The 72,089-nt window shown below is 37.9% G+C and overlaps 3 protein-coding genes across 7 annotated transcripts in view; 2 read left to right on the plus strand and 1 right to left on the minus strand.

The window, feature by feature from the left end:
• Positions 1-914: 914 nt before the first annotated feature.
• SOX30 (SRY-box transcription factor 30) lies at positions 915-28,912 on the minus strand. Of its 2 annotated transcripts, XM_032403460.1 has the most exons (5): positions 27,901-28,912; positions 25,869-26,108; positions 24,455-24,634; positions 19,442-19,934; positions 915-1,296 (listed from the first exon to the last, which is right to left on the minus strand). In XM_032403460.1, exons 1-5 carry the CDS (start codon positions 28,910-28,912, stop codon positions 915-917), a joined length of 2,307 nt encoding a protein of 768 aa, XP_032259351.1. The 2 variants fall into 2 exon arrangements, with proteins under 2 accessions (XP_032259351.1, XP_032259352.1); XM_032403461.1 differs by lacking the exon at positions 19,442-19,934 and having other exon boundaries at positions 1,178-1,296.
• Positions 28,913-56,944: 28,032 nt separating this feature from the next.
• THG1L (tRNA-histidine guanylyltransferase 1 like) lies at positions 56,945-63,730 on the plus strand. Of its 3 annotated transcripts, XM_032403621.1 has the most exons (6): positions 56,945-57,154; positions 57,991-58,167; positions 58,899-59,068; positions 59,854-59,942; positions 61,310-61,417; positions 62,426-63,730. In XM_032403621.1, the coding sequence occupies exons 1-6, from the start codon at positions 56,964-56,966 to the stop codon at positions 62,585-62,587; spliced, it is 897 nt and encodes a 298-aa protein (XP_032259512.1). In that variant the 5' UTR covers positions 56,945-56,963; the 3' UTR covers positions 62,588-63,730. The 3 variants fall into 3 exon arrangements, with proteins under 3 accessions (XP_032259512.1, XP_032259514.1, XP_032259513.1); XM_032403623.1 differs by lacking the exon at positions 56,945-57,154 and having other exon boundaries at positions 58,101-58,167; positions 58,994-59,068; XM_032403622.1 differs by lacking the exon at positions 56,945-57,154 and having other exon boundaries at positions 58,112-58,167; positions 58,903-59,068.
• A 2,194-nt stretch (positions 63,731-65,924) lies between these two features.
• LSM11 (LSM11, U7 small nuclear RNA associated) overlaps positions 65,925-72,089 on the plus strand; it is a 10,494-nt gene continuing 4,329 nt past the window's right edge. For both annotated transcript variants that reach the window (XM_032403462.1, XM_032403464.1), the window contains exons 1-2: positions 65,925-66,385; positions 72,088-72,089. The exon at positions 72,088-72,089 is cut by the window's right edge. In XM_032403462.1, the coding sequence (XP_032259353.1) occupies positions 65,941-66,385; positions 72,088-72,089 (447 nt within the window). In that variant the 5' untranslated portion in view covers positions 65,925-65,940. The remainder of the gene's footprint in view (positions 66,386-72,087) is intronic.

Below are 72,089 nucleotides of genomic sequence, written 5' to 3' on the forward strand. Positions count from 1 at the left end.
TTGTTGATACAGTTTCAAGTCTCATGTAAGCTAATAGGATCTGTGCAATTCTGGAGACTATTAAGTAAAAATAAATATCTGCACGTGGAATGGAAACCATCCTCATTTGAACAGTACTCGTTTTGCTTATTTCTATCCCCCAAACAGAAAACATCCAACAAGAACAATTTTATCTATGTTTATTTAATTATAACAAAAGTAGAACAATGCATACCAAATGGAAAAAGAAATCCAAAAAAGATGATGAAAATGTTTAGGAACAGAAATGACTAATTTAGCTGAAGGAATTACTCAAGTGCCATGAAAACACATTTGCAACTTATAATTGGTTATTAACATAAATTAAATTTAGTAACTGAGTCTCAATTCACTACTAAAAATTATCAAAATATTTTCAAACTGTTACATAAAAACAGACAATAAACACACTTTAAAGAAGGCTATTCTTGGGGCGCCTGGGTGGCTCAGTTGTTAAGCATCTGTATGCTTATGTATATCCATAAGTATTACATAAACACCAAGCAAAAAAGTCATATGAGAAAAATAAATAAATGTATCCTGAGATAAAATACAAATCACACTTGTCATGCCAGATTATACTCCCTATCCCCTCAATATAATTGTGAGGATTCAGTATTTTGCACATTCCAAGATAAAGTAATGATAATATATGTTGATACAAATTTCAGCCACAAAAATAAACTACTTCATATCTTAAATATTCCTACAATGAAACATCAGGACTCCAGTTTCACTAATCAAAACTTTATGAAGGTATAAATTACGTTTGATCTGACTCCTCAAATCATGGCTGAAAACTCTCGGCAAAGCATTCTAGGCTTTTTTTTCTCATACCAACTGACCCAGAATATATTTTAAGAAATGTTTATTTTCTGTGCATATTTTTTTTAAAATTATAAATTCCTGAGCACTTTTTCTTCTTCCTCCTCATCACTGTCAGTGACATTGACTTGCTGGATGCTAGAGGGAGTTGATGTTGGGGCTGTGAAGACGTTCTCCAAGGCTCCAATGTCCAGCTGAGGCATGGGGTTTAAGTATTCTTCCCCACTGTGGCTATGACTGTTATAGTAAGAGGTCCCATCCATGCTCTCACAACTCCGAGAATCTTCACTGTGCGTACGTTCATCTGGGTAGTCTCTAAAAGGATAGTCTCTATTTAAAGCTGAAAACATAGCCTCATGTTTTTGGTACCTGTCTTCATAATAACCAAGGCATTCTGGCATTGAACTTGGAAAATTTCCATAGCCAAAGGGAGGCCGACTATAAGGGCACGTGCTGTAGCAGAAAGACAAAAATGGAATTAGATCATACCTTGTCCTCATGCTGCCTTGCATACAGACTAATTGAGGAAGTTTAACTGCATCCTCTCTGGGGCCTGGAAAGTTCCCAAGATAACTTTCTGCGACCACTTCATGTATTCATCTGCTCTTTTACTACTACCAAGTCCCAACATAAAATAAATGGCAAAGTAAGCTTGTGACTCACCAGAGCTATTATCTAGTATCAGCGTTGGCTTCTTACCTTTGACAACCTTGATAAAGAAAAATTGCTAATCTGGGCTTTTCTGCATGACACCATTTAAGGTTTTGGAAATGCAGGCGTGTGTTATATTGTGTTAAAAATCAATGCTTAGTAAGGAGTGCAACAATTGTTTTTACTAGTATTTGAAACAAAACTTACCAGGGGAGGGATATATAGTTGGGTTGGAATTAATAGCTACTCATCAACTGTATTTTTCACAAAACTAGAATAAGTAATTCCTAAAATTTGTGTGGAATCATGAAAGACCCTGAAAAGCTAACACAATCTTGAGAAGAAGAAAAAAAAAAAAAAAGCTGGAGGTATCACAATTTCATGTTTCAAGATATACTACAAAGCTATAGTAATCAAAACAGTATGGCACTCATGCAAAAATAGACATATAGATCAATAGAACAGAATAGAAAGCCCAGAAATGAATCCATGATTATATAGTCAATTAATTTATGACAAAAGAGGCAAGAATATACAATGGGGAAAAGACTGTCTTCAATAAATGGTGCTAGGAAAACTGAACAGCTACATGTAGAGAATGAAACTGGGCCACCTTTGAACACCATACAAAAAATAAACTGAAAATGGATTAAAGACCTAAATGTGAGACCTGAAAGCATAAAAATCCTAGAAGAGAACACAATCAGTAATTTCTTTGACATCGGTCATAACAACATTTTTCTAGATATGTCTCCTAAGGCAAGAGAAACAAAAGCAAAAATAAATGATTGATACTATATCAAAATAAAAAGCTTCTGCACAGCAAAGGAAATAATCAACAAAACTAAAAGACAGCCTACTAAATGAGAGAAGATATTTGCAAATGACATATCCAATAGTATCCAAAATATAAAAAGAACTTCTACAACTCAATACCAAAAAACAAACAATCTGATTAAAAAATGGGCAGAGGACCTGAATAGGTATTTTTCCAAAGAAGATATACAGATGGCCAACAGACCATCTATGAAAAGATGCTCAACATCACTCATAATCAGGGAAATGCAAATCAAAACCAAAAGATATCATCTTACACCTGCGAGAATGGTTAAAGTAAAAAAGACAAAAAAATAACAAGTGTTGACAGGGATGTGGAGAAAAAGGAACCTCATATACTGTTGGTGGGAAGGTAAATTGATACAGCCACCATGGAAAACAGCATGGAGGTGCCTCAAAAAATTAAAAAGAGAAATACCATATGATCCAATAATTCCACTATGGGGTATTTACCCAAAGAAAATGAAGACACCTATTTAAAAAGATATACACACCCCTATGTTTATTGTAGTGTTATTTATAATAGCTAAGAAATGGAAACAACCTAAGTGTCCATCAATAGATGAATGGATAAAGAAGATGTGTTTTATCATGAATGAAAGAGGAGAGATCACAACCAACACTGGCGAAATACAAACAATTATAAGAACATATTATAAACAACTATATGCCAACAAATTAGGCAATCTGGAAGAAATGGAAGCATTCCTAGAAACATATAAACTACCAAAACTGAAACAGGAAGAAACAGAAAACCTGAACAGACACATAACAAGCAAGGATACTGAAGCGGTAATCAAAAATCTCCCAACAAACAAGAGCCCAGGGCCAGATGGCTTCTCCGGGGAATTCTACCAAACATTTAAAGAAAAATTAATACCTATTCTTCCGAAGCTGTTTCGAAAAATAGAAATGGAAGGAAAACTTCCAAACTCTTTCTATAAGGCTAGTATTACCTTGCTCCCAAAGCCAGACAAAGACCCCACCAAAAAAAAGAATTAAAGACCAATATCCCTAACGAACATGGAAGCAAAAATTCTCACCAAGATACTAGCCAATAGGATCCAACAGTACATTAAAAGGATTATTCACCATGGCCAAATGGAATTTATTCCTGGGCTGCAAGGGTGGTTCAACATCTGTAAATCAAATAATGTGATACACTACATAAATAAAAGAAAGGACCAGAACCATATGATTCTCTCAATAGATGCAGAAAAAGCATTTCACAAAGTACAACATCCTTTCTTGATTAAAACTCTTCACAGTGTAGGGATAGAGGGAACATACCTCAATATCATAAAAGCCACATATGAAAAGCCCACAGCAAATGTCATTCTCAATGGGGAAAAACTGAAAGCTTTTCCCCTAAGGTCAGAAACACAACAGGGATGTCCACAGCAACTTCTTGCTAGACACGTCTCCAAAGGCAAGGGAAACAAAGGCAAAAATGAACTATTGGGATTTCATCAAGATAAAAAACTTTTGCACAGCAAAGGAAACAGTCAACAAAACCAAAAGACAACTGACAGAATGGGAAAAGATATACTATTATATATAAATAAAGGGCTATATATAAATAAAGGGCTAGTATCCAAAATCTATAAAGAACTTATCAAACTCAACACCCAAAGAACAAAGAATCCAATCAAGAAATGGGCAGAAGACACGAACAGACATTTCTGCAAAGAAGACATCCAAATGGCCAGCAGACACATGAAAAAATGCTCAACATCACTCAGCACCAGGGACATACAAATCAAAATCACAATGAGATACCACCTCACACCAGTCAGAATGGCTAAAATTAACAAGTCAGGAAATGACAGATGTTGGCAAGGATGCAGAGAAAGAGGAACCCTCCTACACTGTTGGCAGGAATGCAAGCTTGTGCAGCCACTCTGGAAAACAGTATGGAGGTTCCTCAAAAAGTTGAAAATAGAGCTACCCTATGACCCAGCAATTGCACTACTGGGTATTTACCCCAAAGACACAAATGTAGTGATCCAAAGGGGCAACTGCACCCCAATGTTTATAGCAGCAATGTCCACAATAGCCAAACTATGGAAAGAGCCTAGATGTCCATGGATAAATGGATGAATGGATAAAGAAGATGTGGTGTATATATATAATGGAACATTACTCAACCATCAAAAATGAAATCTTGCCATTTGCAATGATGTGAATGGAATTAGAGGGTATTATGCTAAGCAAAATAAGTCAATCAGAGAAAGACAATTATATGATCTCACTGATATGTGGAATTTAAGAAACAAAACAGAGGATCATAGGGGAAGGGAGGGAAAAATAAAATAAGACGAAACCAGAGAGGGAGACAAACTATAAGACACTCTTAATCATAGCAAACAAACTAAGGGTTGCTGGAGGGGAGGAGGGTGGAGGGATGGGGTAACTGGGTGATGGACATTAAGGAGGGCATGTGTTGTAATGAGCACTGGTTACTATAAAAGACTGATGAATCACAGACCTGTACCTCTGAAACCAATAATACATTATATGTTAATTAAAAAAAGAAGATGTGTTTTATACACACACACACACACACACACACACACACACACACACACAGAGGAAATTTATGCAGTCATAAAAAAGGATGAGATCCTGCCATTTGTGACAACATAAATAGACCTAGAGGGCATCATGCTAAGTGAAATAAGTCAGACTGAGAAAGACAAATACTATATGATTTCACTTGTAAGTGGAATCTAAAAAAATAAAGAAAAAGCAGAATCAGAACTATAAATACAGAGAACAAACTGATGTTTGCCAGAAGAGACAGGGGTGGGAGTTTGGGCAAAATGAGTGAAGGGGAGTGGGAGACACAGTCTTCTAGTTATAAAGTAAATAAGTCACAGGAACAAAAGGTATAGCATAAGGAATATAGTCAATGATATTGTAATAGCAATGTATGGGGACAGATGGTAGCTATACTTACGATGAACATAGCATAATGTATAAACTTATCAAATCACTATGTTGTACATCTGAAACTAATATAACATTGTGTGTCAACTATACTTAAAAAAAAAAAAAGAGTTCCTGGGCAGGGGGGCTGTGGCACTGGAACAGAGGATAACAACTTAACTTTTTAATTGACTCTCCATAATAAGTTAAATTAAAAACTTTCTTCCTTTCAGAAAGATTTAGAATGGATATTAAACTGTGGTTTTAAAGATCTTTTCCAAATAAAGTTTTTGCAATGTGAACAATTGAAAAGATTATTTTGCTGTTTAACAAACTGCTTTTTTAAAGCAAATCTAAAAATTCTGCCATCCAAGCCCATTTGTTAATTTTTTTTTAGAGTATTCTCCCTTTCAAAGGCACAGAATGGGAATCATAGGAAGGGGTACACAAAAGTCCAAGCAAGAGTTCCCTGGGCTCATGGACTCCATCTAGTGACAGATAACATAAATATAATAACCACATTCAGCAAAACCTACAAGTTGAGGGTTTCACTTCATGCTCCCACATTTTTTTTTTTAAAAAAAGGTCAACTTTGTTATCTTCCCTTTAAAAACATAAGTACGATTGACATACTAGACTATTATCTCAAACTCTTTTAAAATATGGGGTATCTCAAGTGGTTTGGCATCCCATCCCCAAATCTCCCAAGTGCTGGGGGCCTTGCGCATGTTAAATATCACAATAATGAGGCTAAATTTCCAAAATGTCTCAGGTTTCCTTTCCTATTGCCATATCTTCCTTGAGGCATTTTTAATATAACACATACATCCGGAACACATTATCCTTCTAGCTAGTATGACTTTTCTCCTGTGGCTCTTTTACCCTCAGGTCCTCCACCCACTGAGTTACACAGATAGCTCTCCTGCACAAAGTCCTCACTTCAGCTAGAAACACTGGACCCACTATCTGTTTTCAGGACTCAATGTAGGCAAGATACTACACAGACTTGGTGGAGAATTTAATTTTAGAAAAAGATCTAGAATCTAGGTATATACTAGACATGTGCTAAAGTCTATAATGTAAACTGCAAACATTTCATGGCTATATAGGTATGGTAAAAACATGTTATATTCAGAAAACAGATCAGTTAAGATCAGAGTAATCCTAGAGGATTGCATGGATGAAAATGAATACGTTTAGAAGCACTGTGGTGTAATGGCAAAAGCATCAATTAGAATTATAGAATGATAATATTAGCCAACATGTAATAAGCATTTACTATATTCTCTAGGCATTAGCTAAGGAGTTTATGTGTTATCTCAATTATTCTTTAGAACAACCATATGAGACAGATACTATATCTCCATTTTACAGATGAGGGAAGAGAATCTTAAAGAGATTGAGTAACTTGCCCAAAGTCATATAATTAGCAAATAGTGAAATAGAATGAGGCAAGCTAACTCTAGAACTTGTTCTCCTAATTACCATGCCACACTACCTATGTACTAGTTCTAGCTCTGCCACTTAAAAACCTGGTAACCTTAAATAAACCTAAATTTTTCTGAGCTTTGGGCTCCTTCTATAAAAAAACAGAGATAATATCACCTGTTCTGCCTGTTCTTAAAAGATCTGTCAGGAGGAACTTGAGAGAGGATATCTGTGAGTACTTTAGAAACTAGAAACACTTTTAATGTATTATTATTTAGTCTTACAAGAAGTTATATGTAATAATATATTCATAAACACACACATAAATATGTTTTACATTGATTTTCAAAAAGAAAGAATGCAAAGATAGAACAAAATCTAACTGAAATGGTGGCATGTAGGAGGCAAGATGGAAGAGGGGAAGAGACAAGCAAAGAAGCTAGACTTCTCAGAATGGACTTTGTATTATGGTTTTGACTTTGAAACCATGTAATTACATGATTTTAAAACAAATGTAGTATTTTAAAAAGTGATCCCTAAAAATTAAAAGCAAATGAAAACAAGTGAACCCCAGTTATATCAAGTTGTAGTTGCCTTAACTACACAGAGAAACATTATTTCAAGGTAATCTAAATCTGATACTTTTATTGTGCCTCCCTGGTAAGATACACCCTAAAGAAAGAATTACAAACAAATCTTAAACTGCATTTGGTAATTTTATTGTTTGTGATATTGCTGCTTTGAAACTATTGATATAATTGTTTTGAAGCTATTCTCTATATATGCACACACACACACACATATCAGGAAAAAAACATGTTTAGTAGTATAAAGCAAATATGTTATTATCATTAGGAAACAAGATTTTTAGGGGGAAAAGATACTAACACATAAAATCAAAGAACTTCATTTGAAACTACAATATTAAATTTATTTTGGAGATATCAATATATATTCATGAATTATTTTTTCTCATTCAAAAAAATACATGCATATTTTCCACTGAAAATCCCTAGATACTTTATTAGTTCAGTAGCAATAAGCATCCCTATTGCTCAAAATGTGATTTCAGTAAAAGGAACCTGGATTTCTGGGTAAAATGGCTGATTCCCGGTCTGGTATGTACAAAATGTACAAGATAAGCCTAGGACATATTGTGCCAGAGAACAAAAAGCTATCAAAGATTAAGGACACAGGACCCAACCTGTAGCCAACTAGACAAATAAAAGACAAATTAAAGGATAATTTGAGCATCAAAAGATATAATAATGACTGCAATGTATCAAAACATAGCAAATACACAAAAGTCTACTTGTTCATGATGGTATTCCTAAAACAAAACAAGACTCAGTGATATGAGGGGAAAAATCAAGAATTTATACTACCCTTCTGTATTTCAGAGTAACCAATTGATGAGGGTAAGTTTTTCTTCAAAAAAGCATTCTAGTTAATGAGTGAAGGAATACTGAATCAGAAAATCACCATTTTGCAATCCCATGGTTCTAGGCAACAATCCCCATAGCTACTAAAATCATTACACTGGTATTTCTCAACCTTAGTTGACCATTACAATCACCAGGAGAAACTTTTAAAGAATACTGCTGCCCAGGTCCTACATCCACAACAATTCTAATTTATCTGGTCTGAACTCTTCAAATGATGCTACTGTACAGCCAATAATTGAGAAGTATCACGGTGATAATACGTGAACCTACAGATCATTCTTAACATCACTATTAGAGAAAAACAGACTTTGTGTACTTCTTGATGTAATACAATACAAATTACACAGCACCACCCATGAGGTATCATTGCCAAAAAAAGAGAGAAAAGAAAAAGAAAGAAGGGGGGGGTAAGTAAAAGAAAAAAATTTGAAACTGAATCTAATCAAGTTGCAAGATCTATCATTTTACAGGGAAAAAAAGGGTAATAAGGTAACACGTAAATAAAATCCAAGGATAAAATAAGCAAAATCCAGGATGAGGATAATGTGTTTCTTCAATGAATACATGGCATTAAAAAACAATAAAAGAGGATAGAGTACTATTTTAGCATGAAAGAGGCTTAAACATAATCACATTCAATGTGTATATCTTGCTTAGATCCTGTTTTATGCAAACCGATTGTAAAAAGACAGTTTGAGACAAGGGAGGAAAATTCAACAAGCCAGTTAGTGGTTAGATGATAATAAGGAATTATTAATTTTTCAGGTATGAAAATGGTTGGTCATTTTTTCAAGTCCCTAACTAGTAAATACACATACTGATGTATGTATGAAATTATATGCAATTATATATGCATCTGTGATTCACATTAAAATACTTAAAATACTTCTCCCAAAAAAGTAAAAGAAATAAATGAACTAAGAATAGCTAAACTGCTGATAATTGTTGAGTGATGGGTACATGGAGATTCAATATGCTAGTCTGCTTTGCATATAAAAATTTTTGTAACAAGATGGTAGTAACTAAGGCAAAACTATAATGCTATTCATTGCTTCTCTCACTTAGTAGTATGCATGTAAGTCTCCTCCATGTCTTTTCATGGCTTGATAGTTCATTACTTTTCAATATATATTAATTTTAATTATATTATATTAATATAATGATATTCCACTGTTTATACGTACCACAGTTTATCTATTCACCTACTGAAGGACATCTTGATTGCTTCTGTTTTGGCAACTATGAATAAAACTGCTATAAGCATCTGTGTGCAGGTTTTTGTGTAAACACAAGTTTTCTTTTTTTGTGTGTGTGGTAAATACCAAGGTGTATGATTGCTGGATCATATGGTAAGAGTATTTTTAGTTTTATAAGGAATTGCCAAACTGTCTTCCAAAGTGACTGTACCATTATGCATTCCCACTAGGAATGAATTAGAATTTCCTTTGCTCCACATCCTGACTAGTATTTGGTGTTGTCCATATTTTGGATTTTGGCAATTCTGATAGGTTTGTAGTGGTATCCCATTTAAATTTGTAATTCCCTAAAGATATATAATGTGAAGCATCTTTTCACGTGCTTAAATGCCATCTGTATATGTTCTTTGGTGAGGTGTCTGTTCAGGTATTTCGTCCATTTTTAATAGGTTGTTTTCTTATTGTTGAGTTTTAAGAATTCAATATCTTGCACATTTTGTATAACAGTCCTTAATCAGATACATCTTTTGCAAATATTTTCTCCCAGTCTGTGACTTGTCTTTCATTCTCTTGATACCACATTGTTTGATATAGTAGCTTTGTAGTAAGTTTGAAGTCAGGAATTGTGAGTCCTCAAATTTGTTCCCCTTTCTCAAGACTGTTTTAAAACTATTCTGGGTCACTTATAATTCCATATAAACTTTAGGGTCAGCTTTTACATTTCTGTGAAAAAAAGCCACTGGGATTTTTGAGAGGGATTGTATTGATTCTGCAAATCACTTTAGGAAGTATTGTCTTCTTAACAATATTAAGTCTTCTAATGCATGAACATAAATACATTTGCATTTATTTAGGTCTTTAATTTCTTTCAGTAATGATTTGTAGTTTTCAGTTTATGAGTCTTGTACCTCTCCTTGGTTAGATTTATTCCTAGGTATTTTACTCTTTTTAAAAATTTTTTTATTAACATATAATGTATTAATTTGTTTCAGGGGTACAGGTCTGTGATTCATCAGTCTTACACAATTCATAGTGCTTACCATAGCACAATACCCTTCCCAATGTCCATCACCCAGCCACCCCATCCCTCCCATCCCCCTCTACTCCAACAACCCTCAGTTTGGTTCCTGAGATTAAGAGTCTCTTATGGTTTGTCTCCCTCTCTGGTTTTGTCTTGTTTCATTTATTCCTCTCTTCTGCTATGATCCAATAGAACTGTTTTCTTAATTTCCTTTTTGGATTGCTCATTGCTAGTGTATAGAAAATTCAAGTGACTTCTGTATATTTATCTTATACCCTGCAACTTATCATTAGCTCTAATAAACTTCTGCGGATTTTTTAGGATTTTCTATGTATAGGATTTTCCATACATAGGATCATGTACAAAAAGAGATAATTCTATTTCTTTTGTTTTGGACGTCTTTTTTTTCTTGCTTAATTTCTCTGGCTAGAACTTCTAGTACAATGTTGAATAGCAATTGTGAAAGCAGACGTCCTTTTCTGGTTCCCAATCTCAGGGGGAAAGCTTTTCGTCCTTCATCAATGAAGATGATATTAACTGTGGGTTTTGTTCAGAGATGCCCTTTATCATGTTGAGGAAGTTCTCTTCTATTCCTAGTTTGACAATTCAGTTTTGAAATCAGGAATTGTTTTTTATAATAAAAAAGGTGTTGGATTTTATCAAAAGCTTTTTTTCTGCATCAATTGAGATGATCAGGTAGTTTTGTTCCTTCAGTCTATTTATAAGGTGTATTACACTCATTGATTTTCAGATGTTGAACCACATGTACATTCCTGGGGTAAATCTCACTTGGTCTTGGTATATAATCCTCTTAATATGCTGCTGGATTCAGTTTGCTAGTATTTTATTGAGCATATTTTACAACTATATTCATATGATATATTGGTCTGTAATATTCTTTCTTGTGATATCTTTGTCTGGCTTTGGTAGCAGAGTAATGCTGGTTCTAGAAGTGTTCCTTCATATTTTTTGGAAGAATTTGAGAATTGGTACTAATTCCTCTTTAAATATTTGGTAAAATTCCCAATGAAGCTATCTAGCTCAGGGCTTTTCTTTGTTGGAAGGTTTTTGATTACTGATTCAATCTCTTAATATAGGTCTGTTCAGATTTGCTATTTCTACTTGACTCAGTTTTGGTAATTCACTTATTTGTTCACTTTATTGAAGTATCTAACTGGTTGGTGTACAATTATTCACTATATTCTCCGATAATCATTTTTATTTCTGTAAAGTTGGTAGCAATGTACCCAATTTCACATCTCATTTTAATAATTTATGTCTTCTCTTTTTTTTCTTAGTCTAGCTAAAGTTTCATCAATTCAATTGATCTTTTTAAAAAGCTAACTTTTGTTGATTTTCTTTTATTTCATTAAATGCTCTTTTGTTTTTCTATTCTTTACTTACCTCTAATCATTTCCTTCTGCAGGTTTTAGGCTTTGTTTGCTCTTCTTTTTCTAGTTCCTTAAAGTGTAAAGTTGTTGTCGATTTGAGATCTTCCTTTTTGAATGTAGGTCATTGCAGCTATAATTTTTCTGTTATTCTATCATGGTTGGAGAAGAAATTTTGTATGATTTAAATCTTTTTAAGCACTTTTGAGACTTGCTTTGTGATCTAACATATGGTCTCTCCTATGTGCAATTGTGTGCAATTGTGAAGAATCTATATTCCGTCATTGGGTGAAGCATTATATATGCCTGTTATGTAGCTGGTTTACAGTGCTGTACAGTCTTCTATTTCCTTATAATCTTCCTTCATTTTGGAGGAATGATCTATCTATTATTTAAAGTATTCACAGCTAACATCTACTCAATGGTGAAAAGCTGAAAGCTTTTCCTTCACAGGATTCCTACATTGTACTAGAAGTTCCTTCCTACACAGCTACTCAATGGTGAAAAGCTGAAAGCTTTTTCTCTAAGATCAAGAGTAAGAGGAGCACCTGGGGGGCTCAGTCAGTTAAGCAACCAACTCTTGATTTCTGCTCAGGTCATGATCTCAGGGTTGTGGGGTTGAGCCCTACATCAGGCTCCACGCTGAGCAAGGAGCCTTCTTAAGATTCTTTCTCTACCTCTCCTTCTGGCCCTCTCCCCCGCACGCTCTCTCTCTGAATGAATAAGATCTTTAAAAAAAAGAAAGAGTAAGACAAGGATGCTCACACTTGCCACTTCTATTCAACATAGTATTGGAACCCCAAGCCAGAGCTATCAGGCAAGAAAAAGAAATAAAAGGCATCCAAACTGGAAAAGAAGAAGTAAAACTATCTCTATTGGACTGACATGATATTATACATAGAAAACCCTAAAGATTCCATTGAAAAAAATGTTGGAACTAATCAACAAATTCAGTAAAGTTCCAGGATACAAAATCATTACACAAAAATCATTTGCATTTCTTTTTTTTTTTTTTTTTTTTTTTTTTTATTTTTTAAAGATTTTATTTATTTATTTGAGAGAGAGAGAATGAGAGAGACAGCACATGAGAGGGGGGAGGGTCAGAGGGAGAAGCAGACTCCCTGCCGAGCAGGGAGCCCGATGCGGGACTCGATCCCGGGACTCCAGGATCATGACCTGAGCCGAAGGCAGTCGCTTAACCAACTGAGCCACCCAGGCGCCCTCATTTGCATTTCTATACACTAACAATAAATTATTATAAAAAGGAATTAAGAAAACAATTCCATGTACAACTGCTTCAAAAAGAATAAAATACCTAAAAATAAATTTAACCAGAAAGGTGAAAGACTTGTATGCTGAAAAATATAAGACGTTGATAAAAGAAATTGAAGAAAACATAAATAAATGGAAAGATACTCTGTGCTCATGGATCAAAAGAAGTATTGTTAAAATGTCTATACTACCCAAAGCAATCTATAGATTCAATGCAACCCCTATGAAAATTCCAATGGCATTTTTCACAGAAATAGAACAAACAATCCTAAAATTTGTACAGAATCACAAACGACCCCAAATAATTGACAAGGCAAGAAACAACAAATGTTGGAGAGGTTGTGGAGAAAGGGGAACCCTCTTACACTGTTGGTGGGAATGCAAGTTGGTACAGCCACTTTGGAAAATAGAGCTACCCTATGACCCAGCAATTGCACTCCTGGGTATTTACCCCAAAGACACAGATGTAGTGAAAAGAAGGGCTATATGCACCCCAATGTTCATAGCAGCAATGTCCACACTAGCCAAACTGTGGAAAGAGCTGAGATAACCTTCAACAGATGAATGGTTAAAGAAGATGTGGTCTATATATATAATGGAATATTACTCAGCCATCAGAAAGGATGACTACCCAACTTTTGCATCAACATGGATGGGACTGGAGGAGATTATGCTAAGTGAAATAAGCAAGCAGAGAAAGTCAATCATCATATGGTTTCACTTATTTGTGGAACATAAGGAATAGCATGGAGGATATTAGGAGAAGGAAGGAAAAAATGAACGGGGGGGAATCGGAAGGGGAGACAAACCATGAGAGACTATGGACTCCAAGAAACAAAGTGAGGGTTTTAGAGGGGTGGGGGGTGGGGGAATGGGTTAGCCCAGTGATGGGTATTAAGGAGGGCACATATTGCATGGAGCACTGGGTATTATAAGCAAACAATGAATCATGGAACATTACATGATGTACTGTATGGTGACTAACATAACATTAAAAAAAAAAAAAAAAAAGACCCCATATAGTCAAAGCAATCTTGAGAAAGAACAAAGCTAGGGGCATTACACTCCCTGATTTCAAACTATATTATAAAGCTATAATAAAACAATATGGTATTGGCATAAAAGCAGACATATAGATCAATGGAAAAGAATAGAGAGACCAGAAATAAACCCACATATACATGGTCAATTAATTTACAAAGGAATCAAGAATATACAATCAGGAAAGGATAGTCTCTTCAATAAATGGTGTTAAGAAAACTGAACAGCCACATGGAGGGGCGCCTGGGTGGCTCAGTCAGTTAAGCATCTGCCTTCAGCTCAGGTCATGATCCCGGGGTCCTGGGATCGAGTCCCACATTGGGCTCCCTGCTCAGCGGGGAGCCTGCTTCTCCCTCTCCCTCTGCCTGCCGCTCTGCCTACTTGTGCTCTCTCTTTCTCTATCTCTCTGTCTAATAAATAAATAAAATCTTAAAAAAGAAAACTGAACAGCCACATGGAAATAATGAAACCCCTATCTTACACCATACATAAAAATCAACCCAAAATTAAAAAGTAAAGACTTGAACATAAGACCCCAAATCATAAAATTCCTAGAAGAAAATATAGGCAGTAAGCTCCTTGACATTGGTCTTGCTGATGATATTTTGGGCTTGACACCAAAAGGCAATAAAAGTGAAAATAAACAAGTGGGACCACATCAAAATAAAAAGCTTCTGCACAGCAAAGGAAACCAGCAACAAAATGAAACAGCAAGCTACCAAATGGGAGAAAATATTTGCATCTCATATATCTGATAAGGCATTAATATCCAAAATATATAAACAACTCATACAAGTCAATAGCAACAACAACAACAGTCCAGTTAAAAAATGGGCACAGGATCTGAATAGACATTTTTCCAAAGAAGACATAGAGATGGCCAACAGGTACATGATAAGGTACTCAACATCACTAATTATCAGGGAAATGAACATAAAAAGCACAATGAGACATCACCTCACACCTGTTAAAATGGTTTTATCAGAAAGACAAGAAATAACAAGTGTTGGTGAGGATGTGGAGAAAAGGGAACCCTTGTGTACTGTTGGTGGGAAAGTAAATTGGTGTAGCCACTATGAGAAATAGTATGAACAGTCCTCAAAAAATTGAAAATAGACCTGCCATATGATCCAGCAATTCCACTTCTGGGTATTTATTTGAAGGAAATGAAAACACTAACTTGAAAAAAATAAATAAATAAATAAATAATAAATAAAATAAAATAAAATAAAAAAAATAAATAAAAATAAATAAAAAAATATTCCCATGTTCACTGCAGAAGAAGTTCCATACACACAATGGAATATTATTCAGCTGTAGAAAAAGGAAGAAATCCTGTAACAATATGGATGAACCTTGAGGACATTATGCTAAATAAAATAAGTCACAGAAAGACAAATTTGGTATGATCTCACTTACATGTGGAACTTAAAAAAAATGAACTCATAGATATAGAGAACAGATTGGTGGTTGCCAGAAGGGGCGTGGGGTGGGAAATAGGCAAAAATGGGCGAAGGTGGTCAAAAATTACAAACTTCCAGTTATAAGATAAATAAGTCCTGGAGATATAATGTACAACATTGTGACTATAGTTAATACCATGTTGTATATTTGAAAGTTGCTGAGAGAGTAAATCTTAAAAGTTCTCATCACAAGCAAAAAAAAAAATGTATGTTGTACACATAAAACTAATATAATGTTATATGTCGGTTATATCTCAAAAAAATACTTAAGTCTTCAACTATTATTGTAAATTTATCTATTTCTCCATTTAATTCTGCAATTTTGGCTTCATATGTTTTGGGGCCCTTTGTTGCATACATATATGATTATAATCACTTTATCTTCTTAATATATTAACTCTTATCAATATGTAATATCCTTCTTTGTCTACTGTTAACAATTTTTGACATAAAGTCTATTTTGCTTATATTATTCTAGGCACCCCATCTCTCTTTGGTTACTATTTGCATGGAATATCTTCTTTTATTTTTTCCTCTTTTTCAACCTATTTGTGTCTTTGGATCTAAAGTGAGTCTTTTGCAGGCAGGATATATTTTGATCCTATTTTTAATACATTTTGCCAATTTCTGCTTTTAATTAGATAGTTTAATCCACTTACATTTAAATTGATTACTGATAAGGAAGGACTTATTTTGCCATTTTGCTATTTGCTTTCTATATGTCATTCTTTTATTGTTCCTTAGTTTTTCCATTAAGGTCTTCTTTTATGTTTAATGGATTTTTCTAGTGTTCTATTTTGTTTCCCTATTTCCTTTTTGCGTATTTTTAAAGTTATTTTCTTAAATGGTTATCTTGGGGATTACAGTTAAAATCCTAAATTTATAACAATCTAATTTAAATTGATATTTACCTTCATTGGCATATGAAAACTCTCTATAAAACACCATCCCCACTTTATGTTGTCATAAATTATATACTTATGCATTTTGTATCCATTGACATAGATTTATAATAATTGCTTTATGTATTTTCCTTTTAAATAATACAGGGAAAAAGAAGTTACTAACCAAAAAATACAATAATGCTGGGTTTTATATCTGCCTATATAGTAAACTTTACCAGAGTTCTTTATTTCTTTGTTTGGCTTTGAGTTACTGTCTAATGTCTTTTCATTTCAGTCTGAAGTAGTCCCTTTAGCATTTCTTGTAGGACATATCTACTAGTTACGAACTTCCTCAACTTTTGTTATCTGAGAAGGTTTTTATTTCTCATTTTTGAAGGATACTTTGTCAATTATAGAATTCCTGATTGATGGGTTTTTTTTTTTTTTCCAGCACTATGTATCCCATTGCCTTCTGTCCTCCATGGTTTCTGATGCAAAATTGGCTGTTAGTCTTACTGAGAATGTCCTGTACAAGATAAGTCACTTTCCTCTTGCTGCACTCAAGATTCTTTCTTCATCTTTGGTATTTAACAGTTTGATTATAATGTATCTTAGTGTGGATCTCTTTGAATTTATCCTAGTTAGTATTCATTGAACTTCTTGGATTCACATCTTCTTTCAAATCTGGATCATTTCTGGCCACTATTTCTTTAAATATTCTTTCTGCCCTTTCCTTTCTCACCTCTTCTCCAGGATCTCTGATGATTATGTTGGTACATCTGATGGTGTCCCACAGGTCCCTTAGATTCTGTTCACTTTTCTTAACTATTTTTCTTCTGCTTCTCAGATTGGATGATTTCAATTGACTTATCTTCATATTCACTAATTCTTCTGCCTGCTCAAATATGTTGCTGGATCTCCATAGTGATTTTTCATTTCAGTTACTGTAATTTTAAGTTCCAGGATTTCTATTTAGTTCCTTTTTATAATTTCTGTATTTTTATTGATGTTCTTCTCTATTTGGTGGTACTCTGTTCTCCTGGTTTCATTTAGTTCTCTGTCCATGGTTTCCTTTATCTCCCTTTAGCTCAAGACAGTTGATTTAAAGTCTTTGTCTAGTAAATCCAATGTCTGGGCTTCCTCAGGGATAGTTTCTGTTAATTTTTTTCTTGTAAATACCATATCTTCTTGTTTCCTTACATGCTTAGTAATTTTTTGTTGAAAACTGGATATTTTGAGTATTATAATGTAGTATTTCTAAAAATCAGATTTCTGCCCCTCCCCAGGGTATGATACGGTTGCTTTTTTTGAGTTGTACTTGTGTGTTTCATTGGTGACTTTTCTAAATTATTTTTGTAAAGACTTCATTCTTTGCCTTTTGTGATTATTTAAGTCTCTGTTCCATTAATTTAGTGATTTGGCAGAGCTTTCCTTAAAACAAAACAAACGAGAGCAAAAAACACCCTCCCAGTCTTTGCAGATTGGTTCTGAGTTGGGGCACTCCTTCAGTGCTTAGCTAGGATGTTTACAGTTCTTTCTTAGACTTGGTTTCCTATTTACACAGAGCCTAAAGATCAGTCAGAGGTGAAAGCTTACAGTCTTCTCAGGTGTTTGCTGAATATGTGTCTAGCCCTGGATATGTGCGTGCCATTCTGGATTTCCCAGTATACATTGGAGCTTTTCAAAGCCTTTATTCCCCCATGTACCTCCTTTCCCAGTCTCTTCTAGGCTTTTCAGTCTGCCTGCTGCTTGCCCCATCTTTTGTCCCTTACACCAGAAAACTGAGGGTAGTATATGCCTTTGAATATTTTTCACAAACACCACTTGAAAGACAACTCAAACCCTGAGAGTGTTTTGAGGTGAGTGAAACAAAGGTAAGCCCTTGAACCAATTCTTCAGGAAGCCACCAAATTAAGTCAAAATGCACAGCCATAATGCTTTGAGGAAAAAAAGGTCTATAATGCCTCCTCCAACAGCAAAAAGTCACACCAGAACATGAGCCACCATCCCCTTGACCATCACTAAGCTATAAAATGGGGAATGGTTGTGGCAAACTGGGCTAAGGACTTTAAAACAAGTAATCCTATTATGAACTGAAGTAACATAATATATACCTGAAAAGTTCTTTGAGCTATTGGTATGCCTAAGTGAGAAGTAATTTTACTTTCCTAAATAAGTAACAATAGAAGATTGGTATTAGACATGTAACATTCCAATCTCAGTAGAAACTATCTCTGTTTATACACTTACCAGCAATTGAGAAGTAGAAGTTATACTCTATTAGAATGTTTGCAAGGAAGCTAAATTCTATCACTCCAAAATGAAAAGTTACAAATTTGTTTTCTCTAGATGCTTTCCTATAAAAATCAATTCTTTTACTGATAATTTATATGGGATTTTTGTTGTTGTTGTTAAAAAGACCACTGTGTAACTTTGAACAAGTCATTAAACCTCTCAGACCAAACACTCTCCTCTATACGATTGCTATTCAAAGTTTGGTCTACAAACCAACAGAACTGGCATCACTTGGGAACTTGTTAGAAATGCAGAATATCAGGCCTACTATACCCTGGTATAGGATACTGCTCTACCCCAGACCTACTGACTCAGACCCTGCATTGTAACAAGATCACATATGAATGATATACATATAAAAGTAAGTCTGAGAAACACAACTCTATACAATAAGATATTGATGGGGGGGTAACTAAATAATCTTAAAGACCCTTATAACTGATTTTTCTGAAAAATCAGATCTGATAACATTGGAGCCTGTATTATCTTGTGGCAACAATCAGCTACAGCTCAGTAGCAGCTACCCCATTAGATGGGGCATGAACTCTCTTTGGCCCTCCCAGTCCTCATCTAGCCTCCTTCATGTTTTTATGTTAACTGCTTGGCCCCTAATTCAGCCTCTAATCTAAATCAGATTCTAATCAGAATTGAGGAAGTCCCTTTTAAAATAAAAAAAAATGGGTACCTTCATAGGTAAAAATGCATTAGCTATATATGTCTTTAGGTGAAAGAAAAAAATGTTCACTTACCTTGATGGGAAGTAGTGAGGTCCAGGTAGGAAGTAAGGGTGATGAAAAGAAAATCGTGGTGGTGTCCCAAACAACGTGGCTGGATGGCCAAGGGGAGGAGCCTGGTAGACATGTGAGTGTGAAATAGGAGGAGCCTGGGGGATTGGAGCACTTCTGGGACAAGTGGAAACGCTGGGATACTCCTTGGGAGGTTGGATGGTTGAGGTCACAAATCTGGCATGGGCAGTACTTGCACTAGTTGGAATCCTGTTGGTGTTCTCCAGAGAGACCGGAGTGGGTCTCTTCACAGAGTGACTGGCTCCAGAATGCAGCCGATGAGTGTCTGTTTGGGAGGGCCCAGCAAAGCGCTGGGGTGGGAGTGCCGGGCAGAGGGGCAGACTTGGAGCCTGGACGGCCACCTGGGCAGTACTGGAGACGTTGGGCTGGAAAAGTGAGATGGGGCTTGGGCGCTGGACTGCAGGTGTGGGCAGCTGGATGGCAGGTGGGGCATCACCTTTAGAAATAAAAATAGCATAGGTCTGACATTAATTGAGTTGCTCCATGTTTTTCTTTTTTCAGAATTTAATAAGCTGTACAACCAGAAGCCTTCACTAACCACCTCACCTACTAACATTACCACATCACACTACTCTATTTCCTTTATAGTATTTGAACAAATCAAAATCATTTTGTTTACCTATTTTACATTTTTTGTCTCTCTTTCCCATCTAGATTCTAAGTGACATGAGAAGAGAGACCTATTCTGTTTTGCTCTCTGCTGTATCTCCAGGGCTCAAAATTCTGTATGGCACAGAATAGGTCCTCAACAAATATTTCTTTTTTTTTTTTTAAGATTTTATTTATTTATTTGACAGAGACAGAGACAATGAGAGCAGGAACACAAGCAGGGGGAGTGAGAGAGGGAGAAGCAAGCTTCCCACAGAGCAGGGAGCCCAATGTGGAACTCGATCCCAGGACCCCGGGATCATGACCTGAGCCAAAGGCAGAGGCTTAATGACTGAGCCACCCAGGCACCCAACAAATATTTCTGAATGGATAAATAAATGAATAAAATTGAGTGATTGAGTGAAAGATGAATACATACAGATGCTAATGCATATATATAAATGTTTCTTTAAAAAAAATAATATGAAACTACAGATAGTGGTTACTTTTAAGGAACAATCATCTGGGAGAAGAGACAGGGCAATGTGGCAAAAAGAAAAGCTAGACTTTTATTATACATCTATTGGTACTGTTAAACTTTCTATTGTGTAAATATATTAACCTTACTTTGAATATTGAGGTTTCAGGGAAGTGTATGGGTCATTTTACTACTATCCCATATACTTCTCTATATTAATCTGACATTAATATGACATTTAATTTTTTGATTGAAAAAATAAACAATCAGTAAAATTATTTTGCTTTATTGCATTCAATGTCAATGTGATTACAGAAGGAAATTCCCAGGTGAGAAGAGGACTTGTCACAGGTCAACAATTTGTGACAGATAGGAAAGTAGTATTATTGTAGTGAGGCGTAACAAATATGGCAGAATTTTATAGGTAGGTGAAACAATCATGTTCTTGAACAAGAGAGGACTACTAATTGAGTTACCAAGTTATTCAAATGACACATTTAGCCTAAACTTAATTAAACTTTTCCAAAGAAATACAGAGAGAAGCCATGGCAAGAGAGTCATGATCTGGTTTATTCCACTGCAGTTAGATCTCTGTTAATATAGAAGATGCAGTCCAAGAACAGACTCTATGATTAGAAATATGTCTCTGTGAGAGGCTGAAAGGAATGTGGATCTTCTCTTAGCCTTGCCCAGTGAAGGCCTTTCCTTCCTTCTTTCTCTCCAGATAAGGCATATAATACTCCTCTTAAACCTGCAGGTAGGTACTTATCTGTTACTAATTATCTGTTACTAATTATCTGGTAATTATCTGTTAATCTATCTGTTTCAAAGATGGCCCCTGAGCCAGTGAAGCACAGATAACACAGGGGCAGGGTGTAAGTGAAGCTGTCCTGGTGCTCGTAGTTGATAGGGTTATGTGCCCTCCCATCTGTGAGGCACAGGCCCTAGGCCTTTCCTGACTGATCAGGCATAAAGTAGTTTCCCTCTTCCATGTTCCCTCAGAACATGTAAATCTATAACTTACCATGAAATATTATAAACCTCTGTTACTTGCTTGTCTGCCACCCCTACCACAATCACAAAACCGGAAGCTTGAGAGCAGGAACACTTTCATTCATGTCTGCATCCCAGTTTTTGGCGCAGAACTTGGCTAATAATAGTTAAGAAAGCTATGACTAGATGGAAAAAAAAACCCTAACAAATAAATCTATATCTGATAGTACTTTTACCACTGATCTGGTATAAAGAAAACTCCCTTCTCTAAACAACTATGAAGCCAGGCTGATTTGTAATTGAATTATCACTGCACTCAAGACATCTGCTCCTAAAATCTTCCTCTGACACAGGTTTTGCTTCCCTATAGCTAGTTCAAGAAGCTCTTAGTCCTCAGTAAAGAAGTATGATCTTCCCAGGCAAAGTAAAGGAGCTATACAGACCAACTGACATTATTCCAGTTACTGAAGAAGGAAGGGACTCATCTTTTAGCTGACATGAAATGTTCTTTTTAACCAAAGATACTTCTATAAAAAAAAGCAGTATGAGGCATGAGATGATAAATCATGCATTCCTTTAATTCAGTATTCACCAAGTAACTAACATATGTCAGGCACTGTTTTGGTCTGAGGTTAAAAATAAAATGCATGCATAGAGAGTTATATAGAAGTATAAGGAAGATGTCCTAAATGTCGAAATTCTGGTTGCTAAGCAGGAAGTTAAAGTCTGCAACATCGAGTCATCTCCATAAACTGTCAGTGAAGACAGAAGACTTGTGGGAAAGGCAGAGCTCTAATGTATCAAACTTTAGATAAGGTATGGAAAAGACTAGCCAGTCACCTGTTTTCTCTTCTTCTAGCACATAGCTAAATTACATTTCCCAGCCTCCCTTGCAGTCAGAGGAGTTGCCATGGGTCCAAGAGCTACCCAATGGAAGCTACAAGAGATGTGCACCACTTTGGCGAATGGCCTCTGAAAACCTTTCATGCATTATCTTCCAAGCTCTTTCCCCTTCTGCAAGTTCATGCACACTAGTCCAGTGGCCTTGGATGCCACATATTAAAGATGGCAGTGCCACAGGGTGGAAGAAGTCTGTGCCCATGAGTCACCCCTTCAAAGAGAGCCATACACTGACTAGAAATACCTATTTTAGACTTTAAATGGATAAAAATAAACCATAATTCTGTTTAAACCATTATGTTTAGGTGCTTGTAAAGCAGCTAGCATAATCTAATCATTACATGAGATAAAGAGCAGAATTCTAGATCTATGGTATAGTATGACAGGAACAAAAAAAATTTATTAATTTTCAATACTCTCCCACCACCTCTTCCAAAGGGAAAGAATTCACTGCCTGTGCTGACTGGACAGAGGGTGCACCGAGGCTTTTGTTGTGTGACTGGGATAAATAGCGAAGGAGTGAAGAATGGCAGAAACTGAGGACAGACCAAATTTCTCTACAAGAAAAAGCTATATGGAGGTAGTAAGGAGAGAAGGACCAGCATGTGGCTGAACAAAGAGAAAAAGAGGCAGAGACAGAAGGAGAGGAGGAGAAATAGAGTAACAGGCAGAGACATAGAGACAGAGGTGGGAAATGGAGAATTGGGACAAACAGGCAACTGATTAAAAAAAAAAAAAGTGGGACTTTGGAGAGAGAAAACGATAATGAGGAGCCCCAAGGTGACTTACTGTATGTTGAACCATGTGATTCTTCCTTCCCTGCCCCCTCAAGAAAACCTACAATAAAGAGCTATATCACTTTTCAAGGAATTTTTGAGCCAGATTTCTGTTTCTCATGGACATGATACTTTGCTGGAATAGATCTTAAGGCAAAGAGAAGACCAGCTTTTTTTGGATTATAATAGTATCAGAAAAATGTAGGTTTTCTGTTTGTTTCAGTTAAACAAGAAGAGGTGGGTAAACCGAAGAGGCACCATATGTCTACTACCAAACAACTGAAATAGTAGTAAACTTTTTTAATTAAAAATTTGGAGAAAATGTATGAATTCAGAAGAATGAAAGATGTCAACTGAGTAACAGTATAATAAGGCAAACCAATTTCAGGCTTTAGAGATAAAATGTAGAGAACAAAATAATTCACCAGAAAATTCATATATGTATAAAGTGACATTTAAAAGCCAGACTAAAATAAATATAGCTTCCACCAGAGTTCTGGGAGACTTTAAAATAAACAAATTTGATATTTAATATAAAATGAAAATGCTGGCATAACCAGCATCAAAGACATTTGATAAAAGAAAGATATCTAAAAAGAATTCTGGACGATCATGCTGTAATCACTTTTGGAAACAAGAAATAGGAGAAGAGCTTGGGATGTGGCATTAAATGTGAAAGACAGAATGAGCATAATGCATTGGTTGTAGAAATAATAACAGACAAGGTACTATAGATTTTATCAAAGAAATAGTAAATTATTTGTATTGGTATCTATCCTTTCTAAACTACCATATAAGCTCTTTGATAGGAGACTGTAAAGATACCTTTGCATTCTGTCTCAAACACAGAGTTTGCCCTATATTTGGTACTTAATAAACATTAGGTAATGGGGGTAGGTAGGTAGGGATGCAAATATGGCAGTGGAATATACTATAGACTGAGAAAACATCTGAGATGGAAATATTCACCAAAACAAGGGAGAATACCAAACTACATTGCTAGATTGACTTAATGAGATAAAAATGTGCTAGGATGATACAGTACATAGCAAGCTCTGAAATTTTTCCTTCTCCAATTTCATGTTTTTACTTTCTTCTTGATTTTTTTCCTTAATATTGTTGTTCTAAAAATTCTTAAGCTAACAGAAACAAAATTTCAACTTAAGGTAAAATTTTCATACACCTATTAAAAATTCATAATCCACAATAAAACAAACTCACCAACTGGATGAGTGATGGTGTTCTGTAGGCTGGGAATTACCACAGAGTAGGTAGGTGAGCGATAAGGATATATTGTTGTAGGATTTGTAGAGATGATATTCTGTGTGGTGCCAGAAAATACATTGGAAACACTTAGAGGGAAGCGTTTTCGCTTCCCTGGACGAGGTTGATAAACCCAACCTATAGAAGAAGATAAGCAATTTTTAATTTGAACATAAAGACCCTATTTAGCCTTTAAATAGTTCTTTTTCACAATAAAGAATCCAAAATACTTCTAAATTTAAAAAAATAAGTTATTGTCTAAAGTGTCTTTTCTAACTTAATTATGTGATTTCTGTGCATTTTAATACCCATATAGCTCCTAACTAGTGGTCAATATTGTAACCCATGATTCAAAGGAAGAGTTAGGGCAAATGTCTTATAACCAAAGACACATATTGAACCCATTGTAAAATCAACATTAAAGACATTGAGTTTGAATCCCAAAGCTTTTCCTTTACTTATAAAATAATGCCCCTGTAAGATATTATTCATCTCCTGTTCCCTCACTTTCTATCAGATATAACTGTCTCTATCTTACAATGGAATGGTCACTAATGACCAGTCACTATTTTTATACCTGGCTTAGGAAGAATCACTCTCCTAAACTTGGCAATCCCAAGTCCACAAACAACCCAATTTCCTTCCAAAGTCAGAAGAGTGGAGTTTAACAGTTTGCAGCCACTGTATAACCAGGGGAATCACTGGTTCTCTGTAACTGTTGCCTCTGACACCCAAAACATTTCTGCTCATATTTTAGAAAAAAATAACTCTTTTCCCATCATGCATGATCATATGGGCCATACACTTTGCTTTTACCCAAGCTTAATCTAAATGTCCTCATGGCTGGGGAGTAAATCAGAAATTGTTTCAAACTACATCATGACGAGGATAAATTTGGCAGTTAGAAGACACAATTATGTTCTCATAACCATATAACATTAAAATGGAGCATGGTGTCAATCCCTGCATTCTCATTGTCTTTAAGTGTATGATGCATATTTGTTTCTGTTGCTATGATTTTAACTCTTCATTTTCTAGTGTATTTGCAAAATTGTAGCCTGAAACTCTGGAGTTTCACCTTTATTAAGTTCATATCTGTATATTTAATCGAAACCACACTAAAATTATGTCCCCTGGTTTGTTATTAGTTGGCAAATATAAGACCAGATATTCCTCTACTTGGTTCTATTTAAGAAAACGTATGCCATGTATCAACTCAATCATTATTATAATATTAGCCATTATTCTCTTTATTGTACATATCAGATTAGAAAAAAAATATGCATTTTTGTCTTTCATTCTCAACCTAACCTAATCTTTACCTAAATAAATTTAAAAGAAATTAGAAAGAAATTTTGTTTATTTCATTTACCAGGAAATTCCTCTCTGTGCTTTTCTTTAATCTTTTGTGCTTCATCATAATAGGGTTTCTTTTGTTCTTCACTAAGTTTGTTCCACTCTAACCCGAGCTGGACACTGATTTCTGCATTGTTGGCTGCTGGGTTAGCTTTGGCTAGTGCTGGCCGGTGAATCCTTGCCCAAACCATAAATGCATTCATGGGTCGCTTCACATGACCATTTCTGTCCTTACTGAAGGGAGTATCTGGTATTCCTACATGACAAAAATTAAGAGACTGAATTAATGTGTCACACACGCACACACACACACACATAATGTTAAAGTGAAGTGCACCTTCATCTATATTTATTTTTTAACTGGAGAAAATACAGTCAAAGAACTGTCAGTATTCCAGAACACCTCATAAACCCTGAACTCAGCATTCTAAACTATAGCTTAGAATGACTCTTCTTTTCCTCAAAAAGAATAATATTGTTGAAGATATTGTAGGAGTAATAATGTTGAAGACACAGTAAACTGTTGGCTTATTACTTCTTTGGGCTTTGGTAATACCTCTACCAATAATTAATTTAGTTTCTTTCCCATTAAAAATATTCTATTACTGGGTGACAGGAACTACGACTTATTCATGACTATAATCCTAGCACTAGCTAGGTGTTCCCTAAACGTTTAAAGGAACTCATTTACATGCCCCTGTAGTGTCTGTTCAAGTAAAAATATTTATAATATAATACTATATTCTATTTCATTATGAAGGTGAAGCTCTTGCCAAGGTGGGTCATTGACACTAACCCTATGTCCTGGGAGAAAAAAATAAAAGAAAAATAATAAAAGTGACTTTTTGAGAGTCCCAGAACAAGTTGAAATTACAATAAAGGTAGCTAAATTCACATCTCTTACCTAATTCATCAAAAACAACTGTCTGTAAACTTCTACTGTTTCTCTTTATTTTAGTTACTTGATATATGAAAGTTTTTAAAATGCACAAAGGATTAAATAACTATTATATAGAAGGCTTTCCCTTTCCTTTAGAAAATGAAGTTTATAAAAGCAAGAGGGTGAGATGGAGAGAAAGGGTCAGTAAGGAAAATAAGAAAACAGTAAATATAAAAGTTAATGAAAATATGAACTGATGATATGATTTTCCATGACATTCATTGGCATAAAATTATCTGAATTAAATCTTAAAATAAGAATTTTCTAACTATATATTCATAAATAATGGATAGCAATAAAATATTTGTAGTTGTTACTGCTAACTACATTTTTTTAAAACAATTTCTAGCTTATTCTACAGTATTTTCATTTTCTATATTTCTATAAATCTTTAGCTTTTAGAATACTAAAGTGTTACATTTAATCATGTACTGTTTTCTCTTAGAAAAATGTTTACTATTCATTTTTAAAGACGACAAATTACCTCCAAATTCAGTATAAACTTTCCTGTTTGATTATAAACCTTTTTTCATTAAACAAGACTTAAAATTTTCTTCTTGGGGCGCCTGGGTGGCTTAGACGTTTAAGCGTCTGCCTTTGGCTCAGGTCTGGATCTCAGGTCTGGCTCCCAGCTCAGAGGGGAGTCTGCTTCTCCCTCTCCCTCTGCCCCTCCCTCCGTTTGTGCTTTCTCTCTTTCTCATTGTCTCTCTCAAATAAAATCTTTAAAAATTTCTTTTTCTTCTTGATACACGTAAAAATATTGAACTACTATAATAAAGTGTAGCATAGAAACTGAGGGTTGAAATAACTGTGTTTATAGTGAGAATATTTCTATTTTGTGTATAAACATTAGTCGCCTCTAAATCTCATCATTCACTGGGCCTTAAAATAGATTTTTAAAAAAACGTTTGGGAATCTTGGAACATGTTAGTGTATTTTACTGGTATATGTACAAGTCGATTGGAAGTGATACCTGTGCAGACTCTGCCCTGTAATGAATCAGTTCCATGATTTTATTTTTCTAGTTTAGGCTTCTGAACTGCTGACATGTCAGCTATGGGGCAACATAGACGAAGTTTGAAAACCAGATTCCCCTGCCGTCTAATACCTGCATCTGAGGGAAGCACGGTGAGCGGGACATCTTTGGTTTCAATTTTTACAGAAGGCTCCAGTAAAGATTGCATTTTAATAGGCACTGGTGTCAAGGGGACCTTGGTCAACCGTATCAGCTCTGAAGGTGGAGGTCCCTGAAATTGGATCCGGGCCCCAGGGGGGACCGTGTGGAGAGTCAAAGGGATCCTGAGGTCTTGCTGGTGTGGCCCAAAGGCACTGGATGGCTGGGCTAGGATGACTTCCTTGCTGCCATGGACCAGGCCATTGGACGCGGGCTCCGTGCCCAGCCTGCAGTCCTCGCGGAGTCTCTCGGGCTCCTCCGTTTTGATGACTCCTTCTCTGATGGTCGCCAGGTTTTTGCCTTCCCCGCCTTTCGCCACGTCCCTCATGACCTCCTCCGCCTCCAACTTGCCCTTCTTCTCGTCCCCTCGGCGGCAGTCGAGAGCTGGCCCCGGGCCTTCCACCTTGGCCGCCTTGGAGGCTCTAGGGCCCGCCTCCACAGGCCTTGGCGTCCCCGCCGACGGATCCAAGCCGGGCCCCTGTTCCTGCTTCTCGGCCTTGACGTGCAGCGCCCGGGGCTGCACTGAGTGCAACTCGGGTCTGCAGGGGGCGCCGTCGGACGCGGGCGGCGGCGGTGGCAGCAGCAGCAGCTCGGGCCTCAGCTGCAGCAGCCGTGCTTGCGCGGGAGAGGCGACAACGCCTTCGTCCTGGGCCTGAGCCAGTGGTGGCCCAGGGGGCAGCAGCAACACCTGCTCCGGCTTCACCTGCAGCAGCCGCCGTGCCGCGGGTTGTACACCCGACGCCTGGGCCTCCCTGCACGACGAGGCCACGGTCGCAATGGCGGCCGCGCACGGGGTGGGCGGCGACGGCGGGAGCTCCGCGGCCTCAGCCCTAAAGGAGGCGCCCTCGACCGGCAGCTGGGGAGGAGCAGGGCGGAGCGGGCGCGGCGGGGTTGCCCGTGGCAGTTGGCGCGGCTGAGGCTGCGGCTCTGGCCTGGCTCTCTCCATGGGGGGAGGGGGACGCCCCGGCCTGGTCCCAGCCCGGATTGTGAGCTCAGCCGTTTGTTGGCGACCTTCCCCCTACCCCTTTCGGTTAAGACCCTTCCAAGGCCCTTGCTACCCAGAACCCTACGCGGTTCAAAAAGCGGCCCTCCGTCTTGGCCTCGCCCAATCACAAGCGTCCCGATACCCCCGGCCCTCCAATCACAGGCGCATTCTCCGGCCCTTCCCGCCCTCCGCTCTCTCCTCGTGCTGAGCCCTCGAATCACCCGCGATGGCCTGGGCTGTGACACGTGCTGCCCATTTTCCCTCTCTGACTTTGCCTCTCTTCCGGAGTTCTCATCCGGCCGTTGTCCTTAGTTACCCCTCCCCCGCCCGGAGAGCCCGACAATGGTGTTGCCCAGGAAACGGTGTGGTTCCACGTCACTGATCTCCAGAGGATAAAGTCGAGTGAGTCCCCAGGCTTTGTATGCGGGATTTGCCCTGGCTAATACAAGAAAGGCCCCGGGCATCACTTTGGGCCTTTGGATCTGTGTCAAGGGAAAAGGGGGGAGACTTTGCAACTACCCCTTTTATACAATAACTGTACTAGTTAAACTTTCAATTAATAACCAGGTTCTTTGGGCCTTACTTGCAAAAATACATCCCAAATTCATCCACTTCTTTGGGCTTCCACCGCCATTACTCTGTTCCAAGCTTCCATCATCTTTCACCTGGATACTGCCGTCGTTGTGTGAATAGTCTCCATTTTTCTCCCTTGTTCCACTATGTTCCAGCTGCCAGAGATCTTTTAAAAAGTGCAAATCTAGTTCTGTCACACCCCACTCTCCTAAATATTCCCATGGCTCCCCACTGACCACATGATAAAGGTCTAATATACTTGCAAAGCATATAAAGCCCCAATGTGGCTTGGGCTCTGTGGACTCCAGCCGCACTGGCCTCTCATCATTCTACCTTAAGGGGCTTTGAATGCTGTTTCTCTCTTGTGTCTCCTTACCTCCTCCTGCTCATTTTTTAAATTGCAGTTCAACTGTCACTTTCTCAGAGAAGTCTTATTATCTGATTCTGAAAATCAGGTCAAATCTCCTTTATGCACTCATATGTCCATCACTTCTTTTAAAACTTTTACCACAATTCGTAATTATATATTTCTTTATGTCATTATTCTACTGAATCCACTACTTGACTATAAACTCCTTGAGGACAGGCAGTGTTTTGCTCATTATTTTTTTTTTTTAAAGATTTTATTTATTTATTTGAGAGAGAGAATGAGAGACAGAGAGCATGAGAGGGGGGAGGATCAGAGGGAGAAGCAGACTCCCTGCTGAGCAGGGAGTCCCATGCGGGACTCGATCCCAGGACTCCAGGATCATGCCCTGAGCCGAAGGCAGTCGCTTAACCAACTGAGCCACCCAGGCGCCCTGTTTTGCTCATTATTGAATCCTCAATGCTGACGCATAGAGCCTGGCTTTAGTAGGCATTCAATAAATACTTGTTAGATAAATAAGGACTGCCATAGTCTAATAATAACATAGTAATTACTACCTATTTTAAGGGCTTACTTTTATACTAGGCACTACTCCAAGTCATTTCCATGACTATGCTTCTCCTTTTCTAGGACTGTGCTATTTTCATCAAGAAAAAGAAATCTTGTATTAACATTTGCTCCATTTCTAAATGATGTCCTGACTAAAAGCTATAGATTTATCTTGAAGCAAATGATTTTTGCAACCAAGACAAGTTATCTTTCAAAGAAGATCTGCCCAATTCTCTAATCCCCTGTTGTCAAATGTGGCAAACAGGAGTTCTTATACCTGGCAGGGAGACAAGGGCATTGGTGGTTCTCAAACTTTATTATCTTGGAACCCTTTACACCCACCAAAATGATTGAAGATTCCAAAGAGCTTTTATTTATCAATATTTGTAATTTTATCTATCAATATGGTTTTATGTATAAATATTTGCCATATTATAAATAAAAACTAAGGACTTTAAAAAAGAGTTATCAATTCACTTAAAATATCAATAAGAAACCCATTACATATTAACATAACACATTTTTATGCCAAAACTGTGTTTTCCCCAAAATTAGAAGAGTGGCAATGTAAATCTAGTCTGGATTAATTAAAAAAAAAAAAAAAAGAAAGAAGGAAAAAGAAAACAGTTGGATTCTCATGTCTGCTTCATGCAGTCTGTTGTGATTCACATGTCATATGGAAAGCTTCATGGTGCATTCATGAGAGAATGAAGTGAAAAAGGCAAATATTGTCTTAGAATTATTATGAAAATAGTATTAACCTAGCAGACTTTCAGAAAGAATTGGTCCCTGAACCACATTTTGAGAACTGCTGAGCTAGGTTTTAAATAGAAGCACCAAGTATGTGCACAAAGAATGATAAAAGAGGCAGAGAAATAAATTAAGTTAGTGTTGATTTTGTGCAGGAATGGTTCATATTCCAATCTGAATTAGTAATTTTAAAAGGTGATATGACAGTCCTGTGTAACAGCAATGGAAATAGTATACGGGGAGTATATTTTAAGCAGAAAGCAATTTTTTTAACAAAAAATAGCTTCTTTGAGGTTTGATTTCTGTAAGTTTACAATTAAATGTACAATTTAATGAGTTTTAATGAATTTATAAAGTTGTGTAACCATCACTACAATCTTATTTGAGAACATTTCCATCAACTCAAAAAAGGTCAAAAATGAAACCCAAAAAACTCTCTTGTTTCCATTTGCAGTAAAACTCTGCCCCCACCTCCAACCCCAGGTGCTTTCTGTCTCTGTAATTTTCTCTTTTCTAGAAATTTCATTCAAAGAGAATCATGTAAGCTTAACTGTTGGCTTCTTTAACTTAGCATAATGTTTTTGAAGTTCACCCAAGTTGAATGTATTAGTAATTCATTCTTTTTTTATTACAGAGTAGTATTCCATTGTATGGAAATACCAAATTGTACATAGATATTTTGTTGTAAGATGTCTCTCACTCATCTTGTTTATCCACTCACTAGCTGATGGGTATTTGGATTATTTCTAGGTTTTGGCTGCTGTGAACATAATGTCCATTCATATACAAATATTGGTGGTACCTAGGAACAGAATTGCTAGATTATATGGTAAATATATGTATAACATTTTACAAAACTGTCAAACTGTTTTGCAAAATGTATGTACCATTTTACATTTCCACTCACAATATATGAAGGTCCCAGTTTCTCTGCTTCTTCTCCAACATTTAGTATCATAAGTCATTTAAATTTTAGCCATTCTAGTGGGTATGTAGTATATGTAGTAGTAAATAATTGTGATTTAAAATTATATTTTCACAGGGTGCTTGGTGGCTCAGTCAGTTAAGCACCTGCCTTTGGCTCAAGTCGTGACCCCTGGGTCCTGGGATTGAGCCCCATGTCAGACTCCCTGCTTAGCGGGGAGTCTGCTTCTCCTTCTGCCCCTCCCCCAGCTCATGCTTGCTCTCTGCTCTCTCTCTCAAATAAATAAATAATTTAAAAAACAAGGTTTCACAATGAATAATGACACTGTCTTTTCATCTGCTTAGTTGCTATTCATATATTTTCATTGCCTACTGTCTATTAAAGTCTTTTTGCCCATTTTTTTAGATAGGGTTGTTGGTTTTCTTAATTTTGATTTTTAGGGATTATTTTTTTTAGGGTTTCTTAATATGTTCTGGATACAGGTTCTTTATTAGATATATGTTTGCAAATATTTTCTTCCAGGCTTTTGCTTCTTTTCATTCTTTTTATTTTTCATTCTTAATGGTGTCTTTGAAGAGCAAAAGTTTTTAACTTTAATGGAGTCTAGTTTATCAATATGCCTGTCATCATATCTAGGAAATCTTTGCCTAACCTAAGGTTAAAAAGGTTTTTCTCTCAGGTTTTTCTCTGGAAGTGTTATGTCGCACTGTCTTGATTACTACAGCTTTATGGTAAATTTTGAAATTAGGTCAAGTAAGTCCTCAAATTTAGTTCTTTTTCAAAACCATATTAGCTATTTTTGGTCTTTTGGATTTCCATATAAATTTTAGCATTAGAGGGCACCTGGGTGGCTCAGTCGTTAAGCGTCTGCCTTCGGCTCAGGTCATGATCCCAGGGTCCTGGGATCGAGTCCCACATCGGGCTCCCTGCTCGGCGGGAAGCCTGCTTCTCCCTCTCCCATTCCCCCTGCTTGTGTTCCTGCTCTCGCTGACTCTCTCTCTCTGTCAAATAAATAAATAAAATCTTTAAAAATAAATAAATAAATAAATAAATTTTAGCATTAGATTATCAGTTTTCACCAAAAAAAAAAATCTATCAGTATTTACATAAGAACTGCATTAAATCTGTGGATCAATTTGGGGAAAAGAGATATCTTAACAATATTGAGTCTTCTGATTTGCAGACTTGGGGCATATCGGCATTTATTCTGGTCTTTAATTTTTCTTGATAATGTCCTGTAATTTTCAGTGTACAGTCTGTACTTCTTAAATTTATTCCTGAATATTTTTATACTGTTGTAAATGTAATATTTCTTAATTTCATTTCTAGTTGGTTGGATATTGATATTATATTTTCTTGCCTATTGCACTGGCTAGAAGTTCCAGTCCAATGTTGAAGATAAGTGGCAAGAGTGGATATCCTTGTTTTGTACTAATATTGAGGGAAAACATTGTCTTTCATCTTTAAGCATGATGTTAGTTATAGTTTTTATATAGCTGCCTTTTATCAAATTGAAGTTTTATTCTATTCCTAGTTTGTCGAGAGCTTTATTATATTTGTTGGATTTTATCAAATGAATTTTCTACATCTATTGAAATGATCATATGACTTTATCCTTTACTCCAGGGGTCAGCAACATCTTTCAGAAAGGACCATATAGTAAATATTTTTGGTTTTGTGAGCTATATGATCTCTGTTGCAATCAATCAACTTTGCTCTTGTAGCATGAAAGCAATTATAGACAACATATGAATGAATGGGCATAATTGTATTCCAATAAAACTTTATTTACAGAAACAAAAGACATACCAAATTTGGTCTGTGGATGGTAGTTTGCTGACTCCTGCTTTATTCTATTAATATATGCATTGCATTAAGTAATATTTAGATGTTAAGCTAATCTGGGTAAACCTTGGGTAAATACTTGGTCAAAATATGTAATCCTTTTTATACATTACTGGATCCAAATACTATTCTTTTAAGAATTTTAACATTTATGTACATGAAGGGTATTGGTCTGTACTTTTCTTATGATATCTTTGCAGCTTTGATGTCAGGGTAAAATGAGCTGAAAAGTGTCCTCTTCTCTTTTTTAAAGGGTTTGTATTTAATTGCTATTATTAATTCCTTAAATGTTGATAGAATTCACCAGGAAAGGGGCATCTGTGTGGCTCAGTCAGTTGGGTGTCCAACTCTTGATTTCGACTCAGGTCATGGTCTCAGGCTTCTGGGATTGGGCCCCGCATCAGGCTCAGTGCTCAGTGGGGAGTCTGCCTGAGGATTTCTCTCCCTCTCCCTCTGCTCCTCCCCCTACACACTCCCTCTCTCTCTCTTTCACTCTCTCTCTCTCTCTCAAACAAATAAATGGATCTTTAAAAAAAAAAAAAAGAATTAACTAGTAAAGAAAGCCATCTGGGCCTCAACTTGCCTTTATTTTTCAATAACTCAATTAAATAATTTAATGTCTTTACTTGATATTGGCCCGTTCAGATTTTGTATTTCATCTTGAGTCAATTTGGTCATTTCTGTCTGCAAATTTGCCCATTTCAACTAAGTTGTTAAATTATTGGTGTAAGGCTGTTTATGGTATTCATTTATCATTTTTAAATTTCTGTTCAGAATGTTTCCTCTTTCATTTCTAATTTTGGTAATTCGTACCTTTTCTCTTTTTTTCTTGCTATTTTACTAAAATTTGATCAATTCCATAGGTTTTTTCAAAGAACTATCACTTTCATTGATTTTGTCTATTGTTTTGCTGTTTTTTAAAAAATTGATTTCTGCTATGATCTTTATTATTTCCTTCATTCTACTTACTTTGGGTTTGATTTGCTCTTCTTTTCTAATTTCTTAAGTTGAGAACTTAGTTAATTGGATTTTTTTTAGATTATTGATTTTAAATCTTGTTTCCTTCCTAATACAAGCATTTCAGGCTATAGATTTCCCGCTATGTGCTGCTTTACCCATATACCATTAGTTTTGATATGTCATGATTTTATGTTCATACAGTAGATATTTTTTTCTTGTTTATTTAATTAAATTTTTATTTAAATTCAGTTAATTAACATATAGTGTATTATTAGTTTCGGAGATAGAGTTCAGTGATTCTTTTTTTGTTTCTTTTGTTTATTTTAATTTAATTCAATTAATTAACATATAATGTATTGTTGGTTTCACAGGGAGAGGTCAGTGATTCATCAATCTTATATAATACCCAGTGCTCATTACAACACGTGCCCTCCTTAATGTCCATCACCCAGTTACCCCATCCTTCCACCCCCCTCCAGCAACCCTCAGTTTGTTTCCTATGATTAAGAGTCTCATGGTTTTTCTCCCTCTCTGGTTTCATCCTCTTTTATTTTTCCCTCCCTTCCCCTATGATCCTCTGTTTTGTTTCTTAAATTCCACATATCAGTGAGATCATATAATTGTCTTTCTCTGATTGACTTATTTTGCTTAGCGTAATACCCTCTAGTTCCATCCATGTCATTGAAAATGGCAAGATTTCACTTTTTGATGGCTGAGTAATATTCCATTGTATATATATGTATACACCACATCTTCTTTATCCATTCATCTGTTGATGGACATCTAGGCTCTTTCCATAGTCTGACTATTGTAGACATTGCTGCTATAAACATTGGGGTGCAGGTGCCCCTTCGATCACTACATTTGTGTCTTTGGGGTTAATACCCAGTAGTGCAATTGCTGGGTCATAGGGTAGCTCTATTTTCAACTTTTTGAGGAACCTCCATACTGTTTTCCAGAGTGGCTGCACAAGCTTGCATTCCTACCAACAGTGTAGGAGGGTTCCCCTTTTTCCACATCCTCACCAACATCTGTCGTTTTCTGACTTCTTAATTTTAGCCATTCTGACTGGTGTGAGGTGGTATCTCATTGTGGTTTTGATTTATATTTCCCTGGTGCTGAGTGATGTTGAGCATTTTTTCATGTGTCTGTTGGCCATTTGGAAGTCTTCTTTGCAGAAATGTCTGCTCATGTCTTCTGCCCATTTCTTGATTGGATTATTTGTTCTTTGGATATTGAGTTTGATAAGTTCTTTAAGGATTTTGGATACTAGCCCTTTATTTGATAAGACATTTGCAAATATCTTTTCCTATTCTGTCAGTTGTCTTTTGGTTTTGTCGACTGTTTCCCTTGCTGTGCAGACGCTTTTTATCTTGATGAAGTCCCAATAGTTCGTTTTTGCCTTTGTTTCCCTTACCTTTGGAGATGTGTCTAGCAAGAAGTTGCTGTGGCCAAGGTCACAGAGGTTGCTGCCTGTGTTCTCCTCTAGGATTTTGATGGATTCCTGTCTGACATTTAGGTCTTTCATCTATTTTGAGTCTATTTTTGTGTATGGTGTAAGGAAATGGTCCAGTTTCATTCTTCTGCATGTGGCTGTCCAGTTATCGCAACACCGTTTGTTGAAGAGACTGTCCTTTTTCCATTGGACATTCTTTCCTGCTTTGTCAAAGATTAGTTGACCACAGAGTTGGGGGTCCATTTCTGGGCTCTCTATTCTGTTCCATTGATCTATGTGTCTGTTTTTGTGACAGTACCAAAGTGTCTTGATGATTATAGCTTTTGTGATATAGCTTGAAGTCCAGAATTATGATGCCCCCAGCTTTGGTTTTCTTTTTCAACATTCATTTGGCTATTCAGGGTCATTTCTTGTTCCATACAAATTTTAGGACTATTTGTTCCAGCTCTATGAAAAAAGTTGATGGTTTTGGTAGAATCAATGTATAGATTGCTCTAGGTAGCATAGACATTTTCACAATATTTGTTCTTCCAATCCATGAGCATGGAACGTTTTTCCATTTCTTTGTGTCTTCCTCAATTCCTTTCATGAATGTTCTATAGTTTCTGAGTACAGATCCTTTGCTTCTTTGGTTGGGTTTATTCCTAGGTATCTTATGGTTTTGGATGCAATTATAGGTGGGATTGACTCCTTAATTTTTCTTTCTTCTGTATCATTGTTAGTGTATAGAAGTACAACTGATTTCTGTGCATTGATTTTATATCCTGCTACTTTGCTGAATTCCTGTATGAATTCTAGCCCAAAGACTGTAATAAGAGATGAGGAAGGACACTATATAATAATTAAAGGGTCTATCCAACAAGAATACCTAACAATTGTAAACATTTATGCCCCTAACAGAGGAGGAGCCAATTATATAAACCAATTAATAACAAAATTAAAGAAACACATTGATAATAATATAATAATAGTAGGGCATTTAACACCCCACTCACTGCAATGGACAGATCATCTAAGCAGAAGATCAACAAGGAAACAAGGACTTTGAATGACATACTGGACCGGATGGACTTCACAGATATATTCAGAACATTCCTTCCTAAAGCAACAGAAGACACATTCTTCTTGAGCGCACATGAAACAGTCTCCAGAATAGATCACATACTGGGTCACAAATCAGGTTTCAACTGGTACCAAAAGATTGGGATCATTCCCTGCATATTTTCAGACCACAGTGCTTTGAAACTTGAACTCAATCATAAGAGGAAATTTGGAAAGAACTCAAACACATGGAGGCTAAAGAGCATCCTACTAAAGAATGAATGGGTCAACCAAGAAATTAAAGAAGAATTAAAAAATTCATGGAAACAAAGGAAAATGAAAACACAACTGTTCAAAACCTTTGAGATGCAGTAAAGGCAGTCCTAAGAGGGAAGTATATAGCAATACAAGCCTTTTTTCAAGAAACAAGAAAGGTCTCAAATACACAACCTAACCTAACATCTAAAGGAGCTGGAGAAAGAACAGCAAAAAAGCCTAAACCCAGCAGGAGGAGAGATTTAATAAAGATTAGAGCAGAAATCAGTGAAATAGAAACCAAAAGAACAGTAGAACAGATCAATGAAACTAGGAGCTGCTTCTTTGAAAGAAGTAGTAAGATCGATAAACCCCTGGCCAGAATTATCAAAAAGAAAAGAGAAAGGAAGGCCCCAAATAAATAAAATCATGAATGAAAGAGGAGAGATCACAACTAACACTGGCGAAATACAAACAATTATAAGAACATATTATAAACAACTATATGCCAACAAATTAGGCAATCTGGAAGAAATGGAAGCATTCCTAGATACCTATAAACTACCAAACCTGAAACAGGAAGAAATAGAAAACCTGAACAGACCCATAATCAGCAAGGATACTGAAGTGGTAATCAAAAATCTCCCAACAAACAAGAGCCCAGGGCCAGATGGCTTCCCAGGGGAATTCTACCAAACATTTAAAGAATTAATACCTATTTTTCCGAAGCTGTTTCGAAAAATAGAAATGGAAGGAAAACTTCCAAACTCTTTCTATGAGGCTAGCATTACCTTGCTCCCAAGGCCAGACAGAGACCCCACTAAGAAGGAGAATTACAGACCAATATCCCTGACGAACATGGAGGCAAAAATTCTCACCAAGATACTAGCCAATAGGATCCAACAATACATTAAAAGGATTATTCACCACGACCAAATGGGATTTATTCCTGGGCTGCAAGGGTGGTTCAACATCCACAAATCAATTAATGTGATACACTACATAAATAAATGACAAGAACCATATGATTCTCTCAATAGATGCAGAGAAAGCATTTGACAAAGTACAACATCCTTTCTTGATTAAAACTCTTCATAGTGTAGGGATAGAGGGAACATACCTCAATATCATAAAAGCCATATATGAAAACCCATAGCAAATGTCATTGTCAATGGAGAAAAACTGAAAGCTTTTCCCCTAAGGTCAGGAACACAACAGGGATGTCCACTATCACCACTGTTGTTCAACATAGTACTAGAAGTCCTAGCCTCAGCAGTCAGACAACAAAAAGAAATAAAAGGTATCCAAATCGGCAAAGAAGTCAAATTCTCACTCTTTGCAGATGACATGATATTCTATGTGGAAAACCCAAAAGACTCCACCCCAAAATTGCAGTAGAGATATTTTTAAATTTCCCTTGTGATTTCTTCTTTGATCCATGAATTACTTAGAAGCATATTGTTTAATTTCCACTATATAGAGATTTTCCAGATTTTCTTCTATTATTGGTTTCTAATTTAATTCCACTATGATGAGAGAACATACTTTGTATGATTTCAATCTGTATAAATGTATTGTGACTTGTTCTATCACCTAGCGTACGGTATATTCTAGAGAATCTTTCATGTGTACTAGAAAGAATGTATATTCTACTGCTGTTGGGTGGAGTGTTCTAGCTGTTTAATAGTATTGCTCAGGTATTCTATATCCTTTCTGATTTGCTGTCTAGTTTATTACCAATTACTATTATCAATTAGTGAGAGAGAAATATTGAAATATCCAACTGCAATTACTGAATAGTCTGTTTCTCCTTTCAAAGGTATCAATTTTTGCTTCACATATTTTGGGGTTCTCTTGTTATGCGCAAGTATATTTGGAATTGCTCTATCTTTTTGATGAATTGACCCTGTTATCATTATGAAATGTTCCTCTGTCTCTAGTGATTTTCTTTTTTTAAAAATTTTTTTTAAAGATTTTATTTATTTGACAGAGACAGAGAACACAAGCAGGGGGAGCGGCAGGCAGAGGGAGAAGCGGACTCTCGCTGAGCAGGGAGCCCGACGTGGGGCTCAATCCCAGGACCCTGGGATCATGACCTGAGCCAAAGGCAGCCGCTTAACTGACTGAGCCACCCAAGTGCCCCTCTAGTGATTTTCTTAAAGTCTATTTTAATATAGCCTCTCCAGCTTTCTTGTGGTTAGTGTTTTCTTGGTATACCTTTTCCCATCCTATCACTTTCAATCTATTGTATTTTTTAATGGCTCCATCCTATTGTTTAATAATTTTCAGAGTACAGGTCTTTCACCTCTTTGGTTAGGTTTAAGTATCTTACTATTTTTGGTGCAGTTGCAAATGGGCTTGTTTTTGAATTTCTCTTTCTGCTACTTCATAGTGTATAGAAATGCAACAGATTTCTGCACATTGATTTTTGTATCTTGCAACTTTGCTGAATTCATTTATCAGTTCTAGTAGTTTTTTGGTGGAGTCCTTTGTGTTTTCTATATATAGTATCATGTCATCTGCAAATAGTGAAAGTTTTACTTCTTCCTTCCTGATTCGGATGCCTTTTATTTCTTTTTGTTGTCTGATTGCTGTGGCTCGGACTTCCAGTACTATGTTGAATAAAAGTGGTGAGAGTGGATATCCTTTGCCTTGTTCCTGTCCTTAGGGGAAAAGTTCTCAGTTTTCCCCCATTGAGTATGATGTTCACTGTGGGTTTTTCATATGTGGCCTTTATTTTGTTGAAGTATGTTACCTCTAAACCTACTTTGTGGAGGGCTTTTATCATGAACAGATGTTATACTTTGTCAAGTGCCTTTTCTGCATCTATTGAAATGATCATATGATTTTTATCCTTTTATTGATGTGATGTATCATGTTGATTGATTTGTAAACCAGCCTTGCATCCTGGGAATGAATCCCACTTGATTGTGGTGAATTATTTTTTTAATGTATTATTGGATTTGGTTTTATTTTGTTGAGGATTTTTGCATCTGTGTTCATTACAGATATTGGCCTTTTGTTCTCTTTTTTTGTGGTGTCTTTATCTGGCTTTGGTATCAGGGTAATTCTGGCTTCATAGAATGAATTTGGAAGTTTTCCCTCCGCTTGTATTTTTTGGAACAGTTTGAGAAGAATAAGTATTAACTCTTCTTTAAGTGTTCGGTAGAATTCACCTGTGAAGCCATCTAGTCCTGGACTTTTGTTTGTTGGGAGTTCTTTGATTACCAATTCAATCTCCCTGCTGGTAATTAGTCTGTTCAAATTTTCTATTTCTTCCTGCTTCAGTTTGGTAGGTTATATGTTTCTAAGAATTTATACAATTTTTCTAGGTTGTCCAATTTTTTGGCATATAGTTTTTAATAATATTTTCTTACAACTGTTTGCCTTTATGTGGTGTTGGTTGTTATTTCTCCTCTTTCATTTGTGATTTTGAGTTCTCTCTCTCTCTCTCTCTTTGAGTCTGGCTAGAGGTTTATCATTTTGTTGATCTTGTCAAAGAACCAGCTCCTGGTTTCATTGATCTGTTCTATTTGTTTAGTTTCTGTGTCATTTATTTCTGCTCTAATCTTTATTATTTCCTTCCTTCTGTTGGTTTTAGGTTTTGTTCGTTTTTCTTGTTCTAGTTCCTTTAGGTGTAACATGGTTAATAGGTTTCCTAAAGATAGGTTAATACTGCCTTAATTCTGATAAAATATATTTCACCAGGAGAACTCCATTTCCTCCTCTTTGCTTTATAGCTATTATTATCATATATATTATACCTATATATGTTATAAATGGAATAATGCAATAATATATTTATTGCATTGAACAAACATGTTTTTCTAAGAAAAGAGAGAAAAATTACATGGTCTTTTATGCTTACCCACATATTTACTATTTCCCATGCCCTTCTTTCCTTCCTGTAGATCAAGTTATTGTCAAGCATGATTTCCTTTAGTATGTCTTGGAAGACAGGTCTGCTAGCAACAACTTGTCTCAGTTTTTGTTTCTCTGTAAATATCTTTATCTTCATCTTTGAAGACTAGTTTTTTTGGATATAGAATTCATAGTTGATCTCTTTTGTTTTTTTTCTTTCAGCACCTTGAATCTGTCATTCCACTACCCTCTTTTGTTTCTGAGATTCTGAGATCTGAGATCTACAGCCAGTAGTTATATTTTTATTTCCCCCATACATAATGAGTCATTTTTCTTTTGAAGCTTTCATAATTTTTTCCTTGTTTTTGGCTTTCAGGAGTTTGGCTATCATGAGTTTAGGTGTGGTTCTCTTTATGTTTATCTTATTTGGGGTTTGTTGAGATTCTCTCTAAGTTTTGTTTTGTTTCTCAAATCAAATTTAGGAAGGTTTCAGCCGTTATTTCTTCAAATATTTTTCCTACTCTTTTTCTTTCTCTTTTCCTTCAGGGACTCCCATTAACACATGTTGGGATCCTTACTATTATCCTGCAAGTCTCTGATGCTCTGTTCATTTTCCTTCATCCTTTTTATCTATATCTAGTCTTTAGATTCAATCATTTCTATTGATCTGTCATCAAGCTTTCTGATTATTCTACCATCTCAATTCTAATGTTGATCTTATCTAGTGAAATTTTCATTTCAATTGTACTTTTCAACTCTAATATTTTAATTTTTAATAATTTTTACTTATTAATATTTCCAATTTGTTTGTTATTATCATATATTTAATTCTTTGAACATATTTATAATACTTTCTTTTAAGTTTTTGTCTGTGAAATCCAACATTTGGACTCCCTTCACAGTAAATTTCTATTCACAAAAAAGCTATCTTTTGATTTGCTAGTGGACCTGATAGATTTTTGCTCTCATTTCTCATCTTTCATGAAAGGGTATCAGTAATTGTCAAATAATATATGGACTTCCAGGGCACCTGGGTGGCTCAGTTGGTTAAGCGGCTGCCTTTGGCTCAGGTCATGATCCTGGAGTCCCTGGATCGAGTCCCGCATCAGGCTCCCTGCTCGGCAGGGAGTCTGCTTCTCCCTCTGACCCTCCCCCCTCTCATGTGCTCTCTCTCATTCTCTCTCTCTCAAATAAATAAATAAAATCTTTAAAAATATATATATATATATGGACTTCCATAGTTGTTTTTTGACAATTTATGTAAGGTATAGCAGGAGGTGTTATTTATTTACTTAATGATAGAAATCTATTTGCAGTGACTGTTTCAATCAGATCCTTGTTGTGGGTTAAGTAGTATATCCAAAAATTCATGTCCAGAACCTCAGAATGTGACCTTATTTGGAAATAAATTCTTTGAAGATGTAATTTCTTAAGGATTGAGATTAAATCATACTGTATTTGGGTGAACCTTAAATCCAGTGACTGGTGTCCTTATAAGAAGAGGAGAGGACACAGAGACAGATGGAGATTATGTAAAGTTGGAGGCAGAGATGGACGAGAGATGCCTCTTATAAGCCAAGGGATGCCAAGGATTCCTGGGAACCACCAGAAGCTGGGAAGAGGCATTGGACTGATTTTTCCTCAAAGCCTCCAGAAGGAATCAATCTGCCTCCATCTTGATTTCAAAGTACTAGTTTCCAGAATCATGAGAGAACAAATTTCTTTGTTTTAAGTCACCCAGGTTGTGGTACTTTGTTACAGCAGCCTTGAAAACTAATGTATTCCCTTTTCTTCTCTCTCTTTTCTTAGTAGAGAATATGCAACAGAAAATTCTGGGATTGGTTATTTTCTGTGACTGCTACCATCCATTGACTGAAAGCCTAGAGGAGAGTTTCCATTCACTGATTAATTAATTTATTCATTCAGCAAATATTTAATGAACCCCTAAAATGTGTTAAGCTCTGTGCTAGGTACTAGGAATATAACAGGGGATAAAACAATTTCTCTTCCCTTATACAGCTTACCTTTTAAACAGAAATTTTAAATTAATAACAAAACTGTCTAAGGTCACAAATGTCCCTTAAGAAGTTTACTTAAAATGAATCCACTAAAACAGTATTATAGACTATATGTTTGTGACCTCCTCCCCCCCAAATTCATATACTGAAGCCCTAACTCCCAGTATAGCTATATTTGGAGATAGAATCTCTACAGAAGTAAATAAACTTAAATGAGGCCATAAGGGTGGGGCCTTGATCCAGTAGGATTAGTGTCTTTTTGAGAAGAGACACCAGAGAGCTTTCTCCTCTTCCCTACCCTCTTTGAGAACACACCTAGAAAAGGCCATATGAGAACATAGCAAGAAGGTAATCATCTACAAGCCAGGAAGGGAGCTCTCACCAAGAATAAACCCTGTCAGATCTTGATCAGGACCTCTAGCCTCCAGAACTGTAAGAAAATAAATGTGTTTTTTAAGCCACCCAGCCTGTGGTATTTTGTAAGGCAGCCCAAGGAGTTAATACAAACAAGAACCAAATATCTATGGTAATTGGTGAGAAAGGGGTACTTTTTATCCTTATAAAATTGTGAAATGGATTTGATTAAACTTACATTTTAGAAAGTTTAGGTGTAATTGCCACCACAGGCTAATTCTTAGAACAAACACAGAATGAACCAAGTACTAATTGTTTATGGGGGAAGATGGACATATTTTTTCTTTTTGGACTTTTAGTACAGATAATTGAGTTCATTATTCTCTACAGTTCCAGCAGAATATTAGCTTTGCTCTGGGCAAGTCCCTGTATAAATTTTCTATTGCTGTTGTAGCCATAAATTTAATGACTTAAAAAAACACAAATTTATTACTTTATAATTCTGGAAGTCAGAAGTCTGAAATAGGTCACATGGAACTAAACCGAAGATGTCGGTAAGGCTGCTTTCCTTCTGGAGACTCTAGGGAAGAATCTGTTTCTTGATTTTCCCACTGTTGAGAGGCTGCCCACATTTCTTGGCTCATGGACCTCTTCCATTTTCAAAGCCAACAAATGCATCACTCTGACCTTCTAGGCCCCCCTGCTTCCATCGTTACATTATCTTCTCTGGCTCATTTATTTCCCTTTTCCATCTTTTAAATATCCTTATGATTGCATTGGGCTTACCCAGATAATCTACGATAATATCCCTATTTTTAAATCTTTAACTTAACCATATCCACAAAGTCCCTTTTGCCATGTAAGGTAACATATTCACATGTTGCTAGGATTAGTACATGGATATCTTTGAAGGGGCATTAGTCTGTCTACTTCAGTCCATATTCCTGTTTTATTATTTTATGACACTTCTTTATTCACCATTTTCTATTCCCATTCCAATTCTACTTTCCCTCACCCCCATTCCCAGGCACCCACTTAATCTATTTAGTGTGTCTTTGGTGATACAAGTATCATTGAGTGATATATACAGTGTTTGGTGAATACATGTATTTGTTTTTTTGTGTTTTTTGGTAAAGATTTTTTTAATTAATTAATTAATTTATTTATTTATTTATTTATTTATTTATTTATTTGAGAGAGAGAGAGAGAATGCAAGCCAGGGGAGGAGCAGAGGAAGAGGGACAAGCAGACTCTGCGCTGAGCATGGAGCCCAACACAGGGCTGGATCACATGATCCTGAGATCATGATCTGAGATCATGATCTTGGTTGGTCCGGAACCAAGAGTTGGACACTCAACCAACTGAGCCTTCAGGTGCCCCACATGTATTTGTTTTTTAGTTTACACATTTCATCTTAGATACAGACTCAATTTGTTTCTTTTTTTTTCATTTAGCATAATTTTTAAAATTTCTTTTTGGTTATCTGTTTCTCCAGTGGATGTGTTTACTGATTTTTTTTAGCTTATTTTTTAAGTGTATACTTTAGTGGTTTTTAGTATGGTCACAACATTGCACAACAATCACCACTATTTGATTCCAGAATATTTTCATTATCCCAAAAGGAAACCTCAAACCCATTAGTAGTTACTCCCCATTTTCCTTTTCCCCAGCCCCTGTAAACTACTGATCTACTTTCTGCCCTTATGAAGCAGAAAAATCTGTAGAAAGATCTGTCCATGTCATACAGGTACATCTGGTTCTGCGCTCCTGAATTCTGTATTCTGTCAAGCACTTTTTACTTCTCCATTGCTCTAATTATGGACTCCTAGGATGCCTCCAGCAAGTTCCTACCACAAGCAGTGTTATCATGGACATGTCCCCCATAAACCTGTATAGCAGTTTCTCTGCAGTTATGCCCAAGAGTGGGATTGCTAGGTTCTAGGTGTGCACATGCACACTTCACTAACAGATTGCTCTCTCAGGTGGCTATTCCACTTCAAACTCATAATGGCAGCACACAAGGATTTCCTGTTTTCCACTTTTTTACCAACACTCAGTTTTATTCAACACATTTTGCCAATCTTATTGGAGTCTAGAAGTATCTGATTGTTGTTTTAATTTTCACTTCTCTGATCATTAGAGAGATTGACCATCTCATCATAAGCTTACTAGTCTTTCAGCCTTCCCAGTTGGTAATTATGCATATTCAAATCATTCATAATTTTATCATTGTTTCCTGCTTTTTTCCATGTTGAGCCACAGGAGTCCCTTGTTTATTATAGATATTCAAACATTGCAAACATCTTCTTTTCTGTGAGCCATCTGTTCATTGATATCCTCTGTTGAACAGAATCCTTAATTTAATGCAGTTGCATCCATCATTTTTGTACCTTATAATTTGTACTTTTAGAGTCTTGTTTAAGAAATATTTTCCCACCCCAAGTATCTCCAAAAAATTTTTATATTTTCTTCCATTAGTTTTATAGTTTTACCTTTTATGTTTAAGTCTTTATTCTATGTGAGATTTTCCTTTATATGTGACATAAAATAAGGATCCAAGTTCACTTCCTATCTAGTTATCCTAACAAACAATCTGTGTTTTCTCTGCTACTGAATCCTCTGCCTCCATATACCAAGTAGCCCTATGAAGAGGTCACAGGGAGAGGACTGCAGCTTCCTGCCAAAAGCCATGTAAGTGAATTATGTTGGAAGCAAATCCTCTAGCCCCATTCAAGCCTTCTGATGACTACAGACCCATCTGACATCTTAATTACAACCTCATAAAAGACCCTGAGCCCAAACCAGCCTGCTAGGCTACTCCTGAATTCCAGACTTACAGAAACTATGTAAGACAATACATACTTATTGTTGTTTTAAGCTACTAAGCTTTGGGATAATTTGTTACACAGCAAAGGATGACTAATATAGTTTTAATCCTGAATAAAGAGCAAATGGAGCTCTTTGGTCTCTATTACATGGTATCCTACAGTTTCTGTTCCATTACTGTCAGAAGAATCAAAGTTCTAGATTTTCAATTTGAGCGTTCCCTAAAATAAGAGTGTAAGATAATTAATGAAGGGGGAAGATGGAAAGAGAGAGAAAGGGAGCTGGGGAAGGAACAAATATTTGAGGTCCCTTACAGTGTGCATACCATGTCTTTTATTATCTTATTTGGTCAAAAGGGCATTTGGTCAGCTGGTAAAAATGTGGTTCTTGCATTTATATTATCTTGGACCTCCTATCACATAAAATCACTATTGACTGAAGCAAAGAGGCCCAAACACTATTGGCTTTGACTTGGTGAGAGATGGAGGTCATAAAAAAGAATGACGCAAATTTGGAAAATACTGTGAAGGAGACCTACATACATGTTGAATGTAATTTTTTCTAATATTCTTTAAGGTCTTTTATCTCTGATATTCTGAGATATTGGTCCTTTGTCTGGTATACATACTTCTATCTACCCTTCAATAGTCAGCTTAAATGTACCACTCTTTTTTTTTTTTAAAAGATTTTATTTATTTATTTGACGGAGAGAGACACAGCGAGAGAGGGAACAAAGTGGGGGCAGCGGGAGAGGGAGAAGCAGGCTCCCCGCGGAGCAGGGAGCCTGATGTGGGGCTCGATCCCAGGACCCTGGGATCATGACCTGAGCCGAAGGCAGATGCTTAACGACTGAGCCACCCAAGTGCCCCTAAATGTACCATTCTTTAAAAAGCCATCTCTAGTTCTCATAGGCAGAGTGAAACATTTTTTTTAATCTATTTTTTTCCCAGCACTTTCTATATACCTCTATTTTGGAAGAGGGGTGTGGTAATCAATATTGGTTGCCTACCTTTTCACCATTCTCTTTTTTTCCTTACTAACAAAATCCTGCTTTTGTTTAGAAGACACTGTGCCAAGTACTCTTCCCTTAGTCTGAGATAAGTCTAGAGGTGAGCATGTGACCCAGGTTCTATCCACTGAGACATAAGGAGCAGTCTATTGGATGCTTCTGAAGGAACCATTTTCCCTAATAGAAGAGAGAGCAGATAAACAAAGAAAGTTCTTTTCTGTTCATTTCCTTTCTGCTTTAGATGTTATAGTATGAGGACATGATGTCTGTTACTATAGCAGCCATTCTGTGAACATAAGGAGAGATCTCTTTGATATGGTATGAACTGTGAAGCAGAAGTATTAAGTGTTCGAATCCTTAATTGCATCATTGAGCTACTGCATGGGCCCTGGAACTTCCAAACTCAACTTCCCTATGTGATACAAGTAAATTTTCATATTGTTGAAGCTTCTCTTAGGCTCCTAGTTATTTACAGCCAGAGCATCCAAATTATTAAAAAAGGAATGAAAGTAACATTTGTTGAACATTTGTAATATAATTTTTTGTTAAGATGTTTTTCTCCCTAAGTTGTTGGTATAGGGACCTTGTCTTTATTCCTAGCACCTTATATAGTTTCTGATTTAGAATGGCTGCTTAAGAAGTATTTGTGCAGCGGCGCCTGGGTGGCTCAGTCAGTCCTCTGACTTTTGATTTCGGCTTAGGTCATGATCTCAGGGTCATGAGATTGAGCTCTGGGTCAGGCTTTACACTGAGTGTGAAGCCTGCTTAAGATTCTCTCTCTCCCTCTCCACTCTGCCCCTCCACCCCCCTGCTTGCTCTCATAAATAAATAAGTAAATAGAAGAAGTGTTTGTGCCATGAATAAATAAATTAACAACTAATTGAATGGATAAATCCATAAACCAATGTTATGGTGTTATTAGGAGGCAGTATAAAAAATTGGTTAAGAGCATAAGCTCTGGCATTACATTTCTGGCTTCCCATCCTGGCTATACCATTTACTAGCTATGTGACCTTGGACAAATAATTTAATCTCTATGTGCTATGAAATGCGGGTAACAACAGTATATACCTAAAAGAACTGTTGGGAGTATATTAAGTGTTCTATGTAAAGGGCTCAATAAAGTATTTGGCACCTAACAAGCATGTTAGCCATTATTAGAGGAAAATAGAGAAGAGCCAATAGTGATTCCAAACTTTCAAGCCTGTTGACTAGGAAAATGAAGATAAATCTGGCCAAAATTCAGTGTGGAAATGGAAAAGATGATGTTCATCTTCAAACATGTATAAAACAAAGCCTAAATATAGTTCAAGAGTGAAGATACTTTGGTTGTATTTATATAGTTAGTCGATTCTGATCTATACGCAGTGACTCATCATGAAATTCTATAATTACAGAATTGTACTTTTAAATGTAATTTAAAGAGGTGATAACTCCCAGACTACATCTATGATGAGTCAGAAGGGGGTAGTAATTTGTGAGGTTTTGCCTAAGAACATGTTCTTTTTTTTTTTTTACTTTTACCCACATTTTATTGAGATATTTGTATTTTTTTATTTTATTTTTTTAGTACATTATTAGTTTTTAATGCAGTGTTCAACAGTTCATTAGTTGTGTATAACAGCCAGTGCTCATCACAACATGTGCCCTCCTTAATACCCATCACCTGGCTACCCCGTCCCCCCACCCCCCTCCCTTCTATAACCCTTAGTTTGTTTCCCGGACTCCAGAGTCTCTCATGGTTTGTCTCCCTCTCTGAGTAGTAATCTTCATAAACAAAATGTCACAGAGAGAAAAAATTTCCTTAAATGGCATGAATCATGCAGTGTCGGTGATGCAGTACGGTTCAGTCTCTGAAATCCTTTGAATTCTCTTCCTAATTTTATGTTTCTTCACATAAGAAGGCACATGGGAATCAATAAGTGTTGAAAGATTAAGATAAACAGAAGCTACATCAGAAATATTTAGGGGTAAAATTCTGGGTATTAGTGCTCAAGAAACCACTTCTGTTCCCCAGTTAGCCAGAACCAGTAATAAAAATCAAGCATGGGTAGTTTGTTATGCAGAGTTTTGCTTTTTTTTTTTTTTTTTTCATTGTTAAAATGAAAAAGAAGATCTCACTGAACTCAGATTAGGAAATAATTCTTCCCAAGCAAATTACTCAAAAATTACTTACTGGATTTTCTTTTATCTTTAATTTCCATCACTTAGGAATGAGTAACAGTGTAAGCTAAAAAGAAAGTCAGTTCATATTCCAGATTCCACTTTTAGATTGGCATGAAGATTTCAAATTCTTTTCTTCAATAAAGCAGCCCAGCCACTGGAAAAAGTTAAATTGAAATATATCTGTCTGTATCAACTCACTACCAACTTATGGCCCATTCAGGTCCAACTCATTATGGGGCACTCAATATGCAGCCTTAAAAATAACTCCTAGTTATATGGTAGAATTTATAGTTCAGTGAACACGACTCTGTCTCTGTATCAATAATAATATCTATAATTATTTCAAGATATCTTAATGTCTTGGCTTTTCTAAAAAGGATTAAAGATCTTTATGATTTAGGACCTCAAAACATTTAATGGATGCCAAATTCTTTTCTTTTTTTTTTAATCCATCTCTTCCTTTTAGTCAGCACTGTATATCTAAAATATTAAAATAGATTCTCAGTTGGCTTAGCTGCCTCCAGGCTTTTTCACTCTCATTTATCCTTCACGCCATAGCCAGATTAATTTTCCTAAAACACCATTAGATAGATCAAGGCCAAAGTCCTTACCTTGTACTTAATATCCTCAAGTTTGATTTTGTCTCTTGTAAGATTTTTTTTCCCCACTCTCTACTTTCCATCTCTCTCTTTTTTAAAAGGATTTTATTTATTTGAGAGAGAGAGAGTGTGAGCTGGGGGAGGAGCAGAGGGAGAGGGACAAGCACACTCTGCACTGAGCACAGAGCCCAACATGGGGTTTGATCCCAGGACCCTGAGATCATGATCTGAGCTGAAATCAAGAGTCGGATGCCCAACTGACTGAGCCACCCAGGTGCTCCCCTTCTTTCCATTTCTTTCTGGGTCTCCTCATGTACCTCAATCTACTTTGCATATATTATTCATACTCCTGAATTTACCCAAAGTGTGATCCTATTCTTTCAAGTTCATCTCTTCTATGTGAATTGCTTTTGATCTAACTCAAACCGATAAACAAGATACTGAGTGGGATTTTCCTGCTGTTCTTAAATTATACCAAAGGCCTAAAGCCTAGAACATAAAGTGTGAAGTAACCCACTTCAAAGTTCCAGGAGCCCCTACTAAGCCAGGTACCTCCCTGAAGGGCTTGCTGAAAAAAGCCAGAACCAGACCTGCTATGTCAACTACCTCTCCACCCTGAGTTGATAGAAGAATAGGACTGGGAGGGAGAGAGTTGCCTGTATTTGGAGGAGCTCAGTGCTCTTGACCAACATTTGAATACCAACACTAACATGTTTCACCTACTGGGAAGTTTATTTGAGACAGAGAGAGAGGACACAAGCAGGGGGAGCAGCAGGCAGAGGGAGAGGGAGAAGCAGTCTCCCCGCTGAGCAGGGAGCCTGAGGCAGGGCTTGATCCCAGGACCCTGGGATCATGACCTGAGCCGAAGGCAGACGCTTAACCAACTAAGCCACCCAGGCGCCCCTGGCCAAGATTCTTTAAGGGAGTTGCTAACCATCAGTAAAAGAGAACATGAGAGAGCAGTTATTGGGGAAAATGAAGTTATTTATTTACACCCCAATGAATTGAGACTTCTAAAAACCCAATTCCATATACAAAAAAGGAACTTATTGGCTTAATATTTCAACACTTATTTATTGATTGCTTCCCAAGTGCCAGGCACCATTCTAGGCACAGAGGATAGAGCTTTGAAAAATATTAAGCAAGGCCCCTGCCCTCCTGGAACTTGTAAGAGTCTAGGAGCAGCACTGGCTCCAGACTCAATGCTCAACTCAATGTCATCAGAAATCATTTTCTCTATCTCTTAGATTTTTTCCTTTTGTATAGGCCTAATTCATGGGCAGGCTCTTCCCTCTTGAAGGCAGTGTGGTCATTTCTAATAGGAAGTAGCATTTCTAATAGGAAGAGAATCTGTTTTTCCTAGTCATTCTAGCAGCATGTCAGACTGTCTTATTGACCTCGCTTGGGTCAGATGCACATCTCTGAACCTTACTGGCCAGGTCTCAGTTATTAGTGAGGCCATCATATTTGTGCAGGTTGGTCATTGCAAAGAGGACAAGCAGGGGCTGAAATCCAGTGTGGTCATACTTACCAAAGCTTTGCAACTATATCTGCTGGAAACAGGGGCCTTTTTCTAATTCACACTGAAACATTACAGCGGTCTTGGTCATGTGCTTACCTTGGAGCAAAGGACATGTGAGGTATTCCCCACATAAACCAAATGGTCTGGCAGGGGAAGGACAGTTGGGGTGCCATTGCCATAAGACAGAAAGAGGGATGCTGGGATGCTAGGCAGGTAAAAACAATAGCTATCCACTTTGTTTCTTAAAAACATAGCAAGGCAAGTTGGTAGAGTGGAGATACTAGACTTGGCATCAGAAGGACTGGGTTCTAGTCCTAGTTCTGGAAGCCATTAGATATTGGGCAAATCACTTAACCAGTTCCCACAAAGTTTTTTCCTTTCTTATAAAATGGAGAGAATTATTGTTCTGCCTCCCCCACAGACTCATTGAAAGGGAAAAATAGGATAATATATGAGAATATGGTTTGGAAACTTGGTAAGCTTCTTACACTTGGAAGACATTTTTTTAAAAAATATTTATTTATTTATTTATTTAATCCTCCCAGTCAGTACCTTGTCCAGTGCCCTTATGCATTGAAGGGGCCCAATAGGTGTTTATTAATTGGCTGATCCATGGTATGTAAACTCACATTATTTTGGGTTGTTTCCAAAATTTTATACAAGTAAAATGTTTTGGCAAAATGTTTATTCAACATTAAATTCAACAATTCCAGGAAGATATGAAGCAAGCTGTCTTTTGACTTCATTATTCAGGTCATAATTTAAATACTGTTCCCTCAGGGAAAACTTCATGGACCATCCCCAGCTGCCCAATCAGGGCAGGGCCTCCAACCCATTTCACAACACTTAACACAATTCTAGTCCAACAGTTAACTTGTGAAACTCTTTGTTTAATGTCCATCTTCCTCAGCTGGCCATGAACTCCATTGTATAGGCACCATGGCTGTATTGTTTGCTGTTGCATCCCATTGAGCATAGTACAAAGTAGGAAATTAAGAAATACTTGCTCAATGAATGAGTAAATTTGCAGTATTAAGTGGTAACAAGGTCAAATGGACTAGGAAACATACATCTCAATCCCCCTTTCTGTTCCCTAATATCTTTTTCCAAGCCTTGGACGCTTATCTGACTGAGCCACCCAGGTACTCCTCCCTTCTTTTGGAAGGAAGGAAGGGAGGAAGAAAGGAGGGAAGGGAGGAAGGAAGGAGGGGAGGGAGGGAGGAAATATCCTGTATTATTGGAGTGGCCAAGTGCCCAGATAAAAGAACTACATTTCCCAGGCTCCCTTGCAGTTAAGGAAGAAGGAAGGCTCAAAATACAAATGCAGAAGTTGTGTAGCTTTAGTAAAAACCTGATAAAGAGAGATGATTTGGCTAGGAGGTGTGAGCTTTGCCCTCTTCCCCTTTCTCCTTCTTCCTTCTTGGAACAGATAATGCAGTGGCTTGATAGCTCCAGCTCTGAAGGATAGGAGCCACACTCCATCGTTGGAAAATCCAACCTCGATAGGCAGCTGTGCAGAATAAATGAGATAGTCAATGTAATGTTGCTAGTACAGTACAATGTAAAGTTGCTAGTATTTAATGAATGGTACCTGGTATTAAATGATAAACCTGGGGGAGATCTCAGAGTAGCATTTTTCATAATCACCCCCAAAATGTAAGCAACCCAAATATCTATTCAACAATACAGTGGATAAACTGGTATGGTTATACAATGGGATACTACAGAAGAATGAAGACAAATGAACTACAGTTACACTCCAACTTGGTTGAATCTTCCAAACATAATGTTAATCCAGAGACCAAATGCCAAAGAATATGTACTGAAGATTTCATTTATATAAAGTTTAAAAATGAACATAACTAGGGTGCCTGGCTGGCTCAGTTGGTAGAGCGTGCAACTCTTCATCTTGGGGTCATGAGGTCAAGCCCCACATTGGGTGTAGAGATTACTTTAAAAAAATGAACACAACTAAGTTATAGATGTTAAGAAGGCCATTACCTCTGGAAAGGAGAAGAAGTAATAATTGAAATGGACTCCTGGGAACTGACAATGTTCTCTTTTTTATTTTTATTTTTTTAAAGATTTTATTTATTTATTTGACAGAGAGAGAGGTAGCGAGAGCAGGAACACAAGCAGGGGGAGTGGGAGAGGGAGAAGCAGGCCTCCCGCCGAGCAGGGAGCCCGATGTGGGACTCGATCCCAGGACCCTGGGATCATGACCTGAGCCGAAGGCAGACGCTTAACGACTGAGCCACCCAGGCGCCCAATGTTCTCTTTTTTAAGTGGGTGCTGGTTACATCGTGTTTTGTGTACTTTTCCATATGTATGTTCATTTTCAATAAAAATATTTTTTTCCAATAAAAGGATTTAAAAAGAAGAGAGTTGACACAAAGAAAAATATTTTAAAAATAAGGTAGCATATGTAAATGACAAAATTCACAAAGGCTGTATATGAATAAATTATGTTTGAGAATTAAGGGATTGGATGACCCATGTTACCTTTATGATTTGAGGATTCAGTGAAGTACTCAATAATTTGTACAGGTAGAAACTACTGTATAGCTGGTGAATAAAAACAGAGAAAGAGAGAGAGAAGAGGAGGTAGTATGAGGAGTGGCTAAGAGCATAAGCTCTGTAGTTAAAATGCCTGGTTTGGAATTCTCGCATCACCACCTGTTGGTTCTGTGACCTTAGGCAAGTTACTTAACCTCTCTCTACTCAATTTCCACATCTGTAAAATGGTAATAATGATAGCACCTATTTCCATGCTTCTCTCCTAGCTTCTGGTGATGGCTGACAATCCTTGGCCTTCCTTGGCTTGTAGATGCGTCATTCAAATCTCTGCCTCCTTCTCCACATGGTGCTCTTCTTCTGTGTGTTTCTGTTTTCTCTGTTCACATGGGCACTCATCATATTGGATTAAGGGTCCACCCTAATGACCTCATCTTAATTGATTACATCTGCATTCACTGTACCCTGGGTTAGGACTCCAACATACCTTTTTGGGTGACACAACCCAGAACATGTAGAAAAATTGGAAAAATAATAAATACCCATATGACCACCACTGGATTCAGTAATTGTTAATATTTTGCCACTTTTTCTTCATGTATCCCCTAAGATTAAAGTTATTCTTCTGCCTAACCACACTGCTATTGTTGTGCCAGTAAAATTAACAATAATTCCCTATTATCAACTAATATACAATTGCAGTAGATTGCATTATTGTTCAAAATTACTCACTTTTTACTTCCCTGTGGGAATACAATACATCCCTGCCCTATAAGCTTTGCAGTTGACTATATTTGTAATATGTTTTAGCAAACATAATGTGCGCAGCAAGATGTACCCTGTAGTGCAGAAGCCATTTGAATCATTGCCTGGGTTTTGGAATGAGAAGACACATAGTTCAGAACATCTGCCAGGAGCATAGCAGTAGCCAGCCAGGAGCATAGCAGCAGCCAGCTTAGGAGCCTATGAATGACTTGAGCAAGAAATAAATATTTGTTTTGTAAGCCACTAAAATTTAGAGCTGTTTGTAACTGCAGGTTTTCCTGGTGCATTTAGAGCTAATTTTAATATTTTTTGGGCCAGTATGCATTCCAGATTTTCACATTGTATTTGGTTTTTATGTCTCTTAAATCCCTTTTATTATGGAACAGTGTCCTACCTTTTCCCATCCTTCCTTCATTTCACTTTTTTTTATTCTTAATGAAATTTATCTTTTTAAGAAGTCAGGTTAGTAATCTTATAAAAGACCCCACACTGTGAATTTGTGTGATTATTTCCTTTTGGTGTGTTTTAACTTTTTCCTCTAAGTACTTCCTGATCTTGGTTGCAAATTGACATCACCTTGGAATATTATTTTACCAGTGTGTGTGTATATCCATACTACAAATGGCAGCCATCATGTCCTTTGATGCTCACATTAACTTTAGAAGGAAGCAAGGGAGGAATTGGTGTCTCCACTTAACAAAGGAAGCTGAGAGAAAAGTAACTTATGTTAGGTCACCTAGTAAGTGGCAGAGCCAGGGCATAAATCCATGACGTTCCCATCCTTCCTTTATTCCTGTTGTTTTGAGGTAGTTTGAGAGATATAGATATAGATGTAGATATATGTTTCTCTCTATCCCTGATTGGATATACAAGCAACTAGTAACAGCGATTGTCTGAAGTACAGAGTTAGGAGTCAGTGAGAGACTTTTCATCATATATCCTTTTATATTATTTGAATAATTTTCGTGAGTGTAAAAAAAATAAGTAGGTACTGAATTCAAAAGAGCTTTATAAATCATAAAGCACCATTAAAATACTAGGGTTTAATGTTACTATTATCTACCAGCAAAAAGAAAAAATTGGGTGTTTGTGAAAAAGTTGAGTAAATTAATTTAGTACGTCCATGTGTTCGAATAAGAGCCTATTTTTCTTTTTAAAATCGCCCTTCGGAATATTTAATAACATTGGAAAGTGCTCAAGGTAAGTGGAAAAATATACAAATTACATAGGTGTATGATTACAATTTTATGTGTTCCCTGTGTAAACGTAGATATACAAAGAGAAAAGAGACTGGAAGGAACCATCCACAATGCTTCGAAGGGAGAGGGGTGATAAGAAGTATTTTCTTATATTTTTCGGTATATTCCACATTTTCTTCTTTAGGAAGAAAAAAAATCACAACTAAACTTTCAAACTCGGTCAGAAAGGAATTTTTTATAACTTCGTAGGCTGACCTGCACGACGGGAGGAGAAAAGCGAAAAATCGTGTGTACAGCGAAGGGAAGAATGGAACCCTCCTTCCACCCTCGGAGGTGGATTAAGGACTACAAGGAGAGTCGAGAGAGATGCCGGCCTCCACTATGGCTAGAGCGGCCACTAACAGACACCGGAACTTCCGGGGCGGGGCTCTGTTGGTCGTTCACCTTCCGCGGGGCGAATGTGGCCCTCTTGCAACGTTAAAGTTCGCGATTTCTGGCTCGGCACTTCCGTCACTCTGAGACGGTGTTTGAAGGTGGGGGCTACCATGGCAAAGAGCAAATTCGAGTACGTGCGGAACTTCGAGGCTGACGACACCTGCCTGGCCCACTGCTGGGTGGTGGTGCGGCTGGACGGCAGGAATTTCCATCGGTGAGTGATTTCGGCTCTCGGCCACATGTTGTGCCCGCGCTTCCTGGGACTCAAACACCGCTGACCGCGGCGCTCACGGTTACCGGGTAACGCGACAGCCAATGAGCGCGCGGCATTGAGCATTGCCCCGACGTGCTGGCTACGACGTGCCTGAACGCCAGCTGGTTTGAGTAGTTAAACTGAGGCAGAGTGGGCTCGTGGTGAGCCGCCGGCCTGAGTGCCGGTGAGCAGAGACCTGTTAGCGAGGCCGTGATGGAAAATGTCACTCCCTGGTGCAGGTGACCTTTCATCTCTTCAGCCGAATGCTTGGCTATTTCGTTAGCTGTCTTTGAGGGCTGACTGTTCAGAGGCCTCTTTAGGTCTTGCTGTGGGCAATACTTTACAGTATGTTTTTGTTTCATTATTAGTAACTGGCTGCATCGACTGGACTCTGGAGGAAACGAGTCAGAAAAAAGGGAGAAGTGTAACAAATATGGGAATTTAATTCTTAAAAGTGTTATTTTAATAATGGTTATTATAACTAACATTTATTGAGCACTTCCAAGGAGCCAGGTGTAGTTACATTTTTTACCTCTCTAATCTTCAGAACAGCCCTATGAAGTAAGTATACTTTTATCTCCATTTCACAGAAAAGGGAATGGAGACTTAGCAGTTATACCCCTTTTTCTCAGGGCAGGAAAAAACTGGAGTTCTTAAGGAAATGAGTCAGGTTGTGGCTAGTAGACTTACAGCACTATTACATATCTTCCTCTATATGCAGTCTTTTTGATATGTGGTGTTAAGGACAAACTCTCTTCCATTCATGCCCCTTTCCCTCTTCTCTTCCCTCTATGAAGGTTTGCTGAGAAACACAACTTTGCAAAACCTAATGACAGCCGTGCTCTCCACCTAATGACCAAATGTGCCCAGACTGTAATGAAAGAACTGGAGGATATTGTGATTGCATATGGACAGAGTGATGAGTACAGCTTTGTGTTCAAGAGGAAAAGCAATTGGTTTAAAAGAAGAGCGAGGTAATTCCATGGCCTAGCTCCTTCAGAATATTTCCTACCAGCATTTGGTTTTTGCTCTTTTTAATTTCTGACTTACAGACTGCAGATAGAGTCTGCAGTATTTGCAACTGCAGAATGTCTATTTTCTGTTTAGACTCTTGTACTTCGTCTGATAGTTGAACATCACATATGCCTCTTTATCTGTTTCTTTCCCCTCCATTCCTCATCACCTTAGCTTCTAGATAGATCTGGCACTTAATATTAAGACTAGAAACCGAGACCATTAGAATATTATAATATTAATGATTTATAGGTTGGCTCTAGCCAGTGACAGCCTGTATGTGCATTACAGTATTGCTTAAATTTTTAATTAAGGAGGGTCTCAAAATAGACAAATTAGATATCTCATTTGGCAGTATATTGAAACTCTCACAGAAAACAAAGCGTATAATGAATTGGTATGTTTTTAAAACAATGGTTCCCTTCCTTCCGAGACTAAAAAAACCCAAAAACCTCTTGAACCATAAATTCACATCACATCCTACAGAGAAAAATTTGGTATTAGTAAGTTACTGATAGGACTGGAGAGGGGCGGGCTGCTTAGTTTTTCTTGGCCCAACACATTTTATCTCTTGGCTTGCTGAATAGTTTGTGTAATCACTCTGTTGCACCCGCAGGTCCTATCATGGTTTTGAATTAATATCATGCATTTTCTCTTTTCTTGCTCCACCCAATGGCCTTACTTTTGCAAGTAAGTTCATGACTCACGTGGCTTCCCAGTTCGCCTCCAGCTATGTGTTTTATTGGCGAGATTACTTTGAGGACCAGCCCCTTCTGTATCCCCCAGGCTTTGATGGAAGAGTCATAGTGTATCCTAGCAACCAGACCTTAAAGGACTACCTCAGTTGGCGGCAAGCAGATTGTAAGTAAAACCAAATAAACAGATGTAGTTAAAACCACCAATTCCATACATTAGAGGTGGTGATTTGGTTCAGTTTTGGTGCATGTGTATTTTGTTCAGAATGCAATATTTCAGGTTTTTTTAATTAGTTGAAAACAATCGAACAGTTGGGAAATTTATGTAAATACTTCATTTTTCCAGTTTTTTTTGGGAAAAATCAGAAGACCTGGCAATATTAGGTCATCATTCTGACTTAGTATTGGACATAACCTGTGCCGGGCAGTGACTGCTGTCTTCACACACACACACACGGAAGCCAGTGTGCCATAGTCCTCTACCATTCTCTCTTGTTCTCCAGGGGTTACCTACTCTGCTTTATGCTTTTATGTTCATGATGGCCTCAGTGGGTGATTTGAGTTGTGACTCCTGCCTTACATGACTATGGTGACATGTTTGTGAGACTTACTCATTTGGTATATCTTGATTTTGCCAGAAGAAGAACTGGGAAAGTGCTAGGAATAATCTAAATCAAATAACTTTGAAAGTACTCCTAAGTGTAATTTTCAAGTTAACCAGTTTATGTAAAGCATAACTCAAATGACAGAATAAAACTTTTAGGAAATAAGTTTGTTTATACTTGACCACTTCCCCCCACCATGTTCCCAATATATGGTTCTGGGCATATCACTAAATGTCTCTGTGATCTCTCTACTTTAGAGAAGAGGGGAAGAGTTCTAATGTTCTTTGAAGTGCAAATACTGAATAAAGATTATGTATGTATAAACAGTGCTACTCTGTTCTCACAGGTCACATCAATAATCTGTATAATACAGTTTTCTGGGCACTTGTACAACAGTCTGGACTAACACCAGTACAAGCCCAAGAGAGATTACAGGTATAAGATCTTACTGCATTAATACTTAGCTGGGGGCGGTTTTCTATACTCTTCCATGGCATTTTGCATTCTTTTAAAGCTCTCTTTACTGCTTTGTTTTGAGAGGATATAAAAAACTAGTAGCAGCTCTGCTGCTTGCTTGCTCTGTGACTGTGGGTGAGTTACTATCTCTCCCTGGGACTTAGTGTCCTTAGCTGGAAAATGGAGTTAGTGATCCTGGCTCTACCTTCCCACATGGTAATGCTTGGCTGGGGCTGCATATTGGTTGCCTTCTTTAGACGGGGCATGTGCTCTTCTTTTTCATCAGTCCCACTTGGCCTCTTCATCATTGCCATTCCCTGCTGGGTATGTGCATCGGTAAGAGTAGGAACTCTGGGAGTCCAATAATTGTACTCAGGGACTTCTGTTTAATTTTCTCTTCTCTGCCTTAGTTCTTTCTTTTTTTTTTTTTAAGATTGATTGATTTATCTGTGAGAGAGAGAAAGTGTGAGCAAGGAGGGTGAGGGGCAGAATCTTGAGCAGACTCCCTGACGAGCAGGGAGCCTGATGTAGGGCTCAGTCCCAGGACCCTGAGATCATGACCTGAGCCAAAATCAAGAGTCAGATACTTAACCAACTGAGCCACCCAGGTGAAACAGGAAATAATAGTTCCCACCTCATAGGTTTATGGTGATAATTAAGTGGCATGATGCATGTAAAACACATAGCATAGTACAAAGCACATTGTAAGTACTTTAATAAACACTGGCTTTCATCATTAGATGACAGCGCTGCTTGTAGGATGACTAACTCTGAAATGAGGTGATGTGTTGTAACGGCTCCTAACTCAGTGCCTGGTACGTTGTAATTACACGATAAATGGTGGTCATTAACGATGATGATGAGGATTTACAGATACCATTAATAGGAATACTGGTAGATTTATCCAGAGTTTGGAAGAGCTGAGTTTAGATTTTGTTTTTTCTTAGAAGAATAAAAGCAATCTTTAGCCTTAGGCAATTTATATAATCTTTCTAAGCTTCAGAGTTCTGTTCTTTCAAATGGAGAGGGTAATGAGGGTCAAATAAGATAACATAATGTATGTAGTACAGAACAGGTGCTCTTACTGCTAGTTCCTGTCACCCTATCACAGTTGTGACTTTTGAAGCCAGTTATTTGCTACAGAAGACAATTTTTTGAATTTATACATCTAAATAAGATTTAAACTGCTCTTACAATGCAGATTCATTAGTATCTATAAGAGGTTTGATAAAACCCTTTCACTTTTTGATTTGTTTGTGGAAATTTAGATAGAGGGTGGAATGGATAGGTAGGATTAGGGCAGAGAGCAGACATAAAAATCTGTTTTTGTCTTTTTATTTTCTCAGGGAACTCTTGCAGCAGACAAGAATGAGATTTTGTTTTCCGAATTCAACATCAACTACAACAATGAGCCTCTGATGTATAGGAAAGGGACTGTGTTGATATGGCAGAAGGTAATGCTGTTCTGTCCAAAGAAAAATGGAGGTCAGAAAGACCAAAGCCTGTGCCCATCCCAAGCTTTGTCTGGCCTACCACGTGTATGCAGATGTGATTCCAGTCACTAACAGGAATTAGATCTTTTTAAAAATGAAATGCTGTATATTATTTTGGATGCTTTTTTTGTCAGTCAGTGCTAATTTTGTCAGTTTGCTAGTGATCTTTGTGGTCTAAGTGGCATCACAGATTTTAGAATTAGTACACTTATTTTTCTGTGTCCTAAGCTCTCCAAAATAAAACCCTATAAAGGGGTACACTGCAGATAGAAGGATTTTTGCATTCAAAGAACATTTCTTCCACACTGGATAATATCATTAAATAGCCCATCCATCCCATGACAGCTATAATATGAGGCAGTAGAAGATGTTGTATATGAGGATTCTGTCACTTGCAGAATATTCTGGAGATTCCCCAGATATTCATACTTACCAAATATTCTATAATAAGTCTGTACATTTACCTAAATTCTTAATTCCACCAATATTTTCTCTCTGTACCAGCTTCTGAGCATAATGATTTCTCAAAATTTATCTCCTTCCATGTAAAGTAGTTTTTCTTTTTAATGAATGTTTTCAGGTGTTAAATGGTGCCTTAAGAATTAGTCATCCCACTGGCAGCTTCAGCTTATTAGTATTTTTAAGGCACATTTGCTCTTTAGCACAGGCTTGGATACTTCTTCATGCAGATGAGAGAGTAGAATTACCTTTAATTCTATAGTTATTGCTAATAAGGAACATGGAATCACTCCTTTGTTCCTAAGATCTCCTTTCAGAATATAGCAACATAACTTTTTAGAAGTTTTTAATTGTAAACAAATTCATAGATGTTGAGATATGTGTACCTGTATATCTACCTGGTAAATATGTATCACTCAGAAGTATATAAAGTAAGTAAACTTCCTGCATATCCCCCTCTTCTCTCCCAAACCCAGTTAACAGTGTCAGTATTTTAACTTTTACCTATAGGTGGGTGAAGTCACAACAAAAGAAGTTAAACTGCCAGCAGAAATGGAAGGAAAAAAGATGGCGGTGACCCGGACCAGGACAAAGCCAGTGCCTTTATATTGTGATATAATCGGGGATGCTTTTTGGAAGGAACATCCAGAGATCCTAGATGAAGACAGCTGATCCTTTGCTTTTTAGCCGTGGCATGCTTAACCATGCAAGACCCCCTAGGTCTCCTGGCCTTAGGTGCCCTAGGATCCCTGCTACCAAGGACAGTGTGCTAGTAGTGACACATGACTGGCTCGAAAGGGAGCAGGGAAAGAAGGGGCAGGTAGGGGTGGTTATCTTGTTCTGCTTTAAGTAGAACTTTTTTTTTTTACAATGTTGGAACATGGTTCCTTCTGTAGAAGTGCATTTTTTTTTTAATCGTGGTGCTATTTTTATAAAGCAAGAACTATTTTATGCCTTGCAGAATGAATCATTTTTAGATTGTGGCATAAGTCTTATAAAAACTTGTCAAGCTTTTTCCACCTATGATAGAACATGAATCCAAACTTTACTCTCAACCACCTGTTCTTAACTACAAAATCCACTAACCTTGAAAATCTCACCTTTCCTACCCGTGTACTTGGACCTGGAGATAAATAATAGGTTGGTGGCTGCATGATGCCTCTGAATTCAGGAATTCCAGGGAGAATCAGGGTTTTGTGCCAGTTTCCAAGTTGGCAACTTTGGCTGAACAAATTTGTAGTTTGGAAGTCCTTGTGTAAACATTCCATAGATTGGTTTTGTGGAGTTGTCAGCATGATCATTGTCTCACCAAGGGTATTTTCAAGGCCACTTAAACTCTTTCTAAAAAGAAAGAATTATGTGTATATGAGAAAAAGAAAGTGTGAGAATGAATGAATAATGAGGAAAAAACATTGATTCCGTGTCCTCTAAATACTTCAGTTTTAAAAGTTACCTTCCTGCTGGACTTCCTGAAAAGGATTCTCAGGTAGCCTCTATGTAATCAGAATACTGACATTTGAATTAGCAGAGTGGTCAACACTCCCCTTGGGGTCACAAGTGGCAGGTGTCCTGGGCACCTAATAGTTCCACCTGCTGATGGGCCAGTGTAGATGGGGGAGGAGCAGCATAGAGTAGCAGCAGTAATGGCACATTGCCAAGTTGCTGGCCTCTGAAGCCAGGGGTCCCCCTCTGAAGTGAGGATGGGTGGTGAGAGAACTCACATTGCCTGTTATCCTCGTGTCATATTTCAGAGGAAGATTATTTGGCTCTATTAAGAATTAATTAAGGGGCGCATGGATGGCTCAGTCGGTTAAGCATCTGCTTTCAGCTCAGGTCATGATCTCAGGGTCCTGGGATCGAGTCCCGAGTCAGGCTCCCTGCTCAGCGGGGAGTCTGCTTCTCCCTCTCTGCCTCCTGCTCTCCCTGCTTGTGCTCTCTCTCTGACAAATAAAATCTTTAAAAAAAAGAACTAATTAAGTGGCAGCCTACACTTTAGTGCCTGGTCTTGCATTACAGAATTTACAGCCACAAAGAAAATGTACTTTTGAAGGCAACGACTGGTCTCCTCCTTCACTAATTGATACCTCATCTGTCAGAATCATTTTTTTCCCTTCCTGTTCTTACTACACAGGAAGAGGAGATTTGGTACTTGTTTGGTAATTGATAAAATCTCTGGAAAAAAAAAATAAAGGTTTCCACTCCCTTGGTGTAGTTTTTCATTTATTTTTCTCATACAAATACAGTATATGAATCCAACTTTTGTATATATGTGTCTTTACATAAGCCAGGATAAATGTACCTTCATCACAGCAGTGATTCACAGACTTCTGCATACAAAAATTTACTTGGAATGCTTGTTTTAAGTGCTATTCCAGCCTCCACCTCTCCCCCTGTGAAGATCTGAGGTTTGCTAATCGGATTTTTAACCAAAAAGGCTTCTGATGCCTATGGATGATACATGGCACTTTGGGCAACATGGCCCTCAGTATACTGTGATAGGCCACATGAGGCAATAAGGTAATGTAGCTCCTGACTGGCCAATGTAACATAATGGTAAGTAAATGGATAGCATTATATGTCAAAATTTATATAAATTATATCTATTTATATAGGTATCAATTATATAGATAAATTTAAATAATAGGCATTAAAGTACAGACTTTCAAGGACAAAACCACTCAAAGAAATGTGCTTCCTGTGGGTGCTGTGTGATACTATCAAGATTCAATTTTGTCATAAGATAGGGGGACGAACACTTAAATCGTTGAACTAGCAGCAGTTTGCAGCTTTGTTTATTGTTTGGGCAGAAGTTTTGAGGAAAGCAATAGATGTTTAATAGTCCTACCAAAGCTAAACCCGTAGTGCTGTTAGGAACACCTTTTGATGGCTTTTGTTTATTGCAGCATTCCAGTATTTCACAGTTGTATATTAATTTTCATCTTTCTAAGGTAGAGAATAGCATTCTCTTAGGCTTTCCAAAGCTTAAAGAAATGTTAAAACACAAGAAAGAGCTAGTATAGAATTAACACTAGTTGATAGTTTCGGAGAGTGGTGGCAGGAAGGTGATTTGTGTGACTTGTAGGTAACTGGAAACATCTTGGCTGTGCTGGATTAGGGGATAATATCTGGCCTTCTGTATAGACTTTCATTTTAATATCAAAAAGCAAAAATGTTTTGCTGAACATGCTATGTTCAGCATGCTAAAAAATAACAAGTGGTACAACCAGGTCTTGTAAATCTTCATCATCCTGGCTTCCAAGAGCTGTTTTCCTAGTTTCCTCCACTTGCCTAAGTAGTGCTCGGAAAATCAGTGAGACAGTGAATTTTCTTTAATACTAAGGTCGCTCTGGTGTTAATGCAAATTACTTTTTGCATAGGGTATCGGAAATGCAGGACTGGGATCCAACCATCCTTCACTGTCTACTTAACCAATATTAACTAGCTAACATAGTTTCATTGTCTACTTAACCAATACTAACTAGCTAACATAGAGCATTTAAATGCTCTCTATGCAGTATCTCTTCATTCTTAGGAGAATTCTGTAGGTTAGGTACTATTTCTATCACATTTCAGGTGATAATGTAAAGACCCAAAGAAGCGAAATAATTTGAGCCCAGGTAGGCTAACCCCCAGTGAAGACTCGGCATGAAAGCAGATTGGGACTGCCCTCTTCCAGCCTCTTCCCGCCTCTTCCCATCAGCTCAAGCTAGGAGTATACTGCAGTTTGAGAGCAGAAAAACGCCTAGGGAGGCTTGTTAAAATGCCGATTCCAAGATCCACCCCCGGGGAATCTGGAGTATTAACAAACACCCTAAGTGATAATGATATACATGGGGAAACTGCGTTCAAACAGATTAATCTGTTATCCGAGCGCTGTGGCGGGCCGGCGGGGCTGAGCGCGGACAGATGCTGCCCTCCGGCGGTGGCGCCGGCGCAGTGCAACCCCAGGCCGCGGCTGCGCAGTGCCGCCCTCTGGCGGCTCCGCTCCTTCTTCCCATCGGCCTCGGCTTGCGGGCCTTTCAAACATGGAGGAGCGGGAGCGGGGGGCGAGGTCGGCTCTCGCCGGGAGCCCCGCGCGCCCGCCCAGCCCGCGGCTGGATGTCAGCTCTGACAGCTTCGACCCTCTGCTGGCCCTGTACGCGCCCCGCCTGCCGCCCATCCCCTACCCCAACGCACCCTGCTTCAACAACCTGGCCGAGTACGAGAGCTTCCTCAGGACCGGGGTCCGGGGCGGCGGGCGCGGGCGGGCGCGGGGCGCGGCCGCGGGCTCAAGGGTCCCCGCCGCCGCTGCCGGGCTCTCGGCCAGAACCCGTCGCCGCCAGGACGCCCCCGCTCCAGACCCCGAGCGCATCCAGCGCCTCCGTCGCCTCATGGTGGCCAAGGAGGAAGGGGACGGGGCCGCTGGGACGCGCCGGCGGGGTCCGGGTCGGAGCAGGAAGGCGCCGCGCAACGTGCTCACGCGAATGCCCTGTGAGTCCTGCGGGGGCGGACGGGGCGGGGCGGTGGGGGGGGACGAGGGCCCAGCCGGCTGCCCGGAAGGTGGTGGCCCACGGGGTGTTTGCAGGGTGCTAGGGGCTTGGCGCAGGTCCACACGCATTAGGGGGAGGGTCTTGGTGAAGGTTGCGGAGCTAATCCGCCACCGTGAGGAGGTTCTGCTTGAGTCATGTGGATAATGGGGGCGTGGGGAGGGTCTTCTGGAGTAATCAAAGGTCTGCATGAGCGGGGAGGTGGGGGTTGAGAGTGCTAAGGCTGTAGAGGTAATAAGGAGCCACGGGAAGGGTCTGCGTGGGTAACGGGTGTAGGTCCGCGGAGGTAACTGGGTCCGTGGAAGTGGCTACAGAGGTGATGAGGTCCCTGCAACGAGGGTCTGTGGGTGTGATGGGGACTTGGAGAGGTGGTGGGGCCCGGAAACGGGACATTACAGGGAGGATCTGCGGAGTTGATGAGAGGTCTTAGGGACCACAGCCAGAGGGGAGGGGCACAACCAGTATTAAGGAAAGGAGAGTGTTTGGTTAGTGGGATTGGGGATGATGGGACGGAGTGTGGGGAGATCTATCTGTTCAATTAGAACAGGGAACATAATCGCATAACCCCTGCACATTAAGTGACAGCTCCTTCCAGGGTGCTTATAGGAGAAGGGCTACTGGGTCTTGATACACATATGTTTGCATTACCAAGTCACAAGTGCTGGAATGCAGCAGGGACAAATGCCACTAAAACCCAGACACTGTTTCACAGCCACTCTGCCAGGATGGGTGCAGGAGTGTGTCTGTCAGGCTCACATTACCATATGCACAGGTTATTTTAAGTTCTGAAGGTGTAAATGACACAAGGGAATCTCTTGGAGCCTCCTAATAGATCCTTAGAGTAAAGCTGTAAACAGGGAAGGTTGCTAATGTGTGAGTTAGGTCTTAAACAAATGGAATAAAAACAGCCCAGGGTTATGTCTTTTGTCATCTGGCAAACATTTCTGACATCTGCCAGTGAACACAATGACCTAGTTAGCCATTCAAAGCATCTGTATCCTGATAGCTAAACTGTAACATTATTAAATCACTGCTTTTAGAATAGAGGGAGCAATAGAAGCAAGGGAATATTTTGTTTCATTCCTAGACGTGTTTATTAAGAGAGAAACATCCTGAAAAGCTGTGTGCTGTTAGATGTATCTTTGTCAGATCATTTACTGTGACACACAGTGCCAGAGCCTTCTTGCCAAAGCTAGGGTGCACCCCAGCTTGCTTGCCCAACAGTAACACAAAGATAAAGTATGCATGTTCCTAAAATAAGAGCAGTTTGGGGGACCTTATTGCCACTATCAGATCTTGGAAATGCACTTCAAGTGCCAGATTGTAACATTTATTTCCATTTTGCCAGTTGTTGCTTTGCTACAGAGATTGTCAAGGGAAAGACATATTTCTATGTGGGAGTGGTTTTAGCTTTACCTATGGAGCACTCTGCTATATTGGTATGACAGAGCATGAAAACCAGCTTTGTTGATTTCCCATGATTAAATATGTGCCTGGAATTAAGATCTTAGAATGTGCCATAGGCACTGAAAATTTTAATCACATCACTAGAAACAGTTGAGTGTACATGATAGAGATGGGTAGACATCACAGAGAACTGATGAGCTTCAGAAAGCAAGAAGAGTACAGGGGTGTCTGGGTGGCTCAGTTAGTTGAGTGTCCAACTCTTGATTTAGGCTCAGGTCATGATCTCAGGGTTGTGCGATTCAGCCTGAGCCCTGCCTTGGGCTCCCCATTCAGCAGGGAATCTGCTTCTCTCCCTCTCTCTCCCTCTGCCCTTCCCCCTGCTCACGCACACTCTCTGTCTCTCTCTCGAAAATAAATAAATCTTTAAAAAACAAAAAGGAAGAAAGCAAGAAAAGTACAGAAGCAAGGGTGAAGATTAAATTTATTCAGAAAGAGTTCCTGGAAGAGATTGGCTTCAGGTCTCAAAGTTAATTTAAGGAAGTGCATGGCTGAGGATAACAGTAATTATTTAATAGGCTATTGAGGTATAATTTACACATAACAAAATTCACCCTTTTAAAGTGAGTTTTGACAAATGTATAGTTGTGAAATTACCACCACGATCAAGATACAGAACAAATCATCACCTCAGAAAGTTCTCTCATGCCCCTTTTTAAGTCAAGAGACAATTTTATTGTTGCTAATTGTGGCTACTGTTATTTAGCTGGTAAGTGCTGTGCACTTGCCAAGCCCTTTAGACGCATTATATCTTATTTTACCTTTAGATACTACTTTATAAATGAGGTCCACTGAGCTTAACTACTTGCCCAGGATCACATAGCTTGTTAATTTGCATCTGAGACTTAATGCTGGGTTGTCCAACTCCAGGGCCTGCGTGCCAGGGCCCTTATGCTAATCTCAGGTAAGGGAAGAGGGGAGTACATTCTAAATTCTCATTTTTCTTTGCTTGCTTCTTTTGGTGGGTGGAGGGTGCCACATAAGTGAGGCAGAAAGGTGTGTGTCTAGAGCAATGAGAACTGAATTTGGGTCCAGAGAAGGATTTGTTAAAAACACTTTGAAGACCAAAGAGTTTCTCTTTGACTTTGTTATGATACTGGGAACCATCGTGTATATTCTTAAGCGAAAAAACTTTTAGGGCAACCTTTCTACTAACTTACTTTCTAGTGGTAAAGTGTATTTGGGGAGGTATAGACCACAGACTCAAGAGTTTGACTGCTGGCTTTTTTAGTTTTGAACACTGGCTCCTGCACTTTCTAGCTGTTTGACAGTAGGCAAGTCACTTAAACTCTTTGGGAAACCTCAGTTTCCTCATCTGTAAAGTGAGGACAGTAATAGTATCTACCTATAGCTGTTAAGTTTAAGTTAGTTAACCCATTCAAAGCTCTTACATGTAGGGAAATTCTCAATGAATGTTAAATGTCACTGCGATTGTTTTAGATTATTGTTGTGGTTATTGTTTTAGACTGTCATAATTAAAAGCTCCAGGTCAGGATGTATATATACCCTGCCTGTATTGGGTGTTGGCTCAGCTGTTTACTAGGTAAATAACCTTGAGAAATTATTTAAATAAACATTTCTGAGCCTTATTTTCCTCATCTGTAAAGTGGGGCAAAATAATAGTACCTATGTGTTAAAGTTGTGAGGATTAAATAAAATAACATGCATAAAGTTAAACTTAACCCAAGGCCTGGCTCATACCAAGCGCTCAGTAATTGGTGATAATGATGGTGTCAGGGATGATGTGAGGGGAACTGGGAGACTAGACTAGACAGATAATAAGCCAATCATCTGATAAGGCTCTGGACTATATTATTGATTGGAGAAGGAGAAAGGAAAGGGTATGTCTTAGTTATTGAGAATCTGTTGTCTGAGCTTAGTGTGGCCACAAGTAGGGAGAAGAATGGAGTTAAGAATGACCTGGCTTTGGAAGGTTGGGGCCTAAGAATAGTGGCAATAGAGAAGGAGATCTGGAAGAATAACAATCTTCAAAGATAAGGCATATGTTTTTTTGTTGTATTAAATTTTAGAAGACTGGCTCATATATCCGTTTGGAGTTTGTTATACAGACTGCTGGAAAGAGATCAGAATGTGCATTCTGATTCAGAATGTGGAGCTCATTTTGCCTTGGCAGTTTGCTGTGATAGGTGGTGCTAGTGTTATATTTTTGATCACACAAGGAGTGAAGTGATCCCTGGAATTACACCTTATCAAATCTTTGGAAGAAAAAAAAAAGAGAGAAAAGTACAGATATGAGAGTTGAAAGACCCAAGTTTATCATTTGTTTAACCAGAATAAGAAAACTGTTGTTAAGGTATGTGTTTGTGGTTTCTCTCTGGTTTGGGGGCTCAGGGGGTGAAGTAGTACCTCTATTTATTTACAAGTTAGAAAAAGAATGGTGTTTAAGAAAAGAATGGTCTTTCCACTGTTGGTGGAAACACATGCAGGGGTGAGGGGAAGCAGGGAATGTGTATAGGCAAAGAAACTGATTCAGGCAGTATGATCAGTTTCTAAGAAATTGAATTATAAAGACTTCCTCCTGAAATGAATCTAGAAGATAACTAGTCTAACCTCATTTTATGAATAAGGAAACTCAGACTTGTGGAGAAAAAGTTACTCAAACATTCAAAGTATTTCAAAATATGCTGTTGCTAGAGCAAGGATAGATGATGAGGATCAGACCAAGGTGCTTATGTTCCTTTCCGAGGCCTCTGTTTGCCACACTGCCTTCAGCTGTGCCTTCTTGCCAAATTTTCAATCTGACATAAACTCCTACTTCTCATCTGCTAAGTTACTTTCTTCAAAGAGTATTTTCTTTTATTAATTTATCACTGCCATCATTGATAAGTTGATCTATGAGTGAGGGATAAGGAGGTCAAGAGTAACCTGCTTAGTTATCCAAACTGAAGTGCAGGACTGTTGTTGTCTTTCATGCCACTAGAAACAAAACAGATTTTTTGTGTGTGTTTACTATTGATGGCAATAATCAATCTCCAGAGACTTTTGCCTTGCAAACTTGGGAGGGAAAGACTGAGACTGTGTATGTGTGAGTGTGAGTGTAAGAGTGTGTGTGTGTGCACATGTGGTTTTCTTTTGGAAGGTTTTATATAGTATAGCCATCATATTGTGAAGGCTAAGTTTACGTGAAGTAATAAAAATAAAATTCATCCCTCTTCCCAAGCTCTGAAAAAAAGAATCCATCATAGTAAAAGCTGCAGTTTATAGTCCCAGCATTCTTCCCATGAATTGTCCTATTCTTTTTATGTAATGCTTATCAGCAATCTCATAGGAGCCTAATGCCTAGCAGGTGCCTTTGTATCAGCCAGGCTTGGAATGCAACCAGGTCTCTTCCTCCTAGTGTAAAGATGATGTACATTGGAATCCATCGGCTCCAGAGAGCTTAGGCATGGAGGGTCTTCAGATGGGCGGCCAAAAGTTCATTCTCTCTTAGAGGACTGCACATATTTAAGGGCAGGTGTGTTACATGGTTTGTTTCCTTTAAACATATGAACAAGTTGTTTGGTTTTGGGTTTTTTTGGTAAAGAGTCAAGCTGGATATGTGGTTCATGAGAATTATCCTTAAAAAACTTGTCTTGGGACACCTGGGTGGCTCAGTGGGTTAAGCTTCTGCCTTTGGCCCAGGTCATGATCCCGGAGTCCTGGGATTGAGCCCCACATCGGGCTCCTTGCTCAGCAGGGAGCCTGCTTCTCCCTCTGCCTGCCGCTTCCCTGGCTTTTGCGTGCATGGTCTCTCTCTCTCTCTCTGACAAATAAATAAATAATCTTTAAAAAAAAAAGGTTATCTTACCCAGATACAGAACTGAGAAGAATTTTGCTGCTGATGTGTACATTTAATGTGGGGTTTTTCCCAAAAAAACATTTTTAAATAATGGTGCATCTTAGAATCAATGACATCATAGAACACAGGATATACGAGTAGTGAAACATTTGGGTGATAGCCAAATGTACGCTTTATCTCCATCCTGGTGGAATCTTGCCTTATTTCGGTGTCTGTTGCCTGTACTAGTTATGTTGCCCATCGGGCCTTCCTGTTTCCGTAGTGAGGTTGCCACCGCACCATGTTGCCTAATGTTGCTGGAGATGGTCGGGTGGTCTTGGTTGTTAATTCTGGGAATGAGAGCAGATGTTCATGCTGTGCTTACTGTTCTTGTCTTGTTTCAGTG

Source organism: Phoca vitulina, unplaced genomic scaffold (genome assembly GCF_004348235.1).
Source record: "Phoca vitulina isolate PV1807 unplaced genomic scaffold, GSC_HSeal_1.0 scaffold6, whole genome shotgun sequence".
Taxonomy (NCBI): Eukaryota; Metazoa; Chordata; class Mammalia; order Carnivora; family Phocidae; genus Phoca; species Phoca vitulina.

Bases quoted from the DNA above. Each gene is read 5' to 3' on its own strand.
- SOX30 (XM_032403460.1), bottom strand. From the start codon at position 28,912: ATGGAGAGAGCCAGGCCAGAGCCGCAGCCTCAGCCGCGCCAACTGCCA. The intron at 26,109-27,900 runs GTATTAGACGGC...TTTGTCATGTAG, and splicing joins CGTGCTTCCCTCAGATGCAG to GAATACCAGATACTCCCTTC. The intron at 1,297-19,441 runs GTAAGTGAACAT...TTTCTGCTACAG, and splicing joins CCTCACTACTTCCCATCAAG to CACGTGCCCTTATAGTCGGC.
- THG1L (XM_032403621.1), top strand. From the start codon at position 56,964: ATGTGGCCCTCTTGCAACGTTAAAGTTCGCGATTTCTGGCTCGGCACT. The intron at 57,155-57,990 runs GTGAGTGATTTC...CCCTCTATGAAG, and splicing joins GACGGCAGGAATTTCCATCG to GTTTGCTGAGAAACACAACT. The intron at 58,168-58,898 runs GTAATTCCATGG...TACTTTTGCAAG, and splicing joins TGGTTTAAAAGAAGAGCGAG to TAAGTTCATGACTCACGTGG.